Source organism: Rhea americana, unplaced genomic scaffold (genome assembly GCF_003343005.1).
Source record: "Rhea americana isolate MKP2758 unplaced genomic scaffold, rheAme1 scaffold_69, whole genome shotgun sequence".
NCBI classification, from domain to species: Eukaryota; Metazoa; Chordata; class Aves; order Rheiformes; family Rheidae; genus Rhea; species Rhea americana.
This window is the reverse complement of record NW_028186856.1, coordinates 1,811,795-1,883,883: the sequence shown is the minus strand read 5'-3', so window position 1 is coordinate 1,883,883 and position 72,089 is coordinate 1,811,795. Positions and strand designations below refer to the sequence as shown.

At 38.6% G+C, this 72,089-nt stretch overlaps 2 protein-coding genes across 2 annotated transcripts in view; one reads left to right on the top strand and one right to left on the bottom strand.

The window, feature by feature from the left end:
* Window positions 1-33,351, top strand: part of CDK17 (cyclin dependent kinase 17) — a 57,131-nt gene extending 23,780 nt beyond the window's left edge. Inside the window, exons 4-16 of the mRNA XM_085321325.1 lie at window positions 12,608-12,733; window positions 16,758-16,814; window positions 18,166-18,280; window positions 18,825-18,919; window positions 19,770-19,832; window positions 22,559-22,682; window positions 24,997-25,117; window positions 25,681-25,778; window positions 26,066-26,171; window positions 26,977-27,019; window positions 28,220-28,310; window positions 28,549-28,626; window positions 29,055-33,351. Coding sequence (XP_085177451.1) covers window positions 12,608-12,733; window positions 16,758-16,814; window positions 18,166-18,280; window positions 18,825-18,919; window positions 19,770-19,832; window positions 22,559-22,682; window positions 24,997-25,117; window positions 25,681-25,778; window positions 26,066-26,171; window positions 26,977-27,019; window positions 28,220-28,310; window positions 28,549-28,626; window positions 29,055-29,092 — 1,155 coding nt within the window. The 3' untranslated portion in view covers window positions 29,093-33,351. The remainder of the gene's footprint in view (window positions 1-12,607; window positions 12,734-16,757; window positions 16,815-18,165; window positions 18,281-18,824; window positions 18,920-19,769; window positions 19,833-22,558; window positions 22,683-24,996; window positions 25,118-25,680; window positions 25,779-26,065; window positions 26,172-26,976; window positions 27,020-28,219; window positions 28,311-28,548; window positions 28,627-29,054) is intronic.
* A 1,720-nt stretch (window positions 33,352-35,071) lies between these two features.
* Window positions 35,072-65,170, bottom strand: ELK3 (ETS transcription factor ELK3). The gene is made up of 5 exons (XM_085321375.1): window positions 65,107-65,170; window positions 56,536-56,744; window positions 47,618-48,412; window positions 41,905-42,027; window positions 35,072-38,006 (listed from the first exon to the last, which is right to left on the bottom strand). The coding sequence occupies exons 2-5, from the start codon at window positions 56,740-56,742 to the stop codon at window positions 37,908-37,910; spliced, it is 1,224 nt and encodes a 407-aa protein (XP_085177501.1). The 5' UTR covers window positions 56,743-56,744; window positions 65,107-65,170; the 3' UTR covers window positions 35,072-37,907.
* Window positions 65,171-72,089: the final 6,919 nt, after the last annotated feature.

Below are 72,089 nucleotides of genomic sequence, written 5' to 3'. Positions count from 1 at the left end.
GCTTTGCTGTTCCTGGAATGGCATTGCTTGCTTCCTTGGCCTTCAAGGAAACCGAATAAAAATTTTGTTTGTTGTACCAAATCTTACTTGTCTGGCTTGGGTGGTTTGTGCCATGGAGCTGGCTGATTCAGTGGTAGTAATTTGATAATATGAAGGAAAGGAAAAAAAATTTTTTATCACTTCAGTTTTTCTTTGTGGATGTGTGGGGATCTGTCATCACTAGGCATCCTTGTGTCACCTTAGGCAGTATTGCCTATTAGTTCATTTAGGATGAGTTATAGCTATATGCTGTATGTATAGTTTGGAGTCAATTAGTATGTGTGTGATCTTTATTTGCTCTCGTCTGCTGAAGTCATTAATGATACTTCAAATCCATTGCAAATATATATGATTGAAACCCTATAAGAAGTTGGATAAACTTAATAAACCAGTGTTCCTTTCCTCTGTTTTCTAATAAAGTGAACATGCCTGTCTTCCTAAGAGTATATCATTTTTTTTGTTTAATTTGAATGATGTTCATTGTATTTGTAATACTTATGCATAATTTCTTTACATATATGGCTTGTTTGTTTCTCTGTACTGATTTGAAAAAAGTCCTGTTTTTTTTTTTTAAGGCCACTAATCAGATAAAGCGGAGAACTTGGAATAGCCCTTTTTACTTTTAAGACTTTTAGGTGTAACCAAGTTTTTCATGCTTCACTTGAACTTCCTTTAGGATTCTATAGACTATTTATAGGCAAATTAGCCACCCATCAAAAAAAATTTTTTTATATTCTTGCTAAAAACATGTATAATTACTAATCCTGAATATTAATATTCTGGGGATGTTTTGTACTTCAGAATATACATTTTGGCTCAAAATGTATATCAGCAAACTCATTTTATGTAAAATTGTTAGAGATTTGAATGGTATGTAGTTGAGCAAGCATAGCCGTGAGAGAGGCACTTGGCCAGCTGTGACAGTTTTTCCTTTGATCAGAGCATGAAGAGACTGTGAATATGATACATTTCAAACTCCAATATCAGAAGTCCTTATCCCTTCTTTCATACTGYAGTAGTTCTTGATCCTTAGTGTCAGTCTGCACTGCAGTATATCGTACAATGAATCTCTTTTCTGTAATTGTTAATTAAATCAGAGCTACAAATAAGGTTTTAACATTCTTGAAGAGCAGACAGCTTTTCTTATCCAGAGCATTTGAAATATTTTGTTGAGAAATAAACCTGAATCTTTCCAAAATTTTCTCACACAGACATGCTGAAAGCTAGAGAAGTGCAAAATGCACAATGCAGACACAACTAGAAGCTGCATTTCCCCCCTCCTAGTTCTGGTGGAATCTTTATAGCAATAGAAAGCTGAAATTTCATAATCTTAAGTTAACCCACTTTAGACAGGAAATCGTCATACTTCTGTATAACCTAAATGTGACGCGTTTTAGATAAGAACTTATACTGCAGCGAGACTCTTGTTCTGTAGTGCACAATGATTTGGGGTGAAAATTTTCCATCCACAGAGGCAGCTATCGAGATACCGACTTTCAGTCTGTTATCCTCTCAAATGACACCAAATTTGGGCCAGCATGGTTGGTATAAGCAGGAAGATAATAGGCTTTTGCTTCTGCATTTAACGGCACTGCAGTTGTGGGGTTAGATTCTTCCCAAATTATCAGTCCTGCTGGTATATGCGTGGAGAAGACAAAGAACATACTTGAATGTCATGGTATTGTCTAGATCGATTAAATTTGTTTTACCTGCAATTCGCAGGCTATAGATGGTCCATAAAGCACTTGTTTTTCTTTTAAAACTCATATGATATGTTCTCATTCAGCAACTATATTGACAGTAGCTGCAAACATCTATTGTGCGAGGAACTTGGCTCCCAACAGCAGTTCTTGTTTAATTAAAATGTTTGTAATATAATATTAACACTAATGATCATTTAGTGAATCAGTAAAATTGCTTCTGGCACTTGAAAGGAATGATTACATAAATATGCTTTGATAAACAATGTAGCCTAAGAATAAATACATATATGGTATATGTATTTTAAGTGTAGATCCTCTTATCGTATAATGAGAAACACGCTTCTCCAGATCATGGAGTTACTTTACAGCTTAAAACATTTTCACTTGGATTTGTTGAAAAGAAGACATGGACAGTAATACATTAATATAAATACGTTGCAAGTAATAAGTGCTCATTGGAGGTCTTGTGACCATGCACTGAATACTGAATGCTTCACTAAGAACTGTAGTGGATAAAAAATAGGGAGATACAGTCTGTGTAAATTGGAACATCTGTTTTTCCTTCCCAGAAGTCCAAGGTCTGTGAGCTGTCTTCGTACGTGAACTGGCATCGGGCCATAGCTCACAGTTCACCAGCCTGTTTCCCAGATACTTCCTCCTGAGAAATGGCTCTTACCATCTGACTGTCACATTAGTGACAGGAGCTTGTTCCAGATCAGACTGCACCTACTACATCACTATTGAGAGTAATCTTCCCCTGGGAGGGTGAGCTGCAGGTTTGGCCATGGTATTTCTCTCTCGAGCTTAAAACCTGTATGACATGATCTCACATTCAGACATGTGTTGTACCGGGTACCTTCAGAACAAGAAAGAGAATATAGATGGGAAATGTGGTTTTTGGCGAGTTCCACCCATTTAGCAAAATTATGAATACTTCAGCAGTCTTGGCTGACATGGATCAAATAAAACAATTGTCGTTGATCCAGCTAGSCAAATGTACCTGCTTCGGAGAAAAACCTGCAAAATTTATTGAGATTGAAGCAGACATAGTGCTGAGACTTTCTGATCGTAGCCTTCAAATTAGAATCTGGTTCATGGTCACCATTTTTTATTGTGATGAAGTAAATAAAACCAAAGGTAGCTGTTAGTGCCTCTGGATTTTTTTGCTTATATATATATATATATATATATATAAATATATATGTGCGTGTGTGTGTGTATATATACACACACACGCACATATATATACACACATATATACATTATATATGTATGTATATAATTACTATTTTTTTAATTATTTATTTAAGTGGCTGTAGCTGTTGGTGATATGTTTCTTAAATTCCTGGCAGTAAAGTCCTTGCTTTGTTGATTGATGTAATAGGTGTACCAGGAAAATGTGATTGCTAGTGCCAGAATAGAGATTAAGGCTTTGAATTCATAATAATACCCATGTTTCACTGATTACATTTAACTCCTCATTTTTTTTCTAGCACCCCTGTATCCRTAATGGGAAAGCAGTTTTGTTGCAGTTGGAGGTTGTGGGCCTTATGACAAAATTTCTGAAAATATTTTGAGTGTTTCTTTTGACTAGTATATTGAGAAAAAGAAATCACATGATCTAATTGATTAATGAATTCCACACCTTTAATAATTTTTTGTAATGATGAAACACAATTCAAGTCACCTTTATTTATTATCAAAATAAATACTTGAAACTGATRCTTTCTTGAATTGCATTGCACATTGGCAGACTGACTAAAGAACAACCTGGATTTATGGAGTGATAGGYGGCAGTGATCTTTTGCAGCTGGATCTTAAAATTATATTTTCAGTACTACTTGTAATAGAAGAAAGGGTTCTTTGATGCTTTCCTCAAATTTAAGAGAATGGTAATTGATTCATTGTGATCTAATGTTTTCAGTAAAATAAAAACATAACATTTGGGTACAGAAGAAAAATACAATATTCAGGTACAAACCATTCTGCAGGAGAAGAAAAAAAAAACATTTTCTGCATCATAATGAAATTATAGTCACACCTGTCACTTGGGCATGGACATGCTGTAAGATGAGCCTTACAGTGTGAGCCATGCTTTTAGCAYTGAGCATTTCTTGAAGCCTGGAATTAGATAAATGTTTTTTCTTTTCTAATTCCTTTTAGTTCCTTTCTGGTTACTTTTTCTTTCTTTTTTGATTTGTCTTTATAAATTTCAGAATCTCTTAAAACAGTTGCTGTCCTCAGTATRCTGTGGAGCTAAATGTTAGCCTATTTCAGATATTTTTTTAAAGTATAGACTGCTTGTGTTATTTGTTCACATGCTCGCTCTCTATAGCTCCACAACAAATGGTGGTACTTTAAATTTATTATTTTTGTTACAGACATAATCAGGAGGTTTCATTCCTGATGGCTTTTCATGTCTTTAAGGTTTAGGACACTTTATATGSAAAGTTAGAGATAACTACGGAAAGATATCTTAGTAAGCTATTTGTCATCTCATGTTACATTTAAGCACACAMACAGACATGCACACTTTGGTTTTAAATACATAATAGGAAAACTGGCATAGGTAACTGATGTCAGCTGTTAAAATAGTGGATTTGGTTAAAGTCATCGAGACAGGTTTAAAAGGATGTGAAAAAAGCAGGATGCTGAGGTTGTATAGATTTCTTATGGTGGATGTATGAGCTTGTATTTTGCTTCATACTTTGAAGGTCTCCAAGTCTGCAGTGCTATAATCAAACAACAGAATTCTCTATAAATACGTTCTGTGATTTGGAGTTGTCTTTTTCTCTTTGCTTTTGCCTCTAGCAACCTTGTAATATGTCAGAATTCTTTAGAGGATCCAGCTGGCTTTAACTATGCTTTGTCATTTGAGAAAAATGCACTGAAATTTGATAGAGCAGCCTTCAGAAAACAACTCCACATGGTATCTGATAGGAAAACGGTACAGTAAGTACATGCATTTAAGGTTGTATGTGCCTGTGTTAAGTTCTCCTTGGCATATGCAAATGTTTTTCAGTTTATTTTCTTTGCATATTAAGTAACACATAATAMACATTTTTATTTAAAATATGTGAAGAAAGTATAGAATTTCTTTTTTCTATGGTAAGCATGCCATGGAGTTGAGCTGTGTTGCATAGAGGGCTGAGATGTAGCTTTTGAGATCTCATTAAGCATTCTTCAGTGAACAAAAGCACTATGACTTACTARGGAACAGCTTGTGGTTGCAGCTGACACATCTCTCTGGTGTTTGCTAAAACCAGTGAGAAAGCTAATTCAAGTCGATGCTTACAGAAGAGAGCAAATTGTTTTCATTTGAGCTATAGTGGACTATTCAGGCTGTCAAACTGATGACTTCAGACTTGGCAGTTATTTTTCTTAATGATGATGTTACAAAACTTTGGTGATGGTATTGAAAAATAGTACCTCTTAAAAGATGAGCTTAAGTTTCAGGGGGAAGTAGGGCCCTAGCTTGTTGTCTGCTGGCATATACTACTAGTAGTGGTGGTCTGGAAATGCAGCTGTTGTCAACGAACTGAAGAAGCAAAGCAGTAAGGACTGGCATACGACGATGCAGCTTTGCGGTACAGTTGCACTAGTCCCCTGGCTAGCTGCTCCTGGAAGAGCCAGCCTCCTTCGTCCCCTGGCTCCTGGACGTGCATCAGTAGATAATTACTCACGTTGCTTCGTAGGCGTAGTTTTCTGCCGGTTGAGTTTCTGAAACCACATCACTGAGTCATCGGCTCCGAGCGAGCGCGTTCTCCTCCGAGGAGGTGTGGGGAACGCGTGGCCGGAGGCAAGGGACTGCCATTTTTGGAAACTGTCAGCTACTTGGTTCAGACACAGGCTAGCAAATCTGACACGGAAGGAGTAATGAATTGAGGTTGATGCTATCGTCAGATGATATATCATGACTTTTCCTTCTGATTTTTCTGACTGTTCTCTTGGTGCTATAGGATTGCTTTTCTTTTCACCTCCTACTACCTCACTGGCAGAAACTCTGATTTTTTTTTTCCCTCACTGCAGTTACGAGTGCAGCAATACTCTGAAAGAAACAGTCTTGCAGTTAAAAAAAAAATGGTGGCATTTGCAGTCCAATAGATAAAGGAAAAGGTTTATTGTTGTTACTACAGGAAGAAAGCAGTGGTCTGCAAATCAGCACRTTAGTGAATGATAAAAATGAAAGTAGTCCCAGTTTTTCTTCTTTCCGACTTGAGATGCYGCTATTTTAGCGTAGTGGGAACTGAATGCAAGAATGCCTCAAGAAATTCTTCATTAGAGCAGTTTTCTGGTTATTTATTTTTTTTTAATTATTTTTGATTATTGATACTCTATTTTGCGCARAACATTAGCATTTATTATCTAAATATATGTTATATGTGTCAGTGACTTTTGTCATCAGAAGACAGACTTAAAAGTGTGCATATTTGAAATTGCCTTTTTTATAGTATATTTAACCTGTAGAGTTCAAACGTTGTATTAGAGTAAGTATCTTTATTTTACACATGGATTTACTGAAGTGTGTAGTGCATTTTGGCAAAATATAAATGGTGAATTAAGGAACGTRACCAGAAGTTGTTATTAATACTGGATTTGATGCTTGAAAAGTGAACAGTGCTCCTTTTAGAGATGATAAGAATAGGTACATTCTGTGGGAAAAAATATTTGATAAGATTTCAGAGAGCAGTTAAAATTGCTCTATTAAACAGGAATTAGACTTTTCAGAAAGTCTCATGCCATGGTACTGAAGAATATTGTGTGGGCCAAGGCAACCAGATGGAAAGAGGAGTATCTGGTAGGTTTGTGTTAGGGAGATCAAGAGAGCAGACTTCGATAGGTAGAAAAGAAGTGAAGTCACTTCAGAGAACTGAATGTGAAAGCAAAATGTGGTAACAAAATTCTAGTGCTAAACCCTTGTTAAAGGGATTATTGTTAATGGCAAGTGAAAATGCTGATATTTGTAACAGTATTTGGGGATGTCCAGAAGGGTACCAGAAGGTGAAGCATATATATGTGAAGCAACAGGAGCTGTTTGGTATTTTGGTTTGGAAGCCGTATTTATTTACTTACGATGTTAAATTACTTGGCTCACAAAACRTGCAAGATTTAAGCTGGAAAACCTAGCCAAGCTTCTCGTGCCCCAGAGTAGTCTGTAATAGATAAAATATACATGAGAAGTTACAACAGGCCTGTTGGGTACTAGCCAGACCAAAGAAGTGGCTTGACAGAGTGTTGCTCTTTTCAGAGCATTTGCTGTAACTAATATTAGAAATAAATAGTAAAGACTGGGACAAGTGGGGATATTTTATCTCCATAGACGCGAGCCTGATATTAGAGTCACAAGTGCTTGCATTTTTATCTCCTATCAGGCAGAGTGGAACAAATGTTATTGTGATTTCAACCAAGTTATGAAACTAGTATACATTTCTCTGCCACTGATAAAGCGAGATTAAGCATTATACATGAGGAGAGAAAAATGTATTTTTAAAATGCAGAAGGGAGGAAATACCACCTGAGCTTTCTGGTTACCTAGYGAAGCAGCTGATGCTTGAATGTATGCTGCAGAATATGATTTGGGGGTGGATCAAAAAGTAGCTCATTAAGCAACATAGTTAATTGTAGGCATTTGAACTTTTAACAATACTACATTTACTGAGCATTATGATTTATTTTGTGGCAAGCTGACCCTAAAGATAACCATGAAAGAGTCAAACTGAATAATGTTATGAATTCACAAGAACATTTTCACAAATTAAACTTACTTTTCCAGATGAGGTCTAAAGTACATACAGAAAAATACCATTGCTTTAGTTTTCTAATGGATGGTATGTTTTACATGATATATTTTACATCCCTGAAAACTAAGGTTTTGCATTTCAGTAAACCTTTGTTTTTTACAGGTGTGAAGAAACGCACTCAGATTCCCTTGTTGTAGACAAGGGAATGTGTATGTAGTTTAACAGCCCATCTGTTGTGTTTAAAAACTAATACATAAAATAATTTAGGGAATTATTCTTCATTTTCTAACTTAAAAAAGAAGCAAAATTTTAAAAGAATCGTAGGGATGCAAAACTGATTTCTTTGCTAAAATAGGATATTTAACTGTATAATATTGGCAAGTTCAGGATCTTACGTATCAAAAATTAAAGAGCATAGTGAAAGTAATCCTGTCATTAATTTTGTATATACTTCCTTATTACTATTTTAAACAACATCATAGTAGGATCTTGTAGCAGCCTGCATGTTTAAGTTGCCTAATAATTTCCATTATAAATGGTGTCTTGTGGTCTTTCTCTTGAGCAATGCTTCATTAGTTTCAATTGGCCATTGAAATTAGGCTGGACAAAGTCCTCTCTCCAGAGCCGCGTCCTTCAGCGTCGTTTCATGGAATTCCACAGAGGCTTAAGAGAATTAGAAAAATCTTGAAAAAATGGCCATTTCCTCCTGCTGCTCGCGTTCCCCTAGAGCAGTTTGGCATCGTGCCGGCGTAACCATGAACGGCAGCATTCAAGGGAGCAGGGGTTTGGTGCCGCCGAGGTAGCAGGAGCAAGCCTGCGAGGAGAGCGTCCGGGAGCCGCTGCAGGCACAGGGGGAGGAGGGAAGATGGGGACCGTGGCGGACGTGCAAGTCCAGGCTCTCCGCGCCGAGGCTTGCRCTTGGCCTGCCTCTCCCCTCCATAAAGAGGCTTTACCGCCAGCAAAGAAATGGGCTAATTTTCCCCCGTCAGCTTTACTGCACAGCACATACTTTACCTTTTGTGGAAGTTTTTATGGTCTTTTGCTGCTGACGGTTAATCAGGTTGCCTGAGTATCAACAGACTACCTTGCCTTGGAGTGCTCCAGGTTCAAAACTGGTTGGTGTATGATAAGAGGTTCTTTTTTGTTTTTCTTTTTAATATAATCTCTGTTAAATTACTGGGGTTTGCAGCTGTGTCAAACTGATGTAATTTTAGTTTCCAATTTTGCTCCCTAGCTGCTAGGAAGCACTGTATCTATTTGTCATGTACTTTTAATGAATCCCCTTTCGTGTTGCTGTGTGGTATTTAATTCTGATTACTTTTTTTTTTCCATGAGGTAGTTGCTTTATTTATTGCAAAAACTGGGTGGAAGTAAGGTGGCACAGACAAATAAAATACAGTAATTCCTGCCTTTCAGATATTTCGGTGTACAGTCTAAAAACTTTTCTTTAATTTTGCCATTTTTAAGCAGTTAGATAAAGGCTAATAACAGCAGCAGAGTTCATGTAAGTAACCTTATATATACTTTGGAACATCAGTGTCATTTCTGACTGTGGTAGGTAAAAACTTCAAAATATATATATATATATATATATATATATTTTTTTTTAAGTGATGGTGGTTTTGTAAGCCTTGCTACACAACCACGGGTGCCTGAGTGTTACAAGTAGAATGGTAGTGTAGGTGCAGAGGGGAAAAAGCCCGTACAAAGTATCCGCTGCTGTAGTTTCCGTTAAGTCGTTCATTGGGTTTTCCTCACAGAAAAGAGACTTTCTTGAGCTCTGAAGTTACAGAGAACAGGTAGTGTTTTCATTTTATTTACAATATGACAAGAGTTTTAAGCTACCAGCACTAAGCATTCATTAGAGGRTGGGGGAAGACTGGTAACTGTTAAGTATTGTGCATTATGTACAGGGGTCAGTATAGAAATTATATTTAAAAACAGGTGATATGATCCTGAAAAAGATATCCTCTTCCCATTTTCCCCTCAGGTTGTGAGGTAGTGCCTGCGTTTTAAAGAAACACATGGTGGGGAGGGGGCTGGGAGTTGTATGAGGTAGGTTGTGTTGGKGTGTGTGTGTGTCCCAGTCAGTGTTTGGCCTTTGCTGTCAGTAAGTACTTATATTCAGGCATAACAGAGTTATGTTATGTTTTGTGGGGCGCAACGTACAGCAAATCACAGCTTAATTAAATTAAAATCTTAAATTGATCTAATTTTTAGAAGCTCTTCTTTATATATTCTCTTGTACCTAAAATATTGCTATCTCCGGTTCGTACAGTAACCTCCACCAGTAGTTTTGTACTTTTGCTTCCTGGACTCCAAAATCAGCAAATCCTTTACGGTTTGGGGGCTATCATGAGACGTTAAGGCTGCTTTCACTTTCTACTTTCTACCTACTGTTCAACTTCCTGGGCTCGGAAATGCTTCTTCGAGGCAGCAGGGCTGGGTGTGAAGCAGCGCCGTTTTGCCTGAAGGACAAGTGCTGTGCAAGAAGAGAAGGTGAAGAATGAGCTCTGAGATATGACCAACCAYGTCAACATTTGGCAAATTTCCACTTTACTTAATGTTCTTGAGGAATGGAAGAAAATCAAGATATTGCCTGACTGTTGGATGTCATCCTTCTGCCATCTCAGTCTTGTCCCTACAGTTCCTAGGAATTGCCACTGCAGTATGGGGGTCCAGCTGCTTCCCTKAGGAAATAGGGAGCTCCTTCCTTTGAGTTCATTTGTTTTGATGTGCTACCCCCTGGATTTTCTGAATAATGCACTAAATAATGGGGGGGGGGAGTCATGAGATTTGATTTTTTTTTTTTTAATAATCTGAAGCCCACTGGGGTAGGGGGAAGGTATTTCTCCCTTCAGACCAGTCTAACTGTACTGAATTTGGGTTGCCTGTTGCATTAGCAGAGCTTTCCAAAAAGAAGAAAGGTGAATTCTGTAATGGCAAAAACTGTTTTAAGGAAGGAGTTACTACTAGCTTTTGTTGCAATTAATGAGTTCCTCCACTCTCCCCAAAACCACACAGGCAGTTTTAAAATTGCCAATGATTTGAAAACTGAAATGCAGAAGCTGAAAATGAGTAAAGAAATAGGAAGCTGCCAAAACTGAGGGATCTTTTTGTTTTCTTTTAATTGATCTTCAAAATGGTGATCAAAGCTGTCATTCTGTGTTCTTCAGTCTGTACGTCAACAGTGCAGCTTTTGTTTAGAGGCTGTGGTTCCAATTTAAGAATTCTGTACAAAATACAGGCACTGATTTCTCCACTTAGGCAGAGAACCTGATGCTGGGCTGCAGAGGGCAAGCTAACAGGTTTTACTGTCTGTACTTAAGCAAATATGAGGAGTGAAGAAAAAAAAAAAAAAAAACAGGAGAGTCCATTGCCAGAAGTTCAAGCTTCGGTGGCATCAGTTCAAGAATTTCTGTCTGTACCCAGCAGTGATAGTGGATAGCATGTGTACCCCCATCATTTGGGGAGTGGACATGTATATTACCATTTCCATCTTACCAGAAGCTCAATTAATTGCTGGATTTGATTTGTTCTTTTTAATATACTTTAAARTAATATTTTTTGCTCAGCTGTTGTTTCAGGCACTTGACCAGTTCATATGTATACATAGTTCAGATACGTTGTCAACACTGAAAGCTTGCCAAGTTGTCCACCAAGTTCTCAAGTCCTGAAAAGTCTGATGATGCAGGTCTATGACAGCCTAAGCCAGTGTAGCAGCTGGCTTCCTGGGATTGCCCTGCTGCCTGTTCAGCCCATGTGCCCTGTGCTCTTGGTCGTTCCCGCTCCAAGCGTGTCTGACCTTACACTGAACCTGTTCAGAGCAGAAAGCTGGCAGGAAGCTATGCGCTCTGTGTGAGATAGTTTCCCAGTGATTTAGCATGCTGAAATAGTTAGAGCTGCTGCAAAGACAGGAGTAGAAACACATGGCCAGGACGGGTGGGGGACGGCATGGGAATGTAGCTGCCAGCATTTAGATTAGTTTAGGATGCCCAGAAATCAAAGYTTGAGATGATAGATTAGAGAGAGTAGTAACATCAAGAGCATCCCTGCTGCCATCAGGACATTACTGGTGAAATCTGGGGTCTGCCAGCTGTCTTCTCTTCTGCTGGAGATAAGTGCAAAAACTGAGGTGGTTCCAGAGATGTTCCATTAATTTTGGGGTAAGATATGTGTAGATGGGTTGTACAATTTGAGCRTGACTTGGATTAACTACCTTTGCTGAACAACAAGTCCTTTGTTTTAGCATTTACGTTCCGTTGTTATGAATCTGGGTATACTGTCCATGTAGCTCTGTGATGTCTACTGGCCACTTGAAGAGAATATTTGGTATTTCATTTTCTGACATGTTTGAGATTAAAAACAAACTAAAAATATAAAAATGGTGAGAATGTGCAGCCCCACAAAATTACATTTTGTTTCAAGTTTCCTGAAAGGTGAAGTCRTTTTCTTCCCTCTTGTCTTAGAGATGATACGTATTGCTGAAAAATTTGCTGATGAAAACTTGCAGAGTCTGATTTAGGAAAAATGGCATTTATGTTAATTTCAGATTGTTTTTCTGAAGGTCCTAAAGAGTTTGAAATAAAAGTATTAACATTTTTAATAGTTTAGTTCTATTAATGAAATGATTCTGTTTGTAAGACTGACAAAATKGGAGATGAAGCAACTTTACAACTTTTAATAGTCAGAGGAGGAGAGGGTGATACATTTTGAACAGTGGAGCTYTCTTATTATTCTGATTTAATTGTTATGTGAGAAGAAGTATATTTACCAGCTTCTGATTTCTCAATTTTCTGTGTTCAAGTTATCTATTAGTATTCAAGTAAATTCAGTATGTTTATCYTCAGTGTAATTAATCATAATATTTCATTCCTCCTGTTAATACAATGATTTCRTAAGATGCTGAATTTTCTGAGCCTATTATTTAAATAATTTGGTAAGTGGTATATAATGTATTTTTAAAAAACAAACATTTCTCTAACATTACTTTTCATTCATACAAATATTTCAATTTTAAACAGTAGCACTATATTAATAATGCTACAGATACTGAAACAAAAAAAAAAATACTATTTTTTTGAGTTTACTTGACCCTTCTGTTTTTCACACTGTTTACTTCAGGATCTGAACAAGCGTTTGTCACTGCCTGCTGACATCAGGATACCTGATGGCTATCTTGAAAAGTTGCAGATTAACAGCCCGCCATTTGATCAGCCAATGAGTCGACGCTCTCGTAGAGCATCACTAGTAAGTCTAATGGATCTGCCTTGCAAAATCGACCTCTTCTGTCTCAGGTTTCAGTTTAATGCAGATGTCTCTATAGCGTACAGGGTTCATCTTCACTTGCCCCTGGGCTTTTATGTCCTGAAAGATAGAGCACTTTCAGTGTATACTGAGCACCTGCCAAAATCCATTGAAGAATGTCACCTTTTCTTTCCTTTCGCTTCTTCACACTTAGCCCTCTCATTTCCCAGTGAGGAGTCGTGGTCCACTGAAATCAGTGGCAAAACTGAACTCCGAAAGTGCAGACTTAGATTCATAAGCTCTTTAGAGCAGGGATGATCTGTCTGAGAAAAGGTCAGTCTGCATAKTCTTAGACCAAGGCTGCAGCTTCTGTGTGCTATAGTAGGAGGTCCCTAAATCAGCATAATCTGAAAGGCATTCTTCATCCTTTTTCTGTTTGTATTTGATAACAATTTTCTTTCTAACAGTTAGTTTGCCATTGTAATGGTAGTCTGGGGAATTTTTTTTAAAGTGTATTTGAATTCCTAAGGATATTAGTTAATTAATTCATATATATAGCAATTTATTTGGTGCCTTTTAAAGGCAAATCTTGCCTTGTAGACAGGAGGGGGAAAATTCTTATGTTTCTAATTACAATATAAATACTAGAAATTCAGGACTCTTCTTTTAGATTTGAACATCTGAAGTTGTCTAAGAAATGCTTTGGTGGTCTTTTCACAAAAATCATCAAATTCCAGTTATAACTGGTCTATCATCTTTCCTAAAGTTAATCCACACTTTAAAGACTCTCTAGACCATTACTGMCTTTCTGAGCAAATTAACTGCTGGGATTTCATTGCTTTGTATAGAAAAACTGGAAAGTATATTAGTAAAAGTGCACTATGTTTTTTGTTTGATTAATTTAATGGCTTATTTGCTGAAAAAATAAATAGGAAAGCATATATACAGAATTAATTAACTGTGAAATATCCTTGTTTTAGTCTTTCTGAATTAATAATGTTTATAACAAATCAATGGTTATGAGTTTTGTCATGTATTTTTCCCCTGAATAAGCAATAGTTCCAGACTGAAGCTCTGATTTGCATGTTACCTTTTGCATGAACAGTACTAAAAGAATAGAAGATTGGATTAAAATACTGAAAGTAGTAATAATAAAGTAGCAAGCTTAAATATTTGTTTCAGAATTTTGTAGATCGTTAACCACTTATTTGAATTATTGATTTAGCACTGATTTGAAGAATATATTTCTTGGAACTTTTCTTTTTGAGCTCYGATGTGTTAAGTAACCTTTTCAGAATAACCTTTTCAGTGCTGGAATTACAATGTTTGGGGGGTGGAAAGTTTCCTGTGTGTTTAAACTCCCTTGCTCATTTAACAGTGGGCCCTAAATGAGTGTAGTTGAAGTACTCGCCTCTTTATATTTTAGAAGAAAGAAAGAAAAACAGTGCCCTCTAATGAATGTAGTCCATGTACAAAATCAACTTCCTGTCACAAGATTGTTCTGTTTTGCCTTTTAGAAATGCTTTCAGGGCTTAAAAGTCCAAAAAAAGACCTGCCAGTAGTGCTGTGGCATGCAGGCATGCATTTACTGCATTATTCTTGAGTTATTTCCAACTAACCTTAAAATAAAAAACAAAATCGAACTCATTGTTGGGTTGTGACTGAAAAATTACTAGCAGACTAGTAATTACAATATATGAATGTTGTGCTCTGCTTTGAAAGCCTGTTTCTTTTCAAGGCTTAGTAGAAATTAAAGCAAAAAAAACACTAAGAAGTTCCAAATGAGGACTTGTGATATTTTAGATCTGGTGTATTTCTTTGAAATATAACCAAAAAAAAAAAAAACTTTTTACAGTAATTGTGTATTTTGTGTGTACAGATACAGTACTACATGTGCAGCAGAATGTATGCATCTCTTACGCATCAGCTCTTAGAAATAAGAGACTATAAAAAGATGTATTAAGGTTTCTGTGTAAGTCAGGATGGCCAGATATGTATTGCAGAAAAACAACCCAAATTGTTCAGAAATGATTTTGAAAGAAAAATGAAACTTTACTTGGTTTGAGGAGTCTAAAAACTAGTTTTTCTTTTGAATGGTGGTCAATTAAAATGTGATAGTGATGTCAAAGCATATATGCAGGCAGGTCTTAAAGCATACCTGCCTTCTATAAGTAAGAAATATTTTAGGATTTTATAGTCTAAAGAAGATACTAACTTTATTACTCTTGATGAACCAATAACAAGCATTCTAATAAATGATGTTTTTAATAATTATACTCCATACTGTCTGGCAAAAACAAGACCAATGGTTACAAGTTCTCGTTCTGTTTCTCCTCTGAACTCACAAGCATATCTTTTTATTTCTAATACCATCTAAATTCACTTTAAGATTAGGTTAAGTACTGTGTGTTAAGTACTTTGAAATACACTTTAAAACTTTATATTTTTACTAGCACTGTAACTATATCAGTGATATGCTTAAAATCTCACCAGAGTTAAAAGGTTGTCAGAATACCAACTTTGTCAGTATCTGGGAGTAAACAGCCTGGCTTCACCAAGCTCTTAAAGCTGCTTGGTGCCAAAGTATCCTTAGGCAGTTCTAAAACGTGGCAATCTTAACACTAATTTAATAAAGCAGAATTATTTTTAATACTGTATTAACAAGAATATCTGCCCTTTTTATCATAGATTTGTCATAATGTGTTTATAGACAAGCTCTTACATTTAATTCAGATGTAATTGCATGCATATGTTTTGCAAATCAACMGAAGCCTTTATCTGGCTTCTGTTGKTGTATCTCCGTATTACTATCAAATCACAGACAAGAGTGTTTACATATTAAATGTTAAACACAATGAAATTGTACACACCTTTAATATCCATAGGATTTTAAGAACAGATCAGCATATTTTGACTTGTGGAAGTAGATGCTGAAGCCAGTCAAGTGTGAAAGTGTGTTTTCCTAGGAAAAAATACTAATTGGGTATGATTGGAAGTCAAAGGAAGGAATGATCCTAAGGAAAATACCTGGCTTTTTTTGTCTTCCTGTATATTTAGTTGTCAGTAAAGCAAAACCCCCTGAAGTCTTTGGATTTTGACAGTGTACAGGCTGCAAGCACTTTGTAAATCAGTCTCAAAACTGGCATATTTTAAATGTCTGCTTTCAGCATTCTTTCTACTGTAAGACCAATATGAAGGTGTAATGTAATTGAGAATATTCTTACATGAAAATAATTGTAAGAGGCAAAATACCTGAGTAACTGTGGATTTCAGTAGGAAAAGAATAGTGGTCTTGCAGACCATCTTCAGAAGAAGGTGTTTGATGAAGACACAGCAGACAGTGCTTCCTGACTTGTGGCAGAGGCAAAGTCAGCGACTGGAAAAAGAACTACCCTAGTATGCAGAAACTTGAAGGCATGGACTATGAAACTTAAATCATTGAGAGAAAGCTGAACTTTGTGGAGGGATTTAAAGATGTCACAGAGCAGAATGATGTATAAGGATTTTACTGGCAGAGTTTTAGACTAAAGAGGCATTGAGAGGTCAGAATGGAAGAAGATACCTGGAGCTGAGATCTTCTAGAAATGTGTTAGAGAATTTTACAGAAAGAAAATAAATAATGAAAATTGTTTTCAGAGAAGCAGCAGCATATGGATATCMTAAGCAAGAGAAAGAATGGAACAGGTTGAGATGGCTGTAGGCTATAGCAACCTCATTAGTATTAATCAAATCAGAAGAGTGGAGAAGATTTAAGTAGGAGGTGGGATAAAGTCCGTTTTGTTCTAAGTGTAATTCAGTTCATAGTCAGCCCTTTCAAAAGACAGACTAACAGTCTGAGCATTTGGCTTGGGTTTGGGGGACATTTATAATGTCTAAATCGTTTTTAAAACAATGAAATGTTGCGGTATTTGATCTAGTACTATGAGGTATTTTTCTGAAACAAAATTTAGCTTGCTGATAAATTGTCACTAATTTCAGTGATCAGTTTAATATTTAGTGCTCAATTTAATATTTGTTTTTATTACAGTCAGAAATTGGATTTGGAAAAATGGAAACCTATATCAAGTTAGAAAAGCTTGGAGAGGTGCGTATAGCTTTCTTTTGAAACGATTACTGCTTTGATGATGAAGCTTTATGTATAGTTTTATTTATGTCAAATGMAAATATCTACGTACTTTGAGATACCTATTGAATTTCTCTTCTTTTCAGGAAACCAAACATACCKTCTATGTGTAACAATGTCACAGCCACACAAATGCTCTGTGCATATATATAACATGGAAGAACACAACCTCTGAGCTGAGGAAGAGTTATGTTTGTGTTTCCTTCTGGGAGGGCAGTACTTGGGCTTTCTCCCCTCCATCTAGCCACCAATTTTCAGAGAAACTGTAGAATTTGGAGAGGGGGTTGGGAAGATGCAGCTGTAGGGCCTATCCAGTTTGTTTAAATTGGCCAGTGGATTCAAAAATGGAAGAGGAGCAGCAGGGTGGGATGCACCAAGCACTGCAGAAGAAAGCAGGGCTGATCAATATGTTGGCTGTGAATATTGCTGTTAGTTCTCGATCTGCACTATTTATATTTCTAAATACATCTTTTTTTTTTTTCTTCTTTTTTTTTTTTTTTTAATTTTACCTCTGTTATTTGTTAGATGTCTTGCTAGCCGTGGTGTGATGTTATTTATCTTTGGGGAATATTAATCTAATCACTAGCAAGTCCTAGTTGCAGCCGTATTTTCTCATTTGCATTACTGAGTAAGTGTGACGAACAATACAAGATATGTACTCTAACTCAGGGAAGTTTTTGTAACTTGGTATTACTTCCTCTCTGCAGTTGTTGGAATTAGTTGTGCAAGTTTATTGTTTAGTTAGTATTTCTTGTCATTGTGTAAAATGTCTTAAAAGAGTTTTGAACATTCTAGTTTAAGTAAAGAAAATTGTAAAAGATGAGCTTCACAATATTTCTTGTTCTTTCTGTCAACAAAAATTAAAGTTTGGTTCCCCCAGCCCCCAAAATGTTCTTACAGAAAATATGTAACAAAGGTAAGGAGCTATATAAAAAAATAATTAGCTGTTTTCCAGAAAAATAGCTGCACTATAGGTTAAAGATGTCTGAGCCAGTTTTAGCAAAATATGGCCTTTCCAGATGGTGTATTATCCTAGCAGTGAACCTGATGAACTTAACTAACACCACCTGATCAGATTTCTTAAGTAGATATATTCTCAAAACCTTTTGATGTAATCTTCAGAGCATTCCTTGTGCCTCTGTGTTTACAAAAAAATTTACTTGTTTTACTTGTATCAAAAGAAGAAAATAYAAAAATTAATCGTATCCAAAATGAAACCTATTATGAGTTCAGATAAAAGCTTTTATTTTCTTTTTAACTGGTCTTTCAATGAGGGAACAGCTTTTAAGAGTTTCTTTTTTCCACTGTGTAGGGTACTTATGCAACAGTTTATAAGGGAAGAAGTAAATTGACAGAGAACCTGGTAGCTCTGAAAGAAATTCGTCTGGAACATGAAGAGGGAGCACCGTGCACAGCCATAAGAGAAGGTGATAATTTTTTTTGTGCTTTCTGGAATTTCAGATATTTCTGGCTTTCTGTTTGTCCAAAGTACTGTTGGTAGAAAAACACAGATTACAACTGATGTAATTTTTGATAAAGAGAACTGGAATTTAGACCAATTAAGTCTTAATATTTCAAATGTACTTACTTTGTGGTGGTGGTTGTGTTCTCAAACACGGTCTTTAAGATGTGGATAGTTTTATACTGAATTATGTGTATATAATGAGTGACTTTCAGGGATTCAGAATACATTTTAGGAAATGATTACTTCTATCTGAAATGTGTGTGTGTGTATGTGTGTGTATAAATGTATAATTACAATTCTCTGCTTACAAGTTTCTCAAATGTTTGATGGTTAAATACCTTTTTTGTACTTGAGTTACCTTAATGCTATATGAATATTATGTTTTGTAGAATATCTCCTTAATCTTAAAAATTAAACAAATACCTTACATATACAAATGTRCTAGTTGTATTGCATTTATTTTTGACCTTTCTCACATTTACTTATACTTAAAATTCTTTTCACAGTGTCATTATTGAAAGATCTGAAACATGCAAATATTGTTACATTACATGATATAGTGCACACGGACAAGTCTTTGACTCTTGTTTTTGAATATCTGGTAAGCATTGAAACTACTACTGAGTTTATACATTTGATGCATCTCTTAGAGATTATTGTTTCTAAGTAACACAGACATATCAAAAGTCTGTGACATCTTTTTAAAAATGATGTGATTGTTAATATTTTTCTTCTGCATCTAGAGTGAATGGAAAATTGTAAAAGTGTATTCAGTTGTAAGATTGCCGTAAATTAGTAAATATTATTCTGATAATTTCATATTTCATGGGTAGCAATTTACTGTGAGCTACCTTTCCTTTTTTTTGAGGAAAATGTCTGCTTGTACCAAAATCATTAATGAAGAAAAAAAATAATTATGCTATTACCACAGTGGTATTTTTCTATTATGACACAATTTTCACAAATTTTCTAAGTAAAAATGCATACTTCAAGATAAACCATTTTACGTTGCATCCATTTCAAGCAAGTGCTCAGAATTACATTCCTCGCTTGCTTGCCTCTTCCACTGTAGCTGCTTTCTCACTGAAGCTTTATGTAAAGATATTTTTGTATAATATGCTAGAATATGTAAGTACGATAAGAGGAATAAAGAAAAGCTCTTCCAGTGTAATTGGGGAAAGTAGCATTTCATAAAATATGCTGATGAAGAACATGGAAGAGAAGGCAATAACAAATAATGTGTGCTGGGATAATCTAACTTGCTGGAAAACATGGGTATTTCCATCCTTTGCAAAGCCAGTTTTCTTCATGTTCTGCATGTTTTCTTGTCAAAAAAATGTGGGTTTTGTCAAAAAACTGCTTTCTGGTGATTTGCCAGTTCTAACAATATATAGTATGTACAAAATGTCTTGTCCAAAATTTACTGAGCAATGATGGTGGTGTTTTGACAGGACAAGGACCTGAAGCAGTACATGGATGACTGTGGTAACATCATGAGTATGCACAATGTAAAAGTGAGTGTTTCTAGTGATAGTGACTGGTTTCCAGCTATTTCTGTTCTGATTTAAGAATTTTAGAGTGCTTAATTATTATGAGTTATGTGGTTTGAGTGTTCTTTTTTTGTTTTGTGGGGGCTTTTTGTTTTTTAGTTAAGAAATATAAATTCCTTTTCCATCTTTGGGTCTGGCTCAACTACATTTGATGTCAGTGGGAGTTGTTCTGTTTAGTTTTGATAGCTTTTAAGTGTTTAAACCATTTAAAACAGGAGATTATATCACTTTTCATAAGATTCCATTCTCTTTGAAGTTGCATTTTTAAAAAAAAAATCCTAAAAAAAAATAAATTCATAACTGTTTTGACCTGTCCTTCCATTATTTTTAACCTCATTTATTGAGGTATTTGTTTAGATTTGTCTTCTAATAGAATTTGTATATGTGCTAAGGAAAATGTGGTCTCATGACTGTGGGTTTGGATGCCACTGCCTAAATATATATTTAAGAAACAGTGATGTTCATCTCTCTAGGAGTGATAAAATAGAAGTGATTTTCTTTGAGGTTTAATTGTTGATGTTAAGTATAGCTATAGCCTGGGCTAGTGACTTGTTTTCAAGTCTGGCCTGGTGAAACCTTCTGATGGAGTTGTTGTCCTTGTTTTTGCCTTAATAGCATATTGTATAACATATTCTTTATTGATGTGCTTATGGGATTCAGTCTGGTTATCAATTAYACTTTGGTTAGTTTTTTCTTTTATTTTGTTGTCACATTAGAGTAAGTATCTGTGGGAAAAGACATCTACCTTAAACCTATCACATTGCTTCCTTTGAGTGTTTGTGAGGGGAAACTGTTTAATTCGAGAAAACAAAAAACATAATTAGGCCTCTGGTTTTGATTAACTACATAAAAGGTGAAGTGCAGTGTGTAATTTATAGAACCAGAAAGTGCTTTAAGCTTAAACTGTAAAAAAAAAAAAAAACACTTTCTACTTTCTATAATAAGTGTAGTTAAAGAAGAAGAGGAATCTGCTAATCTGCTAGTGATAATCCTAGTTAAGCAGAGAAATGTGTTTTTCCTTGTTTTGCTCATGGCTTAAACTGGTCCCTAAAAGCATGGTCCCTAAAAGCACATTGGCAAAGTCAGTACATTTGGCAATAGAGAACTAGACTAGCTGCTTAAMTGTGGCACCTGTATACACTTACTGTACAGTAACTGTAGGGGTTGGGATCATTATTAATRTTTAAGATACCTCCCTGTGCATCCTTTCATTCACATTCCTCAGCTATTGTAGGCTTTTGAGTTTTTAATGAAATGAGGGCAGATAATAAATGTGTGTGACCTTTGCAGATAGATATTACTATTTCAAACAAAATTGTGAGTTCACACGTGTTGTCCTGTGCATTTCCAAAAGGATCCATGCTAACTGTGGTGAAGATCCAGGCTTATCTGCTCTGTCTTGTTGACCAATCCTTGCTGTCCCAGTGCACACTAGAGATGGCTATTGATTTCCACAGCTGTGCTGTTAATATCACTTGTGAATGACTACCCCTGCAACAGTATGGGTATGAATAGATGGAACAAAACTTGTTGCTTCTCATTCTGCTCTTAAAAAAATAAAAAATTCCACAGTCCTAATCCTCACCCCCCTTTTTTTTGGAGTAGATAAATCTCTCATAAGCAGACTGAGAGCAGATGGGTGTAAAATACACCTGCCGTGTATTTGTCTGGTTTAGGAAAAAGAACTTGGGGATGTTACCTGATAAATTTTTTAAGTTCATGTGTTAGAAAATGATGATATAAAAACACTCCAGTRTTTCTCCTTAAGCACCTTGTTATGTGGTGAATTTGTCACTTTGGTAAACTTGCTACTGTTTGTAACACTCTACATTTTTTGTTCAGTAATTCATTTTCCATTTGCTCACCTTTACTGAGTGAGGACTATTGTATAGTAATTGATGCCATTAGTAGCTACCCAGAAGTCTTGTGTTCAAGTACAGGCCCACTATGCATAAATGAATTGCAAAGTACTATTTATTAAAGCAGTGTTAAAGTAAACTGCCTTGGCTAAACCTTTTTTCACTCCTTACTATGTATGTGTCTATGTATATGCGGTATTAATACGCATAACTGCAGTTCCTTGGTTGAATTGCTGTCCTAAAGGACTAAAATAAATACCTGCGTATCAAGGTGAGGGGATGAACATAAATGCAAGAAACAGACTATTATGGCAATCCTCATTTTCCCAGTTCTGTGTTTCATGAACTTATGAATCCAAGTGTATTTTTCCAATAGCCTGTACAAATATTATTTACATAGTTTTGCCCAATTGGATAAGGAAGCTGAGCTACATTTTAAGAAGGGACTCTGTAGCAAAAAATAATTTCTAGTCAGAAACCATTGCCTAAAAAGACATTAGCATGGGGAAGAGCATTGGTAAATAATAATTTGGAAAAAAAAAACACCTCTGGTTCTCTTCTGTTATGTAGAACAAATTGCACTTAAAATTGTTGTGTTAAAGTATTGTGTAAAAGTAATGTATTATCATAAAAGGGTTTTAGATTTCTAAACAATAATGAAAATACTCAGAATGTGTTCTTATGAAAAATTAACTTTTTGAAATGGACTTTTGTATTGCTTACAGTACAGAGATTTAACTCTACAGTGCCCCAAATGGACTGTTAGAATAACAAGTGATCTATAGATTAATATTTTYAGTCTAACTTATATATAAATGTTCTGTTTTGTAGCTATTTTTATACCAGATTCTTCGTGGTTTGGCATACTGTCATAGGAGAAAGGTGTTACATCGAGATCTGAAGCCACAAAATCTACTAATTAATGAGAAAGGAGAATTGAAGCTAGCAGACTTTGGTATGGACTGAAATTATTCTATAACAAATATTTTCTTTACTCAGCAAAAAGAAAGTACTGAGAATAAGTTTCACTGAACTTTGAAATACTTTGGAATAGAGAATGTGCATTTGCAAACCCCTGTGAACATCAGGAAAAATAACATTAAGATGTGCATTAAAGCATCTCTTTTTTCTACATCTTTACCAATTCAAAAGGCCAGGATTCAGAACCTGTATTGTGTCTTCCTGAGAACTTGTCCTCATTATTGCTGYTTTTTGTTTATACTGGAACATTTTACTGGAAAAGTAAAATGTTACTTAGTCAATATTACCAGGCAAGCAGCATGCTGTCAGTGATTTAAAGTAGCTATACTATTGTCAGAACCTGTTTTGAAWTGTTGTTTGGAGCGTTGGCTGACATGGGTAGAGGTGAATGGAGAAATTGTCTTTTTAGGACATCTTGAAATGTCCCTRTTAGCTAGGCTGTTGGAGGCATAAAATGAATAGACTTCAAACAGAAGACTTTTAGGTTTACAGGGCTATTACTAAGGGTATTTTAAGGCTTTTGATTGATTCCTTTTCATTTGTGAATCTCATTTGGTTAAGAATTGGTTTGTTTGTTTATTTCAGTTTTCAGCCTAAATTGTGCTTCATATTAAAAGAATTGTGAAGAGAGCTCTCAAAATACTGGTTATCTTTTCCACTCTGATTTCAGTTAGTTCATCCTAGTGATGATCTGTTCCATTTTGTGTGTTCATACTTTMAAATACTCCAATTTCATCTAATAATAGCTCTCCTGCCATTCACTCTAATCTGGCATGGAATCTTGTTACTTGATTTTTGTGCTCTTTACTTCAGTATTTTGATTACCTTTCTTCCACTATGTGTTGCCATAGATTATCAYTCCTGAAGGATTTTTTTTTTCCTCAAGTGGATTATGCCATGTTTTCTGAATTTTATAACTCAACCAGATTTCTGTACCCTTTTTTCTAGTAACTGCTGAACTGTAGCCRTAGCAGTAGCTTTCAATCTATTGGGTATGGTCCCAACCCAAGTCTCTCTCAGTTTTACAATCTTCTGCAGAAGTTAGTATTTTTAGTCTATTTAAGATTTCAGTCTTGACCACACGGAAATATTCCACAAGCCATTATGTTGGGTCATGTGCTTCCTTTATATGAATTAGTGGAAACAACCATAATAGATTCTGGAATTCATTTGAAGAAGACAAAAGAGAAATGGCTATCTGCAGTTACTTTTGGAGAGGAAAGATGAGAACATCTTATCTGAAGTGAATTTATGTATATTCAGCAAAAGTCAACCTTTTATAGGATATTAGTAATCAGAGTGATATGCATATAGGTCACTTAACTTAACTTGAGTTTTGAAAGGAAGTTTTACAGCTTCCTTTGAAACTGGCACTTGACCAAATCCGTAAGTTGGAGCCTGTGAAGCACTGTCTTTATCATGCTTATTTTTCCTWAAAAATCACTCCCAAAGCAGGGTAACTCTACTGGGAGAGAGAAGGAGTCTGTCCACATGCTGAATTGTCAGATGTTACTCCATCCTCTATCACTGATAAACCAAGTTCCTTTGGGAGTTCCAGTGAGCWCTTGCCATGCGGTGGGGCACTCACATGGATGAGTTTCCTGTTATATTCTGTGTCAGGGAAGTCCTTTGAAAGTTGTGCTACTGCTGGGTTTCTTTCGCTTGTATATGGATCAGAACTGCTCCAAAGACTGCATGTAACCTGACAGAGCTAACTTCTAGTGAAGTTGTTACTGACAAATTGACAATAGTGCTATGGAAGGCCCTTGTCGGTCCAACACTGCTTTGGTCCATTTCCACCAATTCATTGTTCTTCTGTTGCCTTCTGCCTCTTGCAACATAATTCTCAAGTGGAAATAGTGTGTAAGGGATGTCGGGGTCTGTGGGGTGAGATGTCCTGTTGGTCTAATACTTGGTTGTTTTGAAGTCATCCTGTCAATTTCATCAAGTTTTGATCTGTTTATCTACCTTCTAGGCTTAAAAAGACTGTAAGCATGAGCTAGCTGTAAGTATTGAAAGGCAAATCATAGGCTGTAGAAATGTAATTTTCAAGACTCTTTAATGAATATAATAGGAAAGGTATTTAGCAAAGAATATTAAGGTAAATTTGTCCTTTGAAAGTTATTTGTCAATTCCTTGCAAAAAAAAAAAAAGATGCAAGGAATGCAGCGTTTTGGACCTTTCTCTTCATTTAAATAAAATGGAATTGCAAACAAATASAGATATACAATATTTGGATGAATTATGCCCAGAAACAGCACATTACCTTTTATWTCCTTTTTATCAAGGGTTGGCTAGGGCGAAGTCTGTTCCTACAAAGACCTATTCCAATGAAGTTGTCACGTTATGGTACAGACCACCTGATGTTCTCCTGGGATCCTCGGAATATTCAACTCAAATTGACATGTGGTTTGTATAGTTTTGCTAAATTTTAATTTTGGTTCTCATCATATGAAAAATGTCAGCTCTTCGTTATTATATAGCAGCATTCAAATGCTTTAATCCTTTGAATTTTTGAAGGATACAGCYGAGTTGTATTCTAGAGACAGGACTGGCACACAGGGAAGGTGCTGGTATTTCTCTTTGAAAATGCAGAGTATCTTTTTATGGTTTAGAGTAAGCGTGCATCAGGTCCACTGTGTTGGGAAAAGAAATCCATGTTCTTCCTGTGACATGATAACATGGTATTTTACCGTGAACTTCAGTGAAGTTGATAAACTTGACATCTGAAGGAAGAAGATGTAATATAGCTGTGACACAGGTTTTGTTTAGGCTTTTATAATTCTTTTGTTGCTGTATGTCTTCTTTCAAAACAATATTTTTAATAGTTAAAGCTTTAAAGCTTTAACTACGTGGTTAACAACTAACTAATAATATGTTGTAATTTAAGACAAATAACAAAAGTGTTGAAGACCTGAAAGTTTTAAGCAATGGATTGTCTCTTATTTATCTTTTGCTTTGTTTTTATGAAGGGGTGTTGGATGCATATTTTTTGAAATGGCGTCAGGAAGGCCTCTTTTTCCTGGTTCGACTGTTGAAGATGAACTGCACTTAATTTTCAGACTTCTGGGTAAATGGATGCTTTTAGCAATAATGTTGCTATCTGAACATCTACTTTATTCTTTTAAACACGATTTCTCTGAGAACTGTAGATTTTTATCTATAAACAGCRACATTTTATATTCCACTGTGTTGCAGGTGAATGAGGGTACTCTCAATCACTTTGTGCATAGCTGAATTTGTACAGTGCAGAGTCATTGACTCTTTTTCTGTTTCGTGTTTAAATTACAAAATTAAATGCTTGCTTAAATCTTATTTCTGTACAAATTTTAAGTTCTTTTTCTTTTTTTAACATAGGAACTCCATGTCAAGAAACATGGCCAGGCATTTCTTCCAGTGATGAATTTAGAAACTACAACTTTCCAAAATACAAACCACAACCCCTAATCAATCATGCACCAAGGTACTTTGTTTTTTATTAATAGAAAATACACATCCCTGTAGCTTTGCAAATTTGTAAATGAGAGCATGTTTCCAAGTACAACATGTTCGTGAATGTTAGAAAACTTCATATCAGTTATGTTACTGTGGGCAGATACTAATGTGAAGCATAATCCTGGTACTATGCGATTGCTTTATATAATATCATTTAAGGCACCACAACTCCATAATGACCTATAGAACAGTAAACTGTGATTAATAATGCCTGCATAGTGTTAGGAAGTGCTTCCTAAATAGGCCAGACCTCTCCTGCTGTGCAATAGACTCATTGTTAGACTGGCAAAATTTCCTTGAGCAGTCTCTTGAGACAATGCTAAAGCCATTTATGAGGATTTTGAAGGGCTTTACCTGTATTGTTAACATCACACCATAAATAAACTTTATAGCAAAGCCTAATGCATTGCTTTTGACTATAAAGAAAATGATATAAGATTTTGTCCGCCGATAAATGGGTAGTATTAGGTTAAAAAAAAAAAAAAAAAAAGCAGCAGCTTTTTTGTTAAAATAAATGGCCCTGATCCTCTTACTAAATCACAGTCCAAAGCTCAGGATTGGTAATTCACCACTGTTTCTCTCAGCAAATGAGATATTGGCATTTGTATGTATACTTATTAGTGTGCAGGAAAGTTATTCAGGTGAATACATTGTTTTGTTTAAATTTTATTTTCAGGCTTGATACTGTTTAATTAAACTAGCTCTTTTGCAACTTTGCTTTGGTAAATAGAGATCAAAAACTGTTTTAATTCTTAAAATATTTTTATTTTTAGGCTAGACACAGAAGGAATTGAATTGATAGCGAAGTTTCTTCAAGTAAGATGTCTTTTGCAATTTTGCTTTATAAAAATGCAAGTTTAGAGCCTTTAATATGTTATTTCTAAAATTTATTRCAAACTAGATCTGTTAGATCTATCTCAAAGTAGAATGTGCAGCTGAGTCTTTAGTGGAAGACAGATTTGGAAAGAGTGATTGTTAGCCTRGCTGGTCTAGGAACTTGAAAGTTCATGTTTAATTTCTTCTGCCAGAAGAGCAGTACTTTTACTTGATCTTGTAAAAATATAATTGGACTCTGTTAATAAATTCTTGAAAATCTAAAGCTCTTGTGAAATAAGGTATTGAAAAAAGAACTTTTAGATACAAATACTACATTTCTGCAACAATGAACTTAGTTTATTTACTAGAGAAGCAATTACTAATGTGTAATATTACTCTCTGCTGCTTTGCACTGTCTGTGTTCAGATGGTAAAGTGGTATGTGTGTTTAATCTTTTAATCTGCTTTAAGAGTAAGTCATGTACTGAGAAGCAATATGGAAGGCCTGTTTAAGTCCTTGATGGGGTGGCAGAAGGACTGTAACTTCACCAACTTAAAAAGTCTTAGTATTTAAGATGGAGTGCACTTATCCTACTTTTCATTGCAACCAAAAATTTAAATTCTATGTCAGTTCTTCATGTGTTTGCACAACCTATGAGAACAGTATTTGCAGTCCTTGTTTGAAGTTAGTTCTTGCTTCTCTACCRTTTTTCTAATGAAATGTCTGCATCTTTGCTGTCCAAAGGTGCCAACCAGAAGACATGTTGAGCATAGCTTGAAGACCACCTTGTCCAAGTTCCATTTTATGCAAATTGCTACAGCATAATGTATTCTGTTTGGAAAGCTTCTTTTAATCTCATGAAATAGCATTTTACTTCAGTTTAATATTAAAGTAGCCAGAAGTCTGTCTTCTAACTGTTGTTAAAACTATAAATAAAGATGAAACTGATGCACATCAAAAATATACTTACAGCAGTTATTTTGACTRTTTTAGCAATCTGATTACATGTTGCTAATGCTAATTTAGATAACATATGTTAGATTTTCATGTGTGAAGTAAAGGTAATGACAACAAAGATGTCCTGGTGAGTTAGTGGGAAACATTGWGCAAGTAGAACTGTACTTCTTTCTTTGACGAATCATTTGATGCAAATAATTCTTTAATAAAAAACAATGTGCATATATCCATTTATGTTAATAGTATGAATCAAAGAAGAGAATTTCAGCAGAAGAGGCCATGAAACATGCATACTTCAGAAGTCTTGGAACAAGGATACACGCTTTGCCAGAAAGTAAGAGCAGTAATAAAACAGCAGAGTATTCTTAAGATAATACATTAAAGCAAAGTTTGTTTCTTAAGGAAAAAATCTCTAACCTGTTAAAGAGTCTGGTATATATTGTTTTTATGTATTTGAGAATAGGAAACATTTTCCCTTATTTAACCGTACAGTTGAGAATAGAATTTTGTTCGATAAAGCRTAGTTGTACATGGATATGAATTAATGTGGGGTTTTTTTGTTACTGTTGCAGGTGTTTCAATATTCAGTCTAAAAGAGATTCAGTTGCAAAAAGACCCTGGCTTTCGAAATTCCACTTACCCAGAGACAGGTATGGGAAGTTCAGTACTTTCTCATATCTGCAAGTTGAATGCTATGCCGGAGACATTCTAAACTAAAAAATACTCTGTTAAATTGGTCTGTGTAAGTGAACTCAAGCAAATACCTGAAAATGACTTGCTTAGTCTTCTAGAAACATGCATGCTAAATGCCCAGAAGGAGATGAATTTAAATAGAGATGGACAGAGGGGCTGTTAATACAAGAACATCTCGGGAGTTTGAAACCATTTTTGTGTGGGTGCTGAATTGTGGCAAAGGAAAAAAAAAAATGCAACGAGTGCAATTAGAAAAAGATCCTGATATTGGATTAAACAGAAAGAATATTCTCCTGACACTGAAAGACAGAAGAGGTGGAGAATAATTGAATACTCGGTTGTGCGAATGCTTCAGTTTCTCACCACGGTCCGTGTTCTGTTGTAGGACATGGGAAGAACAGAAGGCAGAGCATGCTTTTTTAAAGCAGGCGATGCAGAGTCAAGCCCAAGCCTATCCTGTCAGTCAAGGACTTGGATCTGAAGGCAGTTCTCTCTTTTGGTGGACTTGGAATCGCAGTTTGTCTACACTGTCCTCTTCACAGTGGAGTCTTTTTATTTCCAACCTGCAGATTATGTTTTTATATTTGTTGTCACAGTGTGACAATTTTTTGTACAGTTGGTTTTAAGGTCTCCTCTGCCACTAGAGCCAGTAGGTTACAGCTGTTGATGTAACTGTAGCTGCAATTTTTGTGCAGGACTGAGAAACACAGTGCATTATTTATTGCGGAATCATTGCTGCTAAATAACTACTGTCTGTATAGTTAACACAACAGTTCCATGCCTGAAGAAGTTGCAATGGCTTTATGATATGTGAATGCATCTGTTTCTCTTCATAAAATGTTCTACTGCTGCGGGGTTTTTTGTATTTCTTAAACTGCAGTGTTTCCTGGAATGTAAACATAGCTTTGCTTGGCTATAGGTGAACCATCTTTAACGCTCTAAGTTCATGGCACTTAATTCCTTATTTAACATTGGAAGTATGTGTTAAAATAGTTGAAAAAATATAAACGCATATTATGTTTTTGAAAAGCACATGGTGTGAAAGTTGATTCAAACAAGTGAACAATTAACTATTATTTGCTCTCAGATCCTATATTAGTTGCTGAGAAATCACAGCATGGAGACTGGATGATAAATTGTATCAGGGTTGCTCCAGTATACAATATTTGCACATTATTGTGCATATAGGGCCTGCAGAAGCAATGACTTTTTTACCCTTTTTTTTAAACTTAGAAATACAGTTAGTAAAAAGATAATTCGTACACATTATATCCTGGTTTACTTTTGAAATTTAGAATCTTTTCATTACAGAAGAACAGGATAACTGGTGACAGTAGTATGGGAATAATGTCACTTTTTCCCATCTTGTTGCCCTACTATTTCTACATTTTTCACTTGAAATCAACTGGAAAGATGCAAGTTTGTACTTGATAATAACTCACTATACTACAGAACTTTTAAAATGGGAACTTAGAGAGTTTTTCAGATCTTAGATGTTATCTGTTTACCAGAGATAGTAAACATGTTACTACTATGCTTATGCATCTCAGTGAGTATCATAAGTACACCCTTGGTGATGGTTACAGTATTTTTAAGCATTTGTGTTCRCCTTTATGAACTTATTTGTTTAGTGCATCTTAAAGAGACTGTAAATCTTTATTGGTATATTTTGAAATGGTCATGTAAATCTTTGGCTGGTATATCATGAAAATAGTCATAGGTAACTTAATTTTTTCCTGACATTCACTGTAAAACATTCAGGGGTCCTACCATTTCTGTTCAGGAAATCTTGTAGTTTATTGTTATTTAACAGTATTAAGTGAATTTTTGTATATTTCATTTTAACTTTATTTGTGAATAGTGATTGTGGCATGTTTGGGGGTGTTTTATTAATATTTCATTGATACTGGTAAATTTGAATTGGGACTTTTTTATTTTCTGGAAGAGGGAAATTCATGTGTAATGGTGACTATCGGACCACTACTGCTTTTCAGCATTTGTAAACCGGTTTTACGTTAAATCTTGTAGACCTAACAAACTGCTGTTATTTCTAACTGACCGACCTGTATTAATATTGTACTTTTGAAAGTATAAATATTATGTGGAATTCCTTGGTTTTGTTTGGAAGTTTATAATAACAAAGGCGCTGTGTTGTTAAAAATACAGACTTAGGGAACTTGCAGTTCTTGGGGCATTGTTGGCACCTCTTTGCGAGATCTGCGCGTTTGGGGAGTCACTGGTTTGAAACTCAGCAGCTTCTTAGTYCGTGCAACACAGCAGAGGTAGAGGCAGTAGAAGTAGTGTGACTCGTCTGCACCGGAGGCCGTTCTTGCCATAAACACGGTCTAGAGTTTGCTTTTTAGCAGTCAAGTCCTGCATGTCACATGGTATCAGACGTTTTGCCTAGTCTAGAAGCGTAGTCTGCGTCTCGGATACTTGCGTGGATCTCCTGCCAGTACCAGCAGGAGTTTTAGCTGCRTGTCAAAGGCAGATTTGATGCTGAAGAAAAACCTTTGTCCTGAAATAGTTGTTATATATTTTTGTATAGTTGATACGGATCTGATCTAGATTTTATACTGATTAACTTTGTAGGGAATATGTCGTAGATGTGGTAAGTGTTGAAGAAGCAAGTATCGGAGAAACATCTGCTTTTTTTACAAAAGTAGTGAAGATGCAGAGTAAATGTTCACTGTGGATAAATGTGGGATTTAGCATTTCTAGAACAGTAACATTTCATAGGGCATAAAAGAAAAAGGAATAATGTGATATTGATGAGTAAAGGACTTTAACTGGTAAAATGGAGTGCAGTAACCAATTTAGATGAGGATCAGCTGCAGCTAAGAAAAGGAGTTTTCCGTTTTAAGTAGAAATTCAGCTTTTTTGTTACAGATAAAAAGATCTTCCATAAAATTGCAGCAGTCGCTCTGAATATAAGGTGATTTTTCTCAGAACCTACAAGTGAATCRGTTTACTTCGTTAGGAGATAACTTTAAAGAATGTATTTTTTTAAGAAACTTGGCATCTGTGATCGGGTCAGTTTAATGTTTTTGTTGTCCATAATTGAAATTTCTGCATCAGCAGAGACAGCTCGGCAGCCGCTGCCTGTTTGGGGCAGCGGTCGGTAAGCCTGAAGTCACTGGGCATTTCTCTGGCATCATTTTTTTCCCCGGTCTGACAGCGTCAAGCGCCCCGGACTTGGTTTCGCTGTCACTGAGAACTGTAGGGAGTGCTGGAGAAAACCTCAGCCGCAACGTACGTCTGGCTGGAAACCAACCACTCAGAATGGATGGAGTTGTGAGACTGGTGTGACGGCCKCTGCTTAAAGATGAGCGATGGGTGAGCGAGCGAGGGCCTGCAGCGTGTCGCTCRTTGAAGCTAGCTGGTGCATCCCACCAAGCCAGCGGCGGGAAGGCTGTAGGGGTGCGTGCAGTTGCGTGGAGGAGAAGGTGGGGTTGAAGAGAGGAAAGAAGCATGTGGTGAGGAGGTGGCGCGAAGGCTGCAGGGCAGCGCGGGTGGCCGGACGGGGATTCGCAGGCCGGGGGAGAGCGAAGAGGACAGACGAGCTGCTCAGCAGCGCTTCAGCGAAACATGCGTCTCGCCACGGCTGTGTTGTTTTGTGCTGCTTTGCCACAGCGTTAAGTAGCCAAAGTGTACCCCTGAATTGGGCGATCGAAGTTAAAATAAACAAAAATTGAAGAATTGACATACTTTGTATCTGCAAATCACTTGAAAAGACTGCCAGGTAGCATTCTTTGAGCTACTTGCTTGTTGTTTGTGCATGAGTTTTTCAGTTTAATAAAATATATTGTTTCTGTTTGGCACTGTTGAGATGGAATTAAAGTTAAGAATACAGTCGGTTATTGAGGACAAAATATATGAAAGGTATGTTGTAAATATCCACAAGCTAAGTATTACAAATCCAGGAAATACCTAGAATTAAGGTCAGACTTATAAGAAATCCAAACAAATTAGGGTATGGAAATGTTCAGGTGTAGTCTAAAGTGACATGTTGAAGAAGAATTAGAATTTACTGTAGTTGAACAACATAATGTCAGTGAAGGGCAGAGTTAAAATCATCCATGCACCTTGGTAGCACATGGCACCTTTTCTTCCCTTAGTAGCGCTCGTCTTCTAAACAAATGCAACATCTCCTTAAAGTTACCTAATTTTTGATAGGAACTTTCATACTTACATTTTTACAGATTCTGTCTTTTATTCAGAGGCTGGGCTGTTGCAGATTTAATGCTGCATAGGCATGTACGTGGGTCAGCGCTTGCGTCTCACCGTCTATGTTAGACCAGTTCAAGAGATCGACGAAACAACATTGCTTTTAAAAAATAATGGAAGCACCRTGCAAGTGTTTAGCTAACCGATACATTGTAAAGCTGACTGTACAGGTGGGATTATTTTGAAGAGCAGAATTGCCAAGTAGATATGTGGGCTTTGTAATTCATACCAGGTAGCGCTTTCACCTGCAGAGTTTAGTTGACTGAGAAATCAAACTCTTGTTCTAGGCCACAGTGGAAGTTCTTGTTGTCAGAAGTGGGATTAGAGTTTGGCTGTTCTAGATTGTGTCCTCAAGTGTGTGTGTGTGAAAAGACTGTACTGCCTCTCTCTTGTTAACTGAGAAAAGATTGATGTCAGTGGAAAAATATATACATTAAAATTTTCCATGGTTTTCATGTGTTCTCTAAAGTCCCTTCACTCGTTTCAAGTACTCGTTAAGTAGTTTCCGGGCCAGCTTAAACCGTGAGTACACACATATGCACATACTTACTGATTTAAATAACTGCTTAATTTATTGGCCCGGCTACATCCTCTAAATTCATTTAAGAAACAGGCCCTCTTAAGGAGATTGCTTTCGAGGTGCTCTGGCTGAAACAGGAGTCTCGTTCAGCCTCACATGCCTTACCTCGAAACAAATTATCCCCCGCAGAGCTATAAAGTTTCCTCATTTGTTGTAGCGGGAGCCTCTTGCTGCCTGAAATGGCATCGCCGCGGACTGCAGACCTGGGAGGACGCTCTGGCCTGTCGCCCTGCCAGCAGGCTCTTGCTGGAGGCCTCCCGCCAGGCCCCACTGCTGCTCCTCTTTCACGCCGTGAGCTTGTTTTCGGTTCAATGTACCTATTGCGTCTAGCTTGTTTTCAAAGATTTTCTTTTCCCCCCTTTTCCCTTTCCATGTGCTTTTCCTTAATTTACAAAAGGAGGAAGCTGGCCTGGGGCCACATTAGGAATAATTAACGTTAGTTTTATCGATGCGCCCTTCTCGCGGAGTGGACACAAAATGAAACGATAGGAATCTACTAGGGGGAAAAAACAACAGTATCCCCTGGAGTCCTCTGGTGTAAGAAGCTGTTTCACAAATCCCCCTCCAAGGCGGGCTATGTGCCCGATTGCTCCAGAGTCCTCGCCTAAGGTTCGCGCTCTTTTTTTTCATTTAAATAAATTTACACTCCTTGCTGAGCTGTCAGTCACTTTGCCCTCAAGAAACAGGCTTGCACTCCGTCTCTGCAGGCAGAGCACTCACATGTTAATTGTTAAGGGCAGTTACCATTTGGGGCTAAAAGCAATTTCAAAAGTTGCAGTTTTCTGACGACTTTGTAGGTGAGTTTAGGTCAGAGTGACCTGTGTTTGTTTATCCTACAGGATACGCAGAGCGCCGCAAGACCAGAAGGGAACAGCAATGTCATTACATAAAAGGCTATCTATACTTACGGTGCCTTTTCTAAATTTATTTGGTGGTCATGATGGCTTCTAAAGATACTTCCTCCAGGCACAGGATCACACAGTGTCTCAATTCAGAGACTTTCKTTTAGAATTAAAATCACAGTCTGTTCTACTGCAGAGTCTGCTTCCCCTTTAAGCAGTCATCTTGTTGACAGTCTGTTACTTCTTTGGTAGCTGTCTCCRGGTTGGCAAGCACCTGTCTGATGAGGCTAGTTTTATTCGGACAAAGCAGATTGTTCTTGGTGGACGTAAGGGGTGGGTGTCAAGTCTCTCTCATTTTCTTTGCTTCGTTATCATTCCTCACTGTTTTCCCACTTTGGAAGTGTTCTTCAGAACTGGTGCTACCTCCCCGTGCCCTGGAAGTGCAGGTGAGAGCCAGCAGATGTGTGTCATCTGGCAAAGCTACTCGGTAGCTGTGGCCTGACTCATGGACATTTGCTTCTCAAGAAAACCAATTTAAAGGTAAGATAAAAATGGCCGACTTAGGTACCCAGCCTATAAAATATTGAAAACTTCCTGTACTGCCAAACTGTGAATAAAATGTAAATCTATCCCCCAAAAACCCTCCAGCTCAATTGAACTGCAACTAATAAAAAGAACATCCAAGAAAGAGTAACCCAAGTAACAAGTCTTGGAGGTCTCCACTGCCACAGAAACATTGACACTTCCAAAGTATTTATTTTACAAACATTTATTTGATTTTTCTCTACAGTTAAAAAGATATCTGTTAATAAAATTCAATAGAAAATTACCAATAGAATATTTTATTTGAAGCATAAAGCACAGTAATCTAGTGTTTTAGGTAAGTGTTTGAYTTGTGAGGCTTGACTTAATCTGTATAATTCTGTTTTGTCCACAACAGTAAGAGTTTGTTCCACATACTGACCARTTTGCAAGGCAGATTTTATTTTGACAAACTTTTTTTTTTATTGTAAAGTTTAGCAGCAAAAGAAAATGTTCTATTTTGTATTCTCTCAAAGATGAGAAGACAGTGCTGTTTCCAGGAGTCTTCCCTTGGAAATCTTTTGTTGAAGTCTCTTGGATCCTTTACAGTAATTTGCTGAGATATTTTTCCTAGCATTGCTGTTTTTCTGCCATCTTTTTTTTTTTTTTTTTTTTTTTTTTTTTTTTTNNNNGGGAGTAGTCAGCCTTTTAAATGGAAAATTATTAATAGGAGTCAAACTTTGGAAGAAGCAGAATTAGGAGCATCTGGATGCTTTTTACTGTAAGAAGCTTTTCTCTGTCATGCACTTCCTCCTCTATTTCTTCATTGCAGTGTGGTATTCAGCAATACTTTTTATTAAGTTTAAGACCAAATACTTCATGAATATCTTTACTTTTTAGACTCATAGTGAGAAACACAGAACACTTCATCTCTGTGCTTTGTTCTCCTACCAGCTATCCAGTATATATATATGCAAGGTGCAACTCCACTGAAGTAGATAGTTCCAGCTTTGGAAAAAAAGAGGAGATAGTTGGCCTTGGAGTGTCAATAATTGCCTGTATATAACCTAGTAACTGAAGAAAAATTCCATGTACCTGAGAAAAATGTATCTGTTAGAAGGGAAACGTTTGATCTGCAAGCCTGTGTGATTTCATCGGCACTAGACTAGTCAGGCTCATTGGTTATGTGCTGTCTCCCAACCTATTTTGAGTTTACTTAGCCTGAAATTYCCTTTTGCTCATAAATATTGCCTGGGTTCATTTGCTCTCTTCACTGCACGGGATAGTACCTCTTGGAGCTCCTAAAATGCTGGATCAAGTGAAAAGCTTCTTGTTTTATTCTTTTTTCTTATCTGATTGCTCTGTTTATCGGCACTAGTGCTTCGTGTAGATATGGCAGTGTTTTATTCACTTGATTACTCTAAGTGAAACTGAGGAGTCATTTTTGGTTGTGCAACCCAGGARCCTGAGGAAAATTCCTGCTGTCTTTTGTCAGACTACCTCTGCCCCAAAAACGGCTTTTAAACGTCAGAGCTGCATTAATAAAATGTTTATTTAGCACCTTTCATGTTGAAGGATCCAAAAGCACTTCACAACTTAACTACACACATCATCACTGAAATGCATCCAGGCAGAAAATCAGCAAACAACTCACTGCATAAGATTAAGAAAGAATTCACTTTTTACCAGCTGCTTGGCCAGAAAGCAGAGCAGAGTCTTTAATGATATGTAGCAAGGATCCTGATTTTGGTTAGTTTGTTTTCTTAAGGTCTCATCTGAAAGACCTACATGGTAAAACTGTGTTCAACCCAATTTAGCCACCTCAGAAAATTGAAGATTTGCATCAGCCCTGCCAAGATTAGAATCTGTGGTGCCAGGGAGTCTAGCCTGATCCTAACCTGACATTTAGATGACTAAGCCATCAGCTCAAGGTAGAGGACATACCTAATAAGTTAAAGTTGCAAATACATAGTAGCACAGTGTTGTTTTTTAATCCGGAATTCAGTTGTTTATGCACAAAGCTCCCACAGGTACAGTATGCCTCTTTACAAGCACCAGGCATTAATTTACAGTCCTACAACTTCTCCAGCTTCGAGGGAAGGGGAAATGTGACCTTCTGAGCTTTGGTAGCTAGAATAATCTTTCAAGGGAAATGGTCGAAGGCACTTGGCACGACTGAACAAAGCACCTGGAAATTCTCCATCAGGAATGATCCCCATTCCCTGGGAGGACAGCAATTACCTACAGTYTTTCCAGCTGTAATGTTGACAGCTTATAAGTAGTATATGCCAAATAAATTCTGAKCGAAGGCTCTTTTTCTACAGAAGCGCTTTCCAATGCTGGAAACGTTTCATGAGCGTACTCAGCCCGGTTCCTCCCCGCTGCAACTGCACAGAAGAATTTGGGCATGAGTGTGTAGATGTGGCTTTGTTACTCTTAAATGCACTTCCTGACTGTAACATTTATTACATCTTTCAATTCAGCAAAGAAAAATTATAAGGCTATTTTTATACAATTTGAAAGCACTTAATACAAAGTTACATGAATACACTGCATCATATGGCCTATCTGTGGAGAAAATACTGAAATACTACCGTAGGGCTGTTCAATACTAGTTTTGTCTTTCAACTTTTTATCTTAATACTAGAAAATATATAAATCATTTACATGACATTATGCAAAAGAAGGCACAGCCGGTTATAGTTTATACAAGCACAATGCATAATATGCAGAAAAGGGGATTAAAAGAAGCTTCACATCCTTATTAGATACATTGTTGCAATCCATTAAGAGAAGTACTTCATCAACAACAGAAGTGTTCAACACTTGAGAGCTATGATATAAAAAAATTATAATTCATTTAATGCAAAACAGATTTATATATATTTTTATATATAAACACTGTTTAAAAATGCTAACATAATAAAAGTAGATTATCCATGTAATGAAAAGTGCAAACCAAAGTAATAGAGGGTTTCACAATGTCCTTCTCATGACACAGGAAAAACTAGCCCATAGGAATGAAGTGTTAAATCCACCATCGAGTCCTTAAAGGGATGAGGCATCATCAGGATTTCTGAGCATTTGGAGAAAGCAGTACTGGAGAAGAGGCTCCATCCAGACTGGGGAGTGGCACTGGTATGTGACCATTTAGCAGAGTTGGAAACTGTAAGAGGCCAAAAGGTAAAAAAATAAAAATAATTTAAAAAATTGTTCTTTATCTCAAATCATTCTGCCCAAAAGCACATTCACTCAGCATTAGCAGCTGATTCCAGATGTTTTCAAAACTTCTGATTTCCATATCGTAAGATGTATACCAAATGCCTGCATCAGACATTTGGAAAGTAGAAGAGAGGATGAAAACTGTATAATCTTTAAATACTTAAGAATTTAGAATATTACCAGCTATATTTTACATAAAAGTTCATGTAACAGTACAGCTGCCATCAAGCTGGTAAAATAAGCAACACAGAGAAATGCTAGCCACCCATTCTGCATCCACAAATATTTTTCAGCCAACAAAATATTAATTGCATCTGTGCTTTTTATCTGCCCTTCACAGAAGCTAAGCAAGAAAGATATTTGCAAAAATGAAAGCCAAAATGTAATTTTCTGATAGAAAAAAAAAATCACAGTTGTGAATACATAAAAAGTTGTGAAAATTACTCTCATGCAAATAATTAAGAATTTTGATGTTCATTAAGAGGCTGCAAACTAGCCACACTGGATCATTTAGGTGAAGCAAAGCACACTACACTTCAGTATTAATGTTCTACTTCTGAAATGCTGTACACAGAATATTTATTCAATAAATAAACCAGCGTATTCGTAATTCACTCGAGCGGCCTGTCTGTAACTTGCCTACACTGATGCGTGATGAGTACCTACACTCTGACCCAAGACAAAACTAAGCAAATAGGTGGGATAAACTTGCCACAGCACGAGGCAGGTATCAGACCAGATACTCATCTGGCCTCAGGGCCTGATTCCATGAGGCAGTCTGCACTCTGTGGACTTTCTTCCCCCCCAACACACACACTCTTTCTATAGGCTTAAGAGAGGAAGACCTGAATAGCAGAAATCCCGATTTCCAGTAGATTTGTGTATTTTTTTTTAACTCCTTATCAGATCAGTCCTTAAACAGCGAACATCCATTTAAATCCTGTTTTGTGGGATAACTAACCTCTACGTGGGCACATGATCTCTTTAGACCATGATGACTCTTCCACTAAGACCCTAGATAACTATCTTCCAACCTTCAGCTGAAATTCAGACCAAGCACAGATGAGCAGTATGCTGCAGGGGTCTCGGCACCATCCCCATGGTACAGCGYGGAGCCAGGAGTGGTTGGCATCGCTCTCTCTTAGCCAAACAAATCCAGAAGAAACGTTTCTGTTGCTTCTGCCAACACTCATGAAAACACAGAACTTGATTACAAACTCTTGCTTTTCTAGTCTGTGTTTCTTAAGTGAGACATGTAAATTAAAATGTGTTTAATGTGATTTCTAAAGCTAACAAAGAGACRGTTGTGTGATCTTTGGGTGGCTGTCTAGGCAGGTGGCATGCTGGCGCTGCTGCCTGACAGGCAAACTATGCTAATGCTACAGTTTCATCCTTCCTCTAGTCTCCACCCTAACCCAGCTGTCTTGTTCTTCTTCCTGTGGTCCCTGTAGCCCCCGGGGCCAAGACTATGCTCTTTATTCATACATCTGGATATGATGCAGATCTGGGACCTGCCTACGCCCTCTCAGTGCTACCATCAGTACAGCAGTAACAAAGAAAATATGCTTAATTCAGTACTTACTTAAACTAATCTGGTAATTCTTAAATTTGACTCCATTTTCTTGAATTAACCGATTCTGCGCAAGTCTCTCACTGTTCCAATTATCTGGTTATTTCAAACCAATGAGGAAACATCAAAATAAGTTTAATTACACAGCAGTATTGCTTCAAAGGGAAGACTTTCCAGGTAGGTCAATGCATCAAGGTAAACTGTGCGGAAAGAGACTGCGAATTTCAGTGATTACAGTGTTTGCTGTAAGGGTGAGTAGGCACAGATGCATGGGATTTGCTTTCACCTTACAGGCACAGAAAGCGGTTTTACAAGTTAATAAGCATCTACGTGCACTGTGAGGGAGCATTCACACGGTTGTATCCAGCAACTTTAAGGCAAGGACCAGCCTTTCCCATAGGTTTGTCCTGGGCTTAGTGGGACCACGGACTCAGGTACACCTCATCCTGGTTTTTGTACGAGAGAAACAYTACTGTTGAAGATCTACAGGCAAAGCCAAGCACAGCTCTGCTGTGAAAAGCAGAGCACACCTGAAAGAAAAAGGAAAATTACAGGACCCTAATCCCACCTGCATGCACATCAACAGCAAGGGTGGCAATGCTGTCAGTCAGCTGTAGCGCTGCACTGGTCTTCAGCTACTTGCAGGATTTTGACTCCTTTTACAAGAAACAAATGTTCTTTTAAACTCTCAGTGGGAATGGCCAAGTGAAAACAAAACCACCTTGTGAAGCACCTCTGTCTCTTTCCCTTACTTGCCACGTGGCGCCTGATGAGCATGGTCTTATYTGCACACACAGGGTGCCCCTAGCCCTTGGAGAGCACTGCCCCGACACCACRCGGGCCCACCCAGCTTCTGCCGGTGGGGCAGGTCCACTGCTGGGAGGGCTCCCACGTGATGGGGTTTGGTTACGTTTCAACTGCAGATACCATTTCCTAATGGCTGTTAAAATAATGCCTAATGCTCTACAGRCGTGTCGTCCTGGCCTGTACCTGAATCAGACATTATTCTTATAAGGGCCTTCTTTCAGGAGTTAAGGAACCAAGGCCACTTCTCACTTTCAGTTCCTACAGGAGGTTGCTGGGTGTTTGCCTTTGCAAGCTTGTTCCAGGACAAGCCTCAGACACTTCCCTCCCAAACAAAATGTTTGCCTGATTTTAATTATGTGTGCAAACCTAAGGTCCAATCTGCAAAAAATGAGTTTATATGAAGTGAAGCCTTAGGAATCTGTGCTCAGCTGTCCCACTGAAGGTAAAAAGACTTATGACCTCAGTGAGATCATATTTGAGCAGAGCGCTCCCAACCCGGAGCAGGATAGCTAGTTTCCCCAGAGCATCAGGGCTCTGTTTACCAGCATCCCTCTCCTGCATTAGTGCTGGCCAGCCAAAGCACTTAGAGATTTCATTCCAGGGTTTTCCCTGCATTCCTCAGCTGCCTCGATGGCCRTCAGCTTCTTGTGCTTCCTGCCAATTAGCTAGTCAGCACAATTGCTTCTGTGACTTACTGAGTCAGCTATTTTGCAGCAGCTACAGCTGGAGCTGCTGAGACCACCATCCCCACAATCCTCTTCCAAGTCATCAAACAAATGCTGCAGCTGAGCTTTGCCACTGTTGTGGTTTACTTAACAACTTCTCTATTTAATGCATCTCTACAAAGTCTYGAGATTTTTACTTTTGTGGCATCTGTATGAGAGAGAGGACAACACTGCTTTTCTCCCATTGAATATGGTGAAACAGAGCTCAGAGATCCGTGATTTTCCTGAGGATGCGTGGATAATTTGCACAAAAGCTGAAAATGGAGCCTTGACTTTCAGTGACTTTATTTTAAATACAAGAACGTCCTACCTTTCTCAGTGAGACTGAAGGATCAACCTACACCCTCTCTGCTGTACAAGACTGAACCTCATCTTGATYTTTCCAGAGTCCATGTTCCACACTCTCCTGGTCAGTCCCTCTCTGGTCTGCAGCCTCTTTCTGAAGCTCTGAGGGCCCAGTTACTTGTTCTCACTGGGATTCAGTGTTTGTTTCTTTTTCCTTCACGCAATACGTATGTTCTTGCCACGCTACAGCGACTGACCAATAGGATCTGACAGTGCTGCCACAGGTCTAAAGGGTAAGTACAACCTGGGCCTCTCTCTAGAAATGCCGGTTTATTCCTATGTTTTGTCAAACTGCTTGAAAAGCTCCAGGGCACTCTGAGATGGCTTTTCTTCCTTGATGGCTTTTTCCCCATGTGTGCTTTCAGAAACAAAACATGTGCGTTAGAAAGACGTACCTGGAACAGACTGTTTGGTCCCTGCAGCCTGGCAGGACTCAGAGGAGCGACAGGACTGAGGCTGCTCCAGAAGTGAATGCTAGACAGCAGCGGGCTTGGGGTCAGCAATAATCCATTTGGGGTCTGCAAGATTAAAAAAAAARRAAAAAGAAAAGCTTGTGATTAACATTCCTTCATATGCAGATTGATTTTGTTTATATTGAGCTCTGCTTAAGGAGATGCATAGTTATTGCTTATCTGAACCACATGTTACTCTATAAAATACCATGCATGCATGCCACGATGTCTGTAAACACTGCCTAGTCTCCCTTGGAATCATTTTTTACCTTTTTGAAGAAGAGCACTAACTTGAACCGACTGCAGGTTTTRAAGCATTAATGCAATTGTGTGTGGAGTCAAAAGAGCTTTTGTTGGCCTTTGAAGTTTACTCCCCTGATGGTTCCTGTTTGAGATGGAAGAAGATTCAACGAACTAGCAGYGCACTGGCTCACAGGGTGAGCAGCAGGCTCCAGCGCCCAGGGGGACTGCAGGGAATACAGCTGATAGTTTGAAAAGAACCAAAACTGAAACTTTCCTTAGCTCTAAGGAGTCTAAGCCTTTGTGTCGGGCTTCACAAGGAGAGCTGTGAATTTTCTCAGGCATTTTAAAGCMCAAGTGGAGGGGAGTTACAGTTAAATCACACGCAAATCTCTGTTCAAAGGAGAAGAGTCACGTGAATTATTTTGTACCCAGAGTAACTTTTATGTTTCCAGAAAGGAACATGAAAGCGATGTGACAGTTCTGAACAAAGTATTTGGAACACTGAATTAATCTCTCCCATAATCTAAATGCCAAATACCAAAACCAGTCCTATGTAGCAAAGCACTTGATGGCATTTGAGTGCACAAATTCCTTACAGGTGGGTACGTGTACCACTGTGTAGGAGTAGCGCCTCAGTGCTCTGCCCAACTTGGGCATCACTTTGACTGTCTGGAGTTTAAAATATGTAAATGAGCTTTTCCTGGAGATCATATCTCCCCCTAGTAGCTGGCCTCCCATGCATGCTGGTACCTACTAGCTTCCCACAGGGCCAAAAATTTAATCTCTGCCCCCYAAGGCTGGCAGTTGCAACTGGGATCTCACTTAACAGCTGCTTACACCAGAGACTGTTGCTTTATGTCGCTAAGACTCTATAGTGAACAGGATCAGAAAGGCAGGTACAACAAGTTACGTGTATTTTAGTATATGACGGATGTATTATTTGTGAAGTGGTGCCTAAGAGATTGGCTGTGGTGCTCTAGGTTCTGTACAAAGGCGCAGGAATACCCAACCTGGCTCTGACCTGCTTGCAATTGAATTCAAAACAAGGTACAAACAAATAGTTTAACGACAGTAGAAGAGAAGAAAGGGGGAGAAAAGGAGCAGCAACCATAGGGTCCTCCCAGCAATCCTGTCCCAGGATACCTGAAAGGGTGTTTCATATCTAAAGAGCCTGGCTGCTCTTTAAGTGGCTGATTTCTCTAAGGAATCTTGAAAGAAGCAGGGCTCATGGAGAAATGCAAAGGGAAAGGACACGGCCAGCTCCCTTGTGCTGAAAAGGTGGCTCATGAATACCAAACCACATCGAAGAAACCACAGCTACAGCCGAAGGAATAATAACTGCACAGTATTACCAGCAGRGCAGAGGGCTCCTTATGCTGGAAAAGCAGGTGAACAGGGAGCAGTGAAGGTTGTGAAGAGGCTTGAAAAGTGATAATACAGCTTGGGTTTGATGCTCTGAAAAACTGAAATTYGCCACAGAAGGTTACTTGTCGTAAGCAATGAGCAATTCAGCAGCTATTGCTGAGTGAGCTGCAGAGGGCTAGAGCCTGGGAGGATTCAGAGTCTGGTGCTCACGCAGTAAAGTARCACGTACCGCGGCCACAGGAATATCAGTGAGGTCGGGGCGGGAAGTATTATGCAGAGGTGGCAGCACATGGCTGGAGTAAGAGCCCCAGCTGCTATGCCTGGATACKGGTGACACTGGTGATAGCATCAAAAGGGACAGAGTGGGGGGAGGCGTGGGGAAGAGAAAGTTTCTGTTTTGGTCTCACCAAGTGACAGCTCTTGTCAAGATATCTGGGGAGCTACTTGGCAAGCAGGCACCTGTGACCAGTCTTCAGGCCCACGGTGCTTTCACGCGACAGGAAGACAGTGGCACCAGCAGCAGCCCTCGTCCTGCGTTGTGTTGCAAACTGAGCCATGGACACAGCCCTGGGCAGAAGGTTATCTACAGGGATTTATGAGATGGACAAAGAACTCACCTAACTAGGTCAGGATAAATACTCAGAGACCTACTTACAGAACAGCTGTGCCTTGTAAAGGTCAGTGCCTTAAAACCAAACACATAAGCAGCCAGACCCAACAACAACATTCAACTATGGCCATAGTGTTGTGCAAATTGAACTAAGGAGTCCAATGAGCTATGCCCCGCTGCTTTATTTTTTCTCAGAGAAGCTGCAGATATCCAGAATTAGAAAGCAGCTCTTAAGAGAGTTCTTTGAAAAGTAATAGAGAAAACTAGGAAGTGTTTCTTCACACCTAAATACAGCCAGAGCAAGTGTTCAGAGAGAGAGGAGATCTGAAAGCGAGCACCTGTTTGTACGTTAGCATGTAAAACAGCAGTGCTAAGCCAAAGCTCACATCCACTCGTGACCACAATACTAACATCTACCAGTTCTGCTGGAGCCAAAAGCCAGCCAAAGCACGCCTCCGCCTCTGTTAATATTTAACGCAGAAGGAGCACAGTGTCTTCTCGGCTTGTGCTCAGAGTGCGGCCACCAGACAAGCAGCAAAACCACCGCAGGAAACCTAAGTGTTAAAAACCACCACAGCACAGGCTGTCCTTAAGCTGCATGAGGAAAGTGATGTATCACTTCATTTTCTGCCCTCATGTAGCCATATAGCTGATCCTAGACTGAAACCCAGTGGGAAGTTCCTACTTAAAACCCATCGTTACAGTCTAAGCATAGGAATATTTTAAATAGAAGTAATTCATTGCCCYGAGAGGATTATATTAAGCAGTGATGCTCTTTCTTGGCTTCCAACTATTCTGAAAAAGAATGCATGTAAGTAAGTGCAGTCTTTCTTTTCACGTGCAGCTGTCGGATAAAGGACAATTGCTGCCCCACGGCCCTGCTTCCTAGGCACGTACCAGAGCCTGGAGACTGTATGTGCAAACCATACAGACCACACACACACCCCGCATGTGCTACATGCACTCTACTTTGTCCCTAAGAAAACAGCTTGTTATAAATGTCACAAAATGCTAGTAGAGACCTGAAGAAAAGAGTTGGTGTTAAAATTACGTGTTCACATTGGCCAAAAGAGGGCCAYGGCCAGAAAAAAAGCGCAAGTAATCTGTAGAAGAAGCAGGTACTGAACAAAATCTAAATAAGCCTCTTCTATAAAGCTCATCAAATGAAAAGCTGACATTGCTCTGTCAAAGAACCGGACTGGTATGTCCTGACCTCTTCAAACTGGTCTTCCCATTTTAAAATTGCTTGTGCAAATCATGCTTTTTTTTCAGGAGGCTCTGCCTGAGGGTTTTACTTATGGTCAGAAGATAAAACGGAGGGCCATCTGGCATTGCCTGCTTGGACAGGATGACCTTCTCCGAACCTGCATCGCTCCYGGAGCAGGAGCCAGAGTGTGACAGCCTACTCTGCACCTGCGCCATGTGAGTATGCGTCTGACACTGGAATCTTACAAATCAGGGCTGGCTGATATCTGACGCAGGCAGCTCGCTAGGGTAATGAGAGGTACTGCAGATTTCGAGCCTAAATTGTGGCTTCAGTTGTTCTGCATTGTGATTTTACAGTTATCTAAATGCAGCTGTTGTGTAGTTTTTATTCTGTTAACACCGTGTCAAGCATTTAGGATGCAGGGTGCACTTTAACCACAGTGGAAATAGGCCAAAACAGAGAAAGAAGCTATGTTGCTACACAGCCAAATGTTTAAATAAGTGGACCCTACCCTACCTGGCTGCCGTCTGCCTCTTCTGTGATAGGACACCCTGCAAAAAATAGATTTGCTATGGCATGGTGGTAGATAACAATCATCAATGCCTTAGCTAAACATCCTTCAAAAGGAAACCCACAGTCATCTACAAAATTCCTTTCTACTAGTTTCAAGGGTAGCTACACTGTTTTAGAGATGAATGATAAAGCGTCTAAAGGAATTATTACAAAATGAGCATATCAGTGAGGAAAGAAATCATTCTGTTCATATTGAGTTTTGGGGTAGTAGTAGATTAAAGTAAGCTTGTAATAACTCATGCTGTCATTGTGTCTGGTTGGCACCTGATATGATTTATTTGTCAAATTTGCTCCCTGCAAGCAAAATACTTAACTGTGGTTATGCCACAGTTAGAGGTTATAAAAGCCCGCCAATGCACCTCCTTCTTGGTTTGCCACATTTCTGTTCTTTCTGCCAAACATAACATCACTTAAAGGCTTTATGATGTACAAAAATGACAGATAAAGACCCACAAATTCCTCTTTTATTTGCGACACAACCTCGTATCTCCGTTGCCTATAGGTGTGTCTGAAGYGCACAACACTGAGCAGCTTTGCATAAACTTGCTCTGCAACCAGCTGAAAAGCTCAACAAGAGCGAGTGCTGTGTTGTACGAGTGCGCCTGTGCTTTTATCTCCGCAGAGCCTGCTTTTCACTGTGCAAACATGAGATCTTGTTCACAGCCAGCTCAAAGATCTCTAACACATGGCTGCACTACAGGCATGATTTGTACAACAAGGTTCTTGTAATAGGGCAGAGATAAGGGGAATTCTGGATACAATCTGACCCCTGGATAGCCTGGATTTTCTGAGTAAATGAGACCTTTTAAACACACACCTTGTATTTATTTATTTAAYGTTCAGTGTGTTTCATCTGGTGACAGTACTTGCAACAACTTTTATTTTTTTGCCATCTGGGACATTTTTACTGTCAGATTTCTTTGATTTTGCAGTGGTAGTATAAGACAAAACTCACTAATGAGCACACTAAATCACTCTGTTCTGTGGTTTTCCTCTTCTCTGAACTGCTAGATTTTTTTCAGACTTGCTTTTTGATGGACTCTATCTTCAAGAAAATGAGAACTCGATATTGCCATTCCCAGAAACACGTGATCAATTAACAGTTATTTTACAAAGAACAAAAACAAATGGTTGTGCAGTAGGTCTGCACTGAAAAGAGGCTCTGGCAAGTACTCTGTGAACCTGTAAAACCTTGGTAATTGAAGCTGGCTTAARAGCCTTGTCTTAGAAACCAATTAATCTGCTCTGTCTTTGACAGCTAATGAAAATTTCACACTTCTTGAACAGATACCACATCTAGTAGAGAAACCTAACCAAGCATCCCACAACGTGCCTGCTTAAATTCCTTTTTCTGCTTGTTTTGCAGACCTGGAGGCTGGTTTGAATCAGTAAGTGATTCATTCATGTCAACAGCCGCCTGTCTTGTCGTCCTCCCAGGCACCCTATGAACTGGAATGACTTTTCCCACATTCATTTGGGAAGCTCTGAGCACATTGTGGGAAGAACCTACTTTCCCTACTTCATTCAGGCCTTTGCTAYGTTTTCTTCTTCCCCATATGTTTTTCCATTGGATGATTAGCCCCCATAGTGCTAACCCTCTCGGCCAAGCGGAGGGAGAGTTGGCTAAAGTAAGAGCACACGGGATGGGCAAGTCTTACCTGAGCAGTGAAGAAAGCTGGAGTCAAGGATCCTGAAGGAAGCGCGGGGCTGTTGAGCGCAATGGAACCAATATCGGTGCCAGAAAGAACCATAGGTGGGGCAGAGATTTCCAAGCCTTTGGGTTTTTTAGCCTTTGGGGGAAGAGATGGAGATTTTGCCTTGGAGCCTGAAGAGAGGTTCAGAGGCTCAAGCGAATCCGAGTCGTGGCAACTGGACTCAAGGAAGAGGCTCCTGTGCTCTGCAGGGAGCGGCGAGGTGGGAGACAGAGATGGGGATCTGGAAGATGATGATGAAGGAGATGAAATACTGGCACTGTTGGGTAACATTAAAGAAGATATTTTAGCTGATACCGAAGAGCTGAGAAAAGCAGAGGCAGACGCTGTTTCGGAGGTGGAAGGTAACGACACCATGGGCCTCATAACTTGTTTGTCTGTTTTGTTTGTCACAAATCTTATAACAGTCCGAACCTCTTCCACGGGTGTGTTTCCTTCTGACTTTTCCTCCAGTTTTTCTGTTTTGATTGGCTTGTAATGGTCTGGCTGGTTCTGCAGTGAGTTGATGGTGAAAGAGGAATACAGGCCAGAATGGATATACTCATTTCGGCTTGTGCTTTTCAGTGTTGACAAGCTGTGCTTGTGCTGCTCCCGGCTCTCTGAAGGCATCTTACAATCGCTGTCCTGCAGCAAAAGGCTCTCTCGGCTGATCTCCACAGCGTGTGGATCCATTTTTAAAATCTCAGGAAAGGAGACAAACTTGTACACAAATTTTTGTCCGATCACTTTCTTGATGATGTTCTGCAAATACAAAAGCAGATCAGCCAGAAGGATCAGTATTTCAGAGGCACTGAGGACAGCAACTACGAATGGTTTCACAGGGGRAGGCAGGCACCACTCCCTCCTCCAGCTGATCAAGCGCATCTCAGCTTTGGCTCATTCTCATACCTTACCCAAAGAGAGGGACCACAGCCCCTCCTCCTCCTCATGGTGTCTAACAAAAATACCATTTCTATGCTTTAAAGACCTAYTGGTGGACTACGTCCATCCAACTTCCTCTGAGGCAGCTTGGGACTACTTTCTTTCCACTAAGAACAATTTTGCTACCTTGCAGACTCGGGTCACTCTGTCACATGTGCTTCACAATGAAGGCAAACGCTGTCATTCATACCTCTCAAGACTGAGACTAGTTATCCTGCAGCATGAAACACTTCTCTTCTTGAAATATCTGCTAAGGACAAAACAAACATCACCTCCCTGCTCCAGCTGCTAACCCTCTCCTCCCCTCCAGCATGCAACGGTATGGATCTCAGTTGGTGGCAACTGTGCTTCCTTCAGCAGTCATGAGCTGCATGTCTGATAGTGGCAATCCCTTGCACAGGTTGCACGCTATCCATGGAGGAGTACTTGCATCCTGCTGTAGCTTCTATTCAATCTCCAGGTACGCATTAGACTCAGGATGCTCACTGATGCGGGCAGAATGTTTTCATCAGTCTAAACCAAATATCAAAATTTCAGAAAAAGCTATCACCGCAAATATCTCAAGATTTATCAAACTTTTTTTCTTGATATTTGCCGTAAAGTGTCCCCTTTATGGGGGGGGGGGAAGATTTACTTTGAAATGGAGATCTTTGATGAGGGTCCTGATTCTAGTCTTAGCTATCACAAAATGAGTATGTTAGCTGCTCGAAGACAAATGCTGTATCTAAAAGGGCTCAATGTGGGCTCAGCAGCATAGGCACTTCATGGCACTAGATGCAGGCTAGGGGGCCCGGCCTATGAAAGAACTAGAGCATTTACCACCCTAAGCCAAGTGCTAGGGAGCAGTATTTCCTGGGATTTCATCAATGATTTCTGTCTTCTTGAAGTTCCTGGTGGATGGTTTATCTGAAACACTCTTTTTAAAGAAGAAAAACTTTCAAAGAAGCTAGCCTTTTGGTTGGGCAGGTTCTCCTGCTAGCACTCATCTGCAACACCTCCTGCTAATACTCTGCAAACAGACATTTGCTATCCCTACATAAGGGAATATGAATAGTCATATTATTGCTAAAAATCTAATTTATTTTTCACTCAACAATAGTATCTTTTCCAGGAATTGTCTAGAAGAATCAGAGACTAGAAGAAATTTTTGTTACGCTGATTTAAAAAGGAAAAAAAAAAGGAAGAAGGAATGCAAACATCATCTCTATTTTTTATCTGTACAGCATACAGCTCTTTGTGCTTGTAGTGCACGCACTACAACTTCCTTGTCACAAAAGCAGGGCTGACTTGTAGAAAGAGGTGTCTGCACTTCTGTATTGATCAGCTGAAACATTAGATGAACACACTGTTTCTGCACTCTGATTGATTCACGAACTTGATGTTACCTTATCCTTTAAAAATGCAACCGGACAATTCACCTATGGTAGGAAATATCCAGACTGGGGTTTATTTTCCTTTTTTAATACATTCTTTTTAATTTAAAATAATCCCTCCTCTCTGCTCCTTGCAGCCAGAGTTATTGCTGCATCCAGCACTGGGAATGGAGATAGTACTTCGAAAATGCAACTCACAGCAGGGAAATATTAAGTGTATTTAAGGGCAACATTTTTACACTGGGGCAGACCTGAAACAGGGCAACTTTGCTATAAAAAGCAACCAAATGGGCTGGTGAGTTTATACTTCCTCTGTTATTATTAAATATAGCTATATTTTAGGAAGGTCTCTCTCTTTCTCTCTCTCTCTCACTGCGGCTCCTCTATCTYCATAAGCCTGCAGCAAAGGCCCGCTTAATGATGGCTGAAGATGAAAAGGATTTAAGTGCAGCTCCCTCAAGCACTTCGGAGGCTTCTATTAAAGATGGTGCCTGAGGAAACCTCCATCAGCATGTAAGAGAAAATAAGGAGGCAAATTAATTAGCCATCTTTGAAATGTCACTGTCGTTTATGATTTTTTCTGACAAATAATTGAAGTGAAGGTAAAAAGCAGCTTTTTTTTTTTTTTTTTTTAACTGTCACCTCAGTGGTCTGTCAGAACCATTCAGAACTGCGAAAGACGACTCAGCCCACAGAGGACAGCAACAGACATCGTGTCAAGTTGGGCTTTTTCCACCCTACGAAAGCGCAGAGAAGGTTCCTTACGCTAAGGGCCACTTTTGCAGGGAGACGAAGGCACTTGCTTGGTGGCAGGACAGCACACGGCCACGTTTAGCCACTCTTTCTTGTTCGTTTGAATCTCCTCAGTAAACGAGCTCAGGAGCAGGCGTGCAGCGAGCGCGCTGGCCCCGGCTGCAGGGAGCACAAGGCACAGCGCTGCTGGGGAGGAGACCACCTGGCCCCCACTGCTGCCCAAGAGGAGACTTCTGAGGTGATCTCTTACTCAATGTAAAACTCTTTACTCCCTTCTTCCCAAAAGGTCAGCATCCATTAACTACTTTTACGCTGTTTCAGACAAGCACCATTTTGACTTCCACTCATCAGTCTTGAAGGAAGCTCCTTCCATACCGCCAGAAAGCTGTTTGCCAGTGCTCCTTCAAGTCTCTCCTTACAACACCTCTTACCTGTACCACCACAAAACAGATAGCTGGTAAGCTACTGCTAGCACATCAGGATCGTTTCATTGTAATCTTGGATTTTTTCCCTTAGTTAACTCAAAAGTAGACCTTTCCAAAAGTAAAATAGTGATTTCCATTATCACTTTATATCCTAAGGTTGTGCATATAGACAAAGCAAAGAAATCTGTTCCCCAGACTATTCTTCTATGCTGCCATCCACACTTGGGCTTCAAAAATATGAACTAGTAACCAAGTTAGTCTGACCTGGTATGGAGAGAGGGAAGTGTCTGGAGCACCTCTGAATGCTAAGGGAAAGCACCTTAAAAGGTCTGRTCCTTGTGCTGCCCCAAACACAGATGAGAAGCTCATATTATTTATATACTATATGTTATTCTGCTAGCCCATCTGAACAAGCAGGGAGCCATTAACTGAAACTAAAACGTACTCACTGATTAARGTCTGTGGCCATGTACTGCTCGGAGAGAATACCAAAATACTGAATAGCTGCTCATGACAACAGTATGAGTGTGTAATTAAAGATGCAGCATAACTCATGTAAATATTAAGATTACACAGGCAGCTGTGATTCTTGCATTTCCTAACTTTYGCAGGCTTGACTTTCACAACAGTAACATCCAATTAACGAGTATTTGCAGGTAATTTCCTGGACTTCACCCTGCCATCACCCCTCTCTCAATAAATAAATAAATAATAATAAAAAAAACCACCTAACTGGGAAAACCCACTAGCTTCCTTCTTGTGGTGTTACCTTGATATATGCATATGGCCTCATACAGTCATGAAACCTGCAGAGACTTCCCAAAGGCATCTGCCGTTTCAGCTATCAGAAAAACAAAGCAACTGGGCAACTTTACCAATAAAAAAGCTACTAATATTCGTCCTGCTTAAAAGGGTTTGACTGGCCAAAACACATAATGGGACGGCCCTGCTGCTCAATCTGCAGGTAGAGAGAGCAAAGGAGGCGTTCCCTCTGTGCTTGCTGTCATCTGAGCAGCTGCCCTGTTAAGGCAATAGAGGAAATGCATTAAAGAKGGGGGGACACGGATATGGGGTAACCTGTCCACAAAAACTAAGCAGGAAATGCAAAGTCTTTAGGTTATCTACAAACTGACAGCAACCAGCATCACGGTAGCAAATTACAATTGAGCTGTGCCGCGCTACGCATTTCCTGAGGTGCTTTATATCTGAATTTTAGATAATTCTAGCCATCAGCCTTAACAGCACATCATGCTTGCTTTCAAAGACAGGCTAAGGAACTTGCCCTAATTGTGTTATTTTGCTCCAGTACTGGAATTAATTTACTTTTAACTTCAGATGAATCCTATGATGAATTTTAACAAGCCAGTGTTCCCCCCAAGCAAAATGGCAGAGCCCATAAACCTCCATTTATGCAGTGATCAGGTTTTATTTCTCTACAGTGAATAATTGCAAAGACAAACCATGAAGCAGTAACTCGGTTAATGTCAGCTGCATGCAGAAGGCAGCCTGAGAACGAAATGCCCATCCCCTGTGCCTTTGCCACTTCTGAAAGGTCTCTGCCCTCTTCTCAAGCTCACGTGCTGGCCAGATCACTCGGCTGATAGGTAGGGAAGTCCCTCTAGATACAAGACAACCACCCAAACGAGGTCTTGCCCAGCGGTCTGGCGTCTCACCTTTCCTGCAGCTGCTCCCCATCCSATAGCAGCACTTTCATCCTGTTTGCCTGCCACACTCATCCCAGGCACATCAAGCTGCTGACACGTCTGTCACTGACAAAAGCAAGGCAGGTGGCAAGGATCTCACAAAGCTCCCTAAGGCTACCTCAGGCCCTAGACTACTCTCGGTTTAACCCACAAATCAGCCAAAGGTCTAGGGAAAGGGAGTGCAAGAGGCAGGGGCTATTTGCCTTCGCCAGCGCTTCCCGTTTCGTTGTGCAGAAAGAAAAGGAGAAAGCCAAGGAGCTATTTTTTCCCTCCTCGACTTCTTTCCCTTCTCTGCCATGCAGCATAGGCTGAACTGCACGCAGGGCAAGAGTTCAGGATTGAATCCTCTCCTGAGTGCTCACTGTCAGCCCCCCTCGGATTCACTGTGTGCTGCCCTGTGCAAGCATCTCCTGTGCTTCAAACCTTGTGGCAGGTTCCCTTATCCCTCTGCACTCTTCTAATAAACCCTCCTTCTCCATTGCCTGTGACCCAATGGGACACAGCATGCCATTCCCCCACAGAGAGTAAGAGACTCTTGCTATTTTTTGCTTAAGGAGTTACTCCTTCAATTTAAATAGCAATAGCCATGTCTGCATCTCAAACCCAGATCACAATAAATTGCCAATGAAAAGCTTATCCTTATTTCCATGCAGAAGTGACTGCCTCTACTGGGCTGCAAAACTTGTGGAAAAATGGCCCAAATCCTTGTGTCACACCTGGATAAAATCTGCAGATGAAAGAGAATACATATTCCAGGAAAGCAAAATATGTGGCTGCAAGAACAGTGAGCAGTCACCTCAGCAAGAAACCTGGTGAAGAGACTGTATGGCCACTCTTCTGGCACATGCTGACTGGGTAGCAGAAAAGAAATGACAAAGCGGGAGCAAAGCAACTGAAAACACCATGCAGTAAAAGGCGGGGGGGAGGGGGAAGGTAAAGCGGTAGGGAATATAAAGGASCCTCAAGCAAGAAGTCATTATGTTCTACTGATTTGTAGAAAAGGCATTTCAGAGACAGATCTCAAAGGACAAGTGCCATAAATACCTTCCCTATTTTAAAGCAGTATCTGTTCAGCCACTAAATGTGTATTTGGACTTGCCTGGATATGCTCTTCGTTCACCAGCAGGCTCTCTGTCTGCATTGATCCCAGTCAAATCTCTAATCAGAAGGGTTGGAGTGATATAATAAAGCGAATTTCCCCACGCTGAGCAGAAGCCTTTTTAGCGCTCAGTGCAGGGGAATTCATCACGTCAACTACTTGAAACACCCGCTGCACTGTCCTCCCTGAATCCTTTTGTGACAGCTCGGGCGGACACCTTTGAAAGGGCTCGAGCATAAAAATCTGATTTCTACTGGACAAAATACTCAAAACATTTTATTGCATATTATGGCTCTAAATCTGAAACTAAAAATACTATTCTAGTGTATTAGAAAGAGCCCTTCACAATTCCAATGTGAATAACAAAAAGTATAACTGTCAAATTCTGCTCAGTAAAATAATTCTCAATTAATATATTTTTAGTTGTCGCGTTAGCCTGGCTGCACAGCACCACTGGACATTTCAGGAATTAGTACTTTAATACACAGTAACTATACTTTGAGCTCAGTTCAGCAACAAACATATCCAGTTTCCTCTGCCTCGTCTAGGTAGCTAGCCTGCCATAATGGTGCTGCACGTTAGTTAGCCCCTATATAGTCTCATTTCACTTTCTTTCCTGAAAATCAGGATGAGAACAGACCAAGTAAATGTGGCTATGAATTCTTCCTTTATAATACACCGATCTATGAGAGCCCTCCTTTTTAATCTATTCTTTGAAAAGCCAAGAACTGGTAGAAATAATTAACCAGTGTATCATTAAAAATTATCCATTTAAGAGAAAATAATCCTGAAATGACTTTAATTAACTAATAAAAACAACATAACGTTAATCCAGAAAAGGCTGGAAAAACAATTGGAAACTCCTTGAATTTGGTAGAGTTTGAAATTGAGAAAGAATAATATACAACATACTTTACTTGCTCCAGAGATGTGTTCTTTATTTTTTTTCCTTCTAGTGTCTTGCTACATCTGAGAGATTCCCAGTCTAGTCTAGCTAATCTACTACAAACTGTGTTTACTCCCCGCTCTCATCTTTGTCCTCTGTAATACTGTTGCCACCACACTTCAAGCTGAGTCCAAAGACTGCTGAAGTGAAGGATGATTTAGTCATGAGAGTGATCTTATGAACTGCCAGTATAGTCAAGAAATCTGATTTTCAGGGATGCTGGCCACCAGTACCCTCTGCTGACTTCTTCTAGATTATGGGCCTGCTCATAATCTCTAAAATCAGAAGCAAATTGAGTGATCTAAATAACTCTGGATTGCTATGTCCAAGACGTTATTATTTCAAACTTCAGTTTTAAATAAATAGATTGAAAATGGCTCTGCAGTAAGTGTATACGTGCCTACACTCCCTGTCTGGTAGTAGCTTCAGAGAGCCACATAGCACAAACACGTGCAAACTGCCATTAGGCTGGAGCCTAAACTGTGCTGGTATCTTGGGTCTAATTAGCTCCATCAAACCTCAACAGATGTAATCGTGACCTCTTTTGTCAACATGAAGGAGGGGCAAAATTAAGTAGGTTTTGCAAGGGCAAATAAAGGAGCAAAGCTTGACCAAAGTATGTGTGCCACTATTTTTACTTGAGATACGCAAAAGGTAATGTCACAAGTGTGCATAAATTTAACATTCTACTGCAAAAATAGTCCTCACTTGAGGTGAGCTCAATGTGAGACTATTACCTGGACAAATACACTCAAAAACATCCCTGTTCTGACACTCACCACCTGGCAAGCTGCTTTCCTGCTATTTGCTACTTTTAGTCTGCACTTCCAGGAAGACATCAAATTGGTGCTCACTTGTATATTTTGCTGCTAATTAAATCATAGCAACATATAATCTAGACTGCTGTTGAAACTAACACAGATTATGTCCTAAAAATGACTTAGTGGAAAATTTCCAAACTCTTTTAAGAAACACATGAAGAGTTACAGTAAGTTTCTTGTGAAGTAATATTACACTGCCACAATAATTCTAGAAATGTTTAAACACTTATTTCTAACTAAAGCAATTAGGACCCTATACAATGGTAAAAAAAAAAAAAAGAAAAAAGACGTTTTACAGGGAAAATCAGGCAAGATTAGCTAAAAATTGACTCTGTCTCACAAAAACTTTGAAATTCAACCCTGCTATCTATGCTTTTGGGGATTTTGTGCATCTTTTCCTTGTCCTAAGATAGCTGATACCTGCTGGTGAAGCTGCTGCTCTATCTGCTGCATTCCAGTTTTACTACTTTCTACCACCTTCCTGCATTCCAGAAGATCCTATGCAGGCTGTAATAATCAAACAGTCCTTCATTAGTAACACGTATTTTATTGTCRTCAAAAGCTACAGAAAGTATTGGGTAGCCAAATGCATAAACACACGTAAGCATAAACCTTACTCAAAACTTCTCCTTCTGAGGAAATAGAAGTGCCTTGTTTTCCTGTGCWTGTTTTAGCTGCCCTCTTACCTCCACTGTGATTGCCTTCAGCAGTGTTATCCACTGTAACTAAATAGGGGAACTTTTAACAAGCTTCCACAGAGAGATGAAATATTAAATGGTAGTGTTTCTATTTTCTTAGTCTGCACAAGAATAACAAAATTTACCTTGTCATAATAGTATCTGAGCGCTCGGCTCAGCTTGTCATAATTCATATTAGTTTTGTTTTTTCTGAGTCCCCACAGCTTAGCCACTTCTTCTGCCTTGAGTAGCTTGAATTCGCCATCGTTAGATGTCCAGCAAATCAGGTGCTCATGTTTCTGGTCTAGCAGCAACTGCAAAAGGAACTGCCACAGCGTGATTGCACTCTCCATACCTAGAAGGGACAAAGCAGAGCAACGGTGTGAAAAACATCTGGGAGCACATGTTGCAGCCAGCGCTTATCTCTGTAGTAAGCTGTACTTAAGAGTGCAATTTGGCAAAGGAAGTTACTGTACCATTGGCAAGCAAACACCCAGAAAACCTGCAAGCCCTGGATTCCCATTTCAGCGTTTTTGCCACTGTTGCTTTCTGAAGGGAGACTTGAAATAGAGTATTGCCCACTTAGTTCACATGGTACAGGGTTGTCTCCAGTCGGTGCCTCCATTCAGTGCAGAGAGACACTTTTGAAAAGAAGGTACAGCAAAAAAAAGGGGGGGGGAGGCTTGACATATTTATCCACTGAAAGCAACGGAAAAATTGCTGTTTACTGTAATGATGAGCAGACTGAACTTGTTAACTTATGTCATTGGGAGGAAGAGGAGGAAAGACGAGGAGTCTTGCCTTTAGTTGAAGGACCRGAAACCAGACTCTTTCTTACTTCCAACACTCACACCAGACAGCCCTGTTTTGTACAGCCTTCAAGTATTTCACTTGGGGGGGCCTGAAATGGCTCTCAGTATTTCTGCTTGCTAATTCAACCAGCTCAAAAGATATATTTTGCAGAAATGATTAATGATCAGTTCACTTAACCACAGTAAAGTAAGCACTGTTTAGCCTGAATCTTTCTGTAACAAGGGTCCTTTCTTTCATTATCATACACGCAGCTGAAAGTTAGGAATATGTTTTAATCATGCCCAAGTCTCACTTCTAAGGATGTCTGAATAGATTTTTCCCTGCTAACTCTGAATAGATTTTTCCCTGCTAACTGTCCATGTTATAATAGAAGAACAAACATAAAAATGACTATACACCAACTCAGCACAGGCACACAGGCAACTTAAAACTTGGAACTGTTGGCACCAAAGACAATTTATTATTGTAAAAAGATGTAGCTGCAATTGACCTTTTAAACAAACTCAGATTATTCTCCACTTTCAGTAACTTTGACTGCATTAGCATGTTAACACTGTATCGAATCATTTTTTCTTAGTCTCTTCTGATATTTCATTCTGACATGTTCTAACTCTCATCTAACTAATGCACACTTAAAAATACCAGTATTAATGGGTTAATTATTATTTGTGAGATATTAGTACATGTAGCAATGGATATTTTTTGGCTTTACCCCAACAAACTGTTAATTTTTGATTCTCCTACTCATTTTGTTTCCTAAAATGTTAATTCTCTTTATCCTAAAACACTGTATGGCCAGTGCATATCACGCTTACATTTCATTTGGTGTGTTGACCACAAGAGGGCATAAAACTTCTAACTATTCTACTATATGTAACTAAAGCAGCCCGCAGAAATAATATTTGCCTATACAAGTCTGCTGCAGCACCAAAGAAATCGTATTTTTTTCTAATTCACTACCTGCTTGTCTTTGAAATACAGTAGTTAACAATGAAAATAAATTGCATGAGCTTCACTAAACCTATTGTAAATACAAGTAAAGAAACTAGAGAATGTTGTAATTATTTTTTCAGAAAAGACAAACACAAGTTGGAGATTCACTTTGGTCTAAATAATTTCTAAGTATACTGTCCAAAAAGGAGTTTGCTGAAATTGGTCATGTTTTTATTATCCATGCAAAAGCCTCATTTCCCTAAATAACTGGGAATCCAGCTTGAATGAGAAGGGCAGAAATACATGTCTAATGACACCCAGCTGCGTAACAGAATGACTACATACTACCCCCAAGGGATGGCAAAGGCTCATAGGCCTATTATGTACCCTTGAAGGAACATGTATTTAAGAGCAAGTAAATACATACTAAGAATTCCCTATATGGAGTTTCTGGCACTTTGGAAGGTTTTGCATTTACTTCATTGCATTTTTTTCAGCACTTTATATAAATCCTTTTCCACCCAGTGTAGGAAACTGTATAGCCACAGTTAAATATATCTGAAAGTGACATACTTGTTTCACAGTTAAAAGTTTCCTTTAAGTTAGACAATTTGTGTGACCATTAGCATCCCTAATGGATTATTTATCTACAACATCATAGCTAATAAAGCATCCTTGTTCATCTAATAACTCGTAACACATTTTCATTACTTTCTCAATTGTTCAAGTTATTTTACTATGTGTACATAGGTATATACAGCCACATTGCTTAAAAATAATCTTAGTTTCTACATAGTGTACATTAGACAGGGATATTCTGAATAATTTCAGCTTGTATCATATGGCCCTTTTAAATAAATAATCACAAATGGTACATGTTTTGCTCTGGAAAATTAAACTTATTAATATCTCATTTCAAAACTATATTAAAATACATAAGGGGTCCCAGGCTAGAAACACTGCCCATAGAATTTTAGCTGAAGAAATGAAAGAGGGAAGCACCAATACAAACTCTACCCCCATGACATTAGCTGTACATTTTAATACCTCAGAGTTGTAGTTCCCTCATTCCAAACTTCTAAGAAGTTTTCCTTCAGCTCACCAGAGACCGTGTCTCTGCACAGAGGCTGGCTGGAACTGCGCCCGGGATGAAGCATATTGTGCTGCAGCCTCCTCCATCCCCATTCAGCTCTGGCCAGGAACGCTGGCAGGGCAGCCACCGACAGCTAACCTCGCACTACGCTTTCCATTACGAACCTGTTTGCTGATGACTATCATTTTACCAAATGTAAACAGTTTTGGGTTACATTTTATTTAATAAGTGCTGGCCTCACAGTGACTGAGCCATATGCTTAATGCAAAACGCACGAACAGTGCGAGATTTGAGCAGACCATGCCACAKGAGTGCCTACTCAGCTGCTGTCTGTCCTGTCCTGGTGACCAGAGGTGACTTCCAGCCAGCTATTATATAAAAGGTTATTGCTTTTGAAAATGGTTTTTCAGCCTGACCATTTTTTTTTTAAACAGCTCAGATATGCACATAATCTCAAGGGTTCTGGACCCAGGGGAGATGGCAGTGGTGGGATTAGCCATCAGCAGCTCCTCGCCACCTGCCTGTATTGCCTTCCTCTGGGTGAAAGCTGTGGTCACTTCTCCAAGGGCAAAGCTGTGACCAGGCTTTATCAAGAACCTGTGCACCTAAAAATTCAGTATATCAATGCACTTTACTGGTATGTCCGTAAGTTTTCCATTGGATATCACCCAAGTTTGCCTGTACAGCAATGAGATTAAAACAGCTCAATGCTACATTAGATACTAACACTCCATCTACCACTGAGTTCCTGTATAAAGCTTTGTATATAGTTTATATAGCAACCGGATGTATAGTTCTTAATTGAGGCAAATCATGCAAACTACATTTTCAGATGATCATTAATCGTACATTCCTTCTCTCTGTGCACCCAACAAGAGGTCTTCAGGTCTGATTTGCTGAACTATGAATATTCACAATTGCATCAACCTTTAACAGGGCTAAATGATCTCCAGAGGTCCCTTCCAACCTTACTGATTCTATGATGATTCTATGAACAGAAGCTTTATGCTCAACATATACAGTCATATAGAATCTTAAACACTCTAAACAATTAGGCTTCAGGCATCTCAGATAGAGTATCCTGAATTTGATAAACTCGGCTTTAATCTTTGTGCTTTATTCCTATTCTCTAAAATGTGAAAAAGGATTAAAAGAAAAATAATTTTTAAGAAGTCACTTATTTAGATAGTAACATACATTCTTGGTACAGAATGAGACAGCCAACTTATGGAAGAAATATATATTGGGTCATGGAAAGTCTAATCAAATGCATATAGACAAAGGAGTCAAAATTAATTTTTTCATGGTCTAACATTAACACATGTAGCCTTGCAATCATATTATTTTTTAAACATTTATACAATACATTTGACACTCACCAGTATCTTCTAAGGCATGAAACAAACCTGCTAGTTTGACTTAACTTAAATAGCCTAACACATCATTTGCATTACCAGTTCATATTCATTCAGATGTGCCCCTAACTGGGTGATCAATACAATGCAATGTGATCTCCATGTATCAAACTTTTAAGTTCAGGACTGAGATGGGACGGAGGTGACTCAGAATATCTGTGCTTGTAATATTGCCCCTCTTCATTTCATCCCAGCTAACAGGCTAACTCAAACGCCAAAACTTGGAGCAGCGGCAAAGTCAGCATCACAAGTTCTTCCTAAAGAGAAGGGCAGAAAAGGAAAGGCACTTCCAAAGGCAAAATTGTCCCATCTAAGACCTGGCTTTCCTGCAAAAGGGGTGCCAAGTTCCTCACTGAGGTGAAGTGACTGCAGGCTCAAATGCCAAAGACTGGCTCTCAACCTCAGAGTATGAAGGCTGACTTTTAGCAGAAGGTGCAAGTCTCAGGAAAACATTATGCTAGTTGCCCTAGAAATCGTTAAGACATGCACATGCTGATGGGCTGTATTACCATTTTTTGATCAACACAACGTACATGACTTCCCATACAGCAGTGTTAGCCATGTGGCATTAAGGCTACAAAAATAGGTCATAAACCTGTTAGACAAAATAAGTAAGAAACTCATCTTAAAAAACAAGCAGTAGAAAACCTGGAGGTACAGAGGCAGAACTAACTAAATAAAACACTCATTACTAGAGAAGTTTATGACATGAACTATGAAGACAGATAAATAAAGCCTCTTTGAGGTGTCGAGTTTGGTAGAGCTCCTGTGTAGGAAAAGCCAGATGGTGGTAAAGGAAGCTGGAGAGCCACGCTACAGCATTCAGGACCTCAGCGCAAGTCCTTAGCTTTCAGATGACCTTGTTGTATCTGCCTGCAAATGCTCCCTTCTCCCAGATACACCAAATTTTTTAACAGGATTCTTTCTCCATAGCCCCTCCATAGCTCTCATAAAATAAATAGAAATATTGATGATTTTGGACAAGTTTTGAAGGCAAAAACCGTAGAACCCTCCAATTACTAAAAAGAAACTGTCCCCTTTTCACTTTAGAAAGACAGCAGAGGAGCACAACTCCAAGCTGTGACCCAGCCGTGGGAGTCAGGGAAGATGAAGAAATGAGGAACAGGAGAGGCTACTGGGGAAGCCCACAGGCTGAAAAAATCAGCTGGAGATCAATTAAATGGGCAGGACACAGAAGGTGCTAGCTGGCATTATGCACCACAGGTAATCCCAGAGCGATCAGACGTGTACGTGAAAAGGATTAAGACGCAGAGTCACAGCAGGGAAATTAATTTCACTGAGCAGATGAAAAAACAACCGATTCCTTTCGTAGCCAAAGCAGCTGCAAAAGATTCAACTCCTTTCCTTACGCCCCACCACGGCAGGCGCACACCTCCATTTCCACTTCTCTCACAGGAAAGCGCGTGCATTCGCAAACACACCACATCTCTCCTAACAKATGCCTTTTCTCCTTTTCAACCGGTCTGGAAAACGTGCGCATATTTTTTGTACATCCATTKGCTGCCTTTGTACGCGACTGCTGGCGAACAGCACGTTTTTCGGAGCAGGGTGACGTTGGGCATTGTTAGGGTCTCATTCACGTTAGCATGCGGCTTCCTTTATTTCTGCAGGTTGCAGCCAGGAAACTGGAAAATGGGCCACAGGAAACCTGGCCTCCTACATCTGTCCCAGTTTGTAATAGCAGCTCTGGTTTTATTTTTCTAAGTGTCTCAGGTTCATTTTAACCCTTGAGGTGACTGCTACTTTAACGTGTGAAAGAATACAGCTATTTTGTCATTACTTACGTTATTTAAATATTTTTTTAATCAGTTTCTCATCACTAGAAATTGAGACTTACTAAATTACACCCATTTCTAAAGTAAAAAATATTTATAAGATAAACAGCTATGTGAGCTTTTTAAAAAACTTTTTTGAAATTACCAAAGAATTAAATTCAGCAATGGCAACTATCAAAAACAAAGTAATATATTTAAAGAAAAATATGGACTAATGCAGTCTCTAGCTGCTTTAGCTATGTATTTTTTAACATAATTCTGAAGTGGATGTTCATATGGAAAGTCTAATAGCTTACAGATGCCCCATACCACTTTTTCTATTTTACATTTTCACTTCTAACAAAATTGAAGCATATTTATTTTGTTCTTAATTCCAGAAGCAAATGTGAGCCAATTGAGAAAAAATACTTTTCTTGAATAATCAAGAGAATCAGCAAAACTTAATACCTTCCCCTGAAAAATGGCCTATGTAACACAAAGTTTATCATGAGAGGTTAAAGAGAACTGCCAAAAGCATCCAAATGTTTGCTACAGAACATTAAAAAGAACAAGGCAAAAGTCTGAGTCTGTCCTCACATTTCTTTCTCAACAGAGATGCTTCAAGGATGATAAATAGGATGTGGTTGGTGAAAAGTCAGTGATTCTGCCAGAAAAGAGGAAAAACAAATATCAATTTGTTTACTTAGAAGCTTTGTCAAATATTCATCAAAGGAGATCATCCTGCTAATTTAACTGGCTTTGAAAAAATGAGCTCACAAGTAAGTGTGTAAATATACCTGTTTTAACTTGATGCAGAACTTTCTCTGTAATATGTTAATAAATCAAACTAATGGTGCAACCCATATTCACAGCACTTTAGGGAACTCACTGCGTGTGTATGATACAGAATGCTAGTAATTTTTCCATATCCAGCAACTGGGACATTTCCTGCCAGAGCATCCTCAGAGTTTTTCTATTGTGTTGAAACTGCAAAAACTTTCTAAATCAGGACTTCCTCCTATTATATTTTAGAGGCGTCTTTCTGGGAAATGCAGATTCAAGTAAAAAAATAGGAATTCCTGCAGCACCACCCAGTGGAAATATTAGAGAAAGTTGAAGACTGCCCAGCATAGAAGTTCCGATTTGCCTTCAGGACTACAGTAATACCACCGCACAAATCCAAAGCGGTTTAAGGATGTGTCAAAAAAAGAGAGTTTTTGCTGACCGAAGTACTTAACGGAGTCACACAAGGTACACCTGCTCTGCCACTCCTGCTTAATAGTCTTCTCTTAAATTTATATTGTTACTAAAAGATTGTTTACAATAAAGTGTGATAATTACAGGGCCACCTTCTCAAGCAACAACACTCACTGTTCTGGACTCAGCACATTTATAAAAAAAATAAAGATACTCCCGCAATTGCAGCATCATGAAGGAGACAGTAGCAAGATCCAGCAAAATACTGCACAACGACATTAAGTTACACTGCAGCAAAGAAAGAATTCACACACGTGTCCTGTGGCGCTTCCAGGAGGTGTATCTGATAATACTTTTTTTTTTTTTTTTGATAAATCAAAGAAAGACTGAGGCAGATCGCCAGAGGAAGAAAGCTCTACAACTCTGAAATGAATACAACACAGGAGCAGTTGCCTGCCAAGGAGAGGTGTGATGACACCGCCTTAAACAGGAGTATTTTCAGATTTCTCTGTAAGGAGGCATTTTAAGAAACAGTTTTAATCAGAACAGAGTAAAAGCCATTAGCAGGAGGGAATATGGCTAGCTGACTCCCTGCAAAAGGCCGGACAAACAACCTGCTCAGCTATTTCTAAAGCTCGCCATCACCAGAACTCTGTAAACTGCTAACGGCCCCAAGCATTCACCTTGGGGAAGACGTAACTTGAGCGCAGACTCCCTGCCCTGCTGCCTGTCTGCTCATGTGGTGCACATCTGGGGCACGCTGGCAGTATGCTGCGCTGCAATCTGAGCCACTTCTGGTTTCAAAGCCAGCTCTATACGTTTATTTTCCCCATATGAGTTTCTCTTACATAGGACAGGACATAGTTCATGATTACTTGACTGTCCTATACAAAATCTCTGACAGTCCCTTTTGTGAATTCAGGGAAAATATGCATGCGAACAAAAACCAGATATAGACACAAGAGGTCAGAGGATATAGTCATCAGGAACAGGTGCTACTCTAAGAAGTTCATTTCTCATGTATCAAGTGACAATTACTCTCAAATGTGAATACTTTTTCCTTATCTGTACTCTCTTCTTAAACTGAGGTATTGAAATATCCAGTTTTGTAACTTATGTTAATGGCTCTAGCACTGTAAATAGTATAATGATATAATCAGCTGTATCAAATGTTACTTTTCACACATTTCATATTTAGATTTTTAAACTGTTGACTGATTTTCCCTAGATTAGAAAATTATGTAAACAAGCAAACCTTTATAATGCTGTGGATAGAGAGGGACAGAGTAAAAATGAAAGGAAATGCAATTCCGGTAGGTCTCTTTTGGCAAGCTGATGTGGCTGGTAATTTCTGTGCAACCTGAAGCACAGCAAGATGATAGCAGCTTACACTAGCAACCCAAGCTGGCCATCCTCTGCACACTGAATTTTCAGAATTTGCTGGATTAGCAAGATGAGTCATTAAACTATTAAATAACATAAGCAGCTTACCTGTATGTTCTCACGCCACAAGGAGATTCAGTCATAGCATTATGCTGAAAAAGGTGTAACACAATTCAGCAGATGGTAATCTACACACGGATAGAGCCATTTTACCTAGACCATTTCCTCCCCGCCCACCAAGAAGTTAGCACTGCTATAATAATACTTGCAGCAGGAGCCAGGTTTTAAGATCCCTAGTCATAAATAATGAGCAGTTAGTCATAGCACTAGCCAACATGCATCCTTTTCACTCTACACGCTGTATTAATCCCATGTGTAATGGTTTCATAGTGAAAAGTTAAGAATCTCTCTTACGGGTCCCATCTCAAAATTTGGGATCTTCCTTCTTTCTCAATGCTGATCAAAGTTCTGTTACACAAGTTTACCACGTGCTAAACTAGACTGAAACCTATTTAAAAGAATAAACTAATGTTTTATCTTCTAACATTTTTCACTTGTCTAGTAATACCAACAGGAACCTAAAGGTCACACCTACATCTTTCCCCTAACATCACTCGCTAAATGCTGAAACAGCCAACAGAATGTATTCTAAAATACAGGCAATTTCTGCCAACAGAACATCCGGTTGTTACTCTCCAGTACTGTGTCCCGTGTACTCAGACCAATTCCAATGATTGCAGTAAACTATGAAGAAGAGACAAATAGGGAGACAGTATTTCAACGATTACTGCAAACTTCACTGCAGAATGAGTGCCTGAACTGCCTAGCTTTAGAAATGACATCAATTTGCCAATTAGTTTGCCAGTGTCTCTGCTGCTAAGGATACATTACAGCCATTTTTTTTTTTAATTTGTAAACCAAATCCCAGAGGAGATTCCATATTTAAATAAAACTTAAAGACTATATCCCCTCTCCTCAGGCTGGACCAGACTGCAGAGACAGTTTTACTCTACCCTATTCCCGACAGAGGCTATGATCAACCCAGGCTCGACCCAGCTCTATGGTGGAAGCTTCTGTATCAGAGAGCTTCAGCAGGTAAGGACTGGTGGCCTGAAGCAGGGCTAGGCTGCAGTCACACTTTCTGCACCAGCGCTGGAGCCTGCTAAGCTAACCATGGACACCGGGACATGCTCTGAGTCTGCTCTGAGTCACCAGGCTTCAGAGAGSCCCTAGAGCTGGAATCTAAACCCACACTGCCATCTCAGCCGTGTTAGCGTAACCTGGAAGAAATCCTCTGAAGCCAGTCAGCTTTCTCCAGATTCCACTGCCATGACTGAAACAGGACTCTGCTCTAAGCTTCTAAGTGCTTTTTAAGGATCGCTTCATCTAATGAATTACCGTAAATTGCTGGGCAGAGATAATAGTGGTACTTGAGTCTATAAACTTCTTGTCTGTGTTGTACTGTGACTTGATACAGCAGAGGCCACTCTACATGACCACAATGCAAACATTTAAAAACAATAACACTCATTAGGATCCTTCCCCAAAAGCTTAAACTGAAATACATCTGATCAATTTTCTTCAAATTCTAAAAAGAGAAGAGATATACAGAGAAACAGTAAAGAGGTGCTGTCACCACATTAGAGGCAAATGGATGTTTAACAGAAATCTGTTTTGTAGACAAACTGTCAGCTGTTTTGCAAAATGAGGATAGAAAACTCACAAGAAGGCATTAGATTGAAAACATTTAGATTCTTTAGAGAAATTACATAATTCAAATGTATTCTTTTTTGTATAATTGTGAAAATGTTTCTAAATAAACTTATTTTTGGTTGCTCACCAATATTTTCAAAGGAAAATCCATCTTGTAAAATCTCATTGACAGGATTTAATACTTAGATTAATGCTTAGAAAGCTTTTATTAATTTTAAATGATTAGTAAGACTCAAAAAGATTACAACTAAATGATTCAATATATAATCTAACATCAGCTAAAACTAAAAGATTATGTGCAAGAATTTGATACTAATGTGAGATTTCCTCTGCTACTACCTGAACTGATCTTCCAGTTATGACCCACAAGATAAGAAAAAATGAATACGTATTTTCAAATTGAAGAAACAAAGACACCACTGCTTGTATCAGAGCAATAACATACACTACTCTGCATTTACAAGGATTATCCAACTGGTCTGTAAAACTACTCAGAATCTCCAAACATGGTATAATAAATTGACAGGCAGAGACCCAGACATGATTCAAATGACTCTGTGAAATGGGTTTTGGGAAAGCCCACGGACTGGGCAGTATCATTCACACACTCAGCACATCCCAACACTGCCAAGTTCTCGAGCAAAGCTAAGAAAGACTAGGGGGACACTTCCACAGAGCAGGAAGATGGCACGGAGCTAGCAGGAGCTACTCCAATGCCTTGGTTACACTCAGCACCTAATCTAGCAAAGCCCTTAAGTGTTTGCAACATGCAATTAGTGTCAGTACATTAACAGGAGTGCTGACACACTGAAAAATAAATACATGCTTAAGTGCTTTACAAGATCAAAACAAAGGAAGTTTGTGGCCTCCTAGAGAAAGTCTTCCCCAGTGTCTTCCGAACACCTTGAGGAGTATCTAACTACACAGATGCAAAGACGGCAAACAGAATAGTCTTTAAAAATCTTTTTTTAAAGCTGTTTATTGATATTTATCCTCAAAGTTTATAGTTGCCATCATACAGGTCAATGATTTTCCACATACAGCCCATGCATACAGGAGTCAGTGGATCCTTGCAAAGGACAGGTAAAAGGCAAGAAAGTACCACAGCAGCACTACAGTCGACTCAGCTGCAATACAGACATCTACACAACCACTTAGAAAAGATTACAGATGCACAAATCTAAAGAGGACAAAAGCCACTGCTATAGATAGTCACAACAATGCTACTAGAGCAAGCAAGCCAAAATCATATGTGGTATTGGCAACAGTAACTCCAGAGCAGTAAAAAAAACCCAAAAAAACGAAAACCCAAAAAACACCACCAACAAAAAAACCCTAGCAGAGTTATATCTGCTTATGGAATGGTTATATTATGTTCTTAACTAAAATATAACTTTAAAATAATTATTGAAATATGTAGTTATTCTGCACACTGCGGGATACGGACCATATCAATCACACTGATTGAACAGACCAACAATTATAGGCTGTTTTGGTACTGCAAAAATCATATTATTTGTATAAAATTAAAAATGCAGAGTATCTACACAGTTATTAATTGGTGTTGAATTAGCTGGCATTTACCACCTTTGAGATATTTTTATGGTAGGTATTTTGTTCAGATTTTGCTTTTAGAAAAGCAGTAAAACTCTTGTTGACAAAGCTTTGAGTTAAAATCCATTCTTAAAAGCAAATCCTTAAAAACCTGAATTCTGACATAATTGTTAGTAGCTATTAAAACCGCCAAAACATCCACTCAAAAATAAAGTTACAGGACAAAGATGCACTTTATTTTTGTGAAGGGCACCCTTGAGGTATACTGTGTGCTTCATCTGCTCTGTCCCCATACATGCAGCACTGTGTTTTGCAATGCAATGAGCTGGACTTCCTCTACCTACACCTTGACATTCTCCTGCAAATCATGACTAATTCTTAAATCATACATAATTCAGCAAAATACTTCAACATGAGAATAGATACATTCAGTCTTTCAAGAGCTTTCAACAGCCTCCAAACTATCAGTTGATTCATTTAACAAGCCACACACTGAGTAAACATCTGTCCAATGATTCAAGACTGCAAGATTCCCTATTGTGGAAAATACTGCGGAGAAAGGCACAGAATACTACATGACAAACCCATCCTAGGATATACAGTACAAGATGATTTTCAAAGGCCCTAAGTAACAGCCTGTTGCATGAACCATCGAGTGGTTACAAAAGATGCACACCAACACAAATCCTGTAGTATTCCTTGAAATGAGCCCAGGCTAATGATGTCCTATCATCAGTGCCCTGGTTCTACGATGGGACTCAAAAAGCAACGTTCAGATACGCTACAGATTGGAGTCATCAGCACCAGAAGAAAACCATGGACTGACATATAGTCTGAATTGCACGAATGAGTCCAACTAGCCATGTCTTTGTCAAAAGTACTAGAAATTTATCAAGTCTTTTCTACCTTAGGCTATTCAGTACTATGGATACAGAACTACTCAGCATACAAAAGTAACTACCTGAGCATATAAATTTTTATACAATGTTACCARCAAGATAGACCAGCAAAAATACAGTTATACGCATCACAAGTAACTGTACGTTGGTTCTCTCTGGCTTATCTCCTTTATCTTTTATAGCCAAATGCCTTTTTACTTCAGTATCTATTACTTTTCTTTGATTTTCTGAAGAAACATGTTGTCATGTAATTGCATTTCCAAGGCTAAGATTAATATTTTTTGTACAGCTGATGGTGCAGTGTCCCTAAGTATCATGTACACCTATCTTCCTGCATGTAAACACACAAACCCCAGAACCAAAAACAGGCTCCATGCAACGTGGCGAACCCGCAAAATAACAAGTCAATCTGTGATAACACCTCTATCATAAATTTTTAAACTAAGCGAGATTTCAGCTTCAGATACATTGAGTCCCTTGATCATTAATGCCTTCCTATAACAATACCTCTATCTTAACACACCCTGAAGCTGGCCTCCATCCCAAGAACAGCATTACAGAAGGAAGGTACAGTTTACATAGTGCACAGCGAAGGGGAATACGTCAGTCTTTGCAGCGGCATACTAGATTTGTTTTCATGACTTAAGTTTAAGGAAATATCATTAAGTAACAGGCACAAAGAAACACCGTGAATGAATGAGAACTGCTAACGAGTAAAACAAAACTGATTTTTATTTCTACCTATATAAGCATTCATGCCTGCATGCAGTGTTTGGTAAACACACTGAGTTTGCACAGTTACAAGGAAGGCTATAGGTAGAGTTTCTCTCTCTGATAGCACTATTTGTTTCATCTGCTGCATCTAGGTGGAGTTGGTGATGTCAAATAGCATAAAAGCCTATATTTTTTCTTTTTAACAACAACAACTGGAGTTGATTCAGAAAAYTGAGATATATGCAATTGACAGTAACTCATCCCTTAGCTGACAGTATGTATTTTTCCAATAAATTTTGTATTTCATAAATCAAAACAGGAAAAGAATAAATCATATTTACAGTGAAATACCTTTAAGACATTTTCATTATTTAAGTGAAAAGATACCATTTGATGTATTTTTTTCTCTTCCAAACAGAATTGCTGTTCTTGGAACACACTTAGGGATTGTTTTTCATTCACTCTTCAAATACACTGAGCATGTAATTGATACACTACTATTACATCTATATTTCTAGGAGGACATAAAGATATTTTACTTATGCTGAGTGAATACCATATATGAACTTAATATGGTGTAGATATACTATATGGCTATGTATGTATGAATGAGCATGCTTCATCTACACTGATTCAGCAGATGACACACTGAAATTTCTGCAATATCAAATGTAACAACTGAACAATTTAATGTGAGTATCTCAGAGATAATGAGCTATGGAAAGTCTCTCTAATAAGAATTTTAATGTTGTATGTCTGTTACATTAGCAGTTCCGTAAGACTGGATTTTTGAGGTTACATTCAACAGATTGGGGAAAAGTGGGCATAAAGTTGAACAAAATCTGGAATTTTACAAGAAGAACAAAACTCCTAAATCAGAAAATACCTCTCACTAGCCGGTGACTGACTGCATTTGATTGAAATAAAGATAAGGTATTTTCTGTTTTACATATTATTTTTAAAACTCTTCTCTGATCCAATACAAAATCAAGAGACAATAGTGCTTAGCATCACTAATCCACTAATAAAATTCTGCAAAATGATCTTAACGAAAAAGCTTTCTGTGCAGCTTGGACATAGAAAGTAGAGGAAAATGAAGATCCTCAAAGGTAAACACGTGGTATATGTAATTAGTCCTTCATCCAATTATTACTTCTTTGCATCACAGTTGCTAGCTTAAGGGTATCACATGACAAATTTAAATAAGTATCTACGTATTATTTTCTTTATTTAGTTTCGTTCACATTTTTTGGACATTTCCTTAAGTCAAAAACCACTTGCAAGTAAGACTCCATTTTCTTTGTTTGCTCCAGGTTTTTTTTTATGCAGTTGTTGTTAAATTCTCATTTAAATTTAAAATCACTGGAACACAGCAATCGTTTTTTTAAATTCTGAACACAGACTTTTTTCATTGTTGTTATGAAAATAAATAATCAGTAAATATAGAAACCATTAATTTGAAAGTTGTATGTACAAAGTAATTTGAAAATTAAATATGTAATTTACCAATACAGCAAGATTATCTGGGTCAATACACAGTTCAAACACGCCCACCCCCCTCAATATCTCGGCACTAGAGCGTCACTTTATCATGCAATTACATACAATTATTTCAGACGCAAAGAACACGATTATCTTAATCCAGCCTTCCGAATACCCCATTTTCACGTTCCATTCTATGAAAGGATTTATGCTTAAATTACGCTTAATCTGAACTACTCAAAAAGCCCACATGAGCAAAATATGAGATGAACCAAGTCTTTCGGCTTGAAATTAAATGAAACATTGATTTTTGAAGTTGGAGTCTTCGTGCCCGAAAAGATGCTGTGACGTAAAAACTTGTTGTAGTGCTACACTCGTAAGTAAATAAAGATGTAACTTGTCTCCCTTTCAACTGCAATGTTAGAAAGGCTGACAGGGCTTCACAAAACCCTCCTGTGTTAGGGAACGGAAACTCCTAATGAGATTAGTTGGTGTGTGTGCAGACATTACTTAGCCATGACTAAATGGGCTCTCTTCCTGCAGCCAGTGGAAAATTCAGGGAACTTTTTCCCCCTGCAGCATCAGAGTCCCTCTAACCTTCAGCAAAGCCAGATCCAAAAACAACTCTCCACTTTCTCTCTCTTTCTCTCTCTCCTTTTTTTTTTTTTTTTTTTTTTTTTTTTTTTTTTTTTTTTTTTTTTTTTTTTTTTTTTGATCGTGGAAACTACA

Excerpts from the sequence above, each read along its gene's own strand:
- ELK3 (XM_085321375.1), bottom strand. The coding sequence starts at position 56,742 with ATGGAGAGTGCAATCACGCTGTGGCAGTTCCTTTTGCAGTTGCTGCTA. Across the intron at positions 42,028-47,617 it reads CAGCTTTCTTCACTGCTCAG|ACCCCAAATGGATTATTGCT; the intron begins GTAAGACTTGCC and ends TTAATCTTGCAG. Across the intron at positions 38,007-41,904 it reads GACCAAACAGTCTGTTCCAG|TTTCCAACTCTGCTAAATGG; the intron begins GTACGTCTTTCT and ends GGCCTCTTACAG.